This window comes from Labrus bergylta, chromosome 7 (genome assembly GCF_963930695.1).
Source record: "Labrus bergylta chromosome 7, fLabBer1.1, whole genome shotgun sequence".
NCBI classification, from domain to species: Eukaryota; Metazoa; Chordata; class Actinopteri; order Labriformes; family Labridae; genus Labrus; species Labrus bergylta.
In genome coordinates, this window is record NC_089201.1 from 15,280,344 (window position 1) to 15,351,576 (window position 71,233).

General features: G+C 41.7%; 4 protein-coding genes across 5 annotated transcripts; all 4 read left to right on the forward strand.

Moving 5' to 3' along the window:
- Positions 1-27,687: 27,687 nt before the first annotated feature.
- On the forward strand, positions 27,688-30,258 carry kbtbd13b (kelch repeat and BTB domain containing 13b). Its single transcript, XM_020636464.2, has one exon. The coding sequence runs from the start codon at positions 27,850-27,852 to the stop codon at positions 29,287-29,289; it is 1,440 nt and encodes a 479-aa protein (XP_020492120.1). The 5' UTR covers positions 27,688-27,849; the 3' UTR covers positions 29,290-30,258.
- Positions 30,259-31,813: 1,555 nt separating this feature from the next.
- Positions 31,814-38,147, forward strand: LOC109986007 (serine/threonine-protein kinase pim-3-like). The gene is made up of 6 exons (XM_020636492.3): positions 31,814-32,108; positions 32,840-32,949; positions 34,161-34,211; positions 35,145-35,508; positions 35,806-35,982; positions 36,108-38,147. Exons 1-6 carry the CDS (start codon positions 32,030-32,032, stop codon positions 36,308-36,310), a joined length of 984 nt encoding a protein of 327 aa, XP_020492148.1. The 5' UTR covers positions 31,814-32,029; the 3' UTR covers positions 36,311-38,147.
- A 932-nt stretch (positions 38,148-39,079) lies between these two features.
- On the forward strand, positions 39,080-45,780 carry ftsj1 (FtsJ RNA 2'-O-methyltransferase 1). Its single transcript, XM_020636496.3, has 11 exons — positions 39,080-39,219; positions 39,909-40,037; positions 40,236-40,305; positions 40,408-40,528; positions 41,056-41,134; positions 41,245-41,297; positions 41,375-41,428; positions 42,178-42,280; positions 42,938-43,021; positions 43,167-43,270; positions 45,032-45,780. The coding sequence occupies exons 2-11, from the start codon at positions 39,917-39,919 to the stop codon at positions 45,203-45,205; spliced, it is 963 nt and encodes a 320-aa protein (XP_020492152.2). The 5' UTR covers positions 39,080-39,219; positions 39,909-39,916; the 3' UTR covers positions 45,206-45,780.
- Positions 45,781-46,370: 590 nt separating this feature from the next.
- On the forward strand, positions 46,371-58,447 carry LOC109979440 (bromodomain-containing protein 1). Of its 2 annotated transcripts, XM_065956857.1 has the most exons (12): positions 46,371-46,760; positions 49,551-50,934; positions 51,030-51,186; positions 51,276-51,404; positions 51,631-51,759; positions 52,338-52,650; positions 53,243-53,995; positions 54,093-54,222; positions 54,404-54,534; positions 55,179-55,273; positions 55,889-56,046; positions 56,775-58,447. In XM_065956857.1, exons 2-12 carry the CDS (start codon positions 49,562-49,564, stop codon positions 56,962-56,964), a joined length of 3,558 nt encoding a protein of 1,185 aa, XP_065812929.1. In that variant the 5' UTR covers positions 46,371-46,760; positions 49,551-49,561; the 3' UTR covers positions 56,965-58,447. The 2 variants fall into 2 exon arrangements, with proteins under 2 accessions (XP_065812929.1, XP_065812930.1); XM_065956858.1 differs by lacking the exon at positions 55,179-55,273 and having other exon boundaries at positions 56,775-56,931.
- Positions 58,448-71,233: the final 12,786 nt, after the last annotated feature.

Genomic DNA, 71,233 nt, shown 5'->3' on the forward strand with positions numbered 1-71,233 from the left:
CAAATATTTATGGAAGTCTTAAAATTACACTTTTTTTAAATATAGGCTACAATTATGGTTATGAGTTATTTGTCACAGTTACTAGACTTTGTCTGGGTTAGCAGAGCAATACATTAGCAAAGTTTTAACATACAATTTACGAAACAATTTGAGGCTAATCTTTACATTTAAATTCTCACATTTTGTCACAAATCCTTACTTGGGTGTAATTGCATGTTTAAGGATAAGAAGTCTGTTTTAAAACCATAAAAGACAGAGCTTTGGCGTCTTTTTTCTTTTCTTTTCTTAATAAAACTACTGTTAGACCATAGACTGTAACTAAATATGTGAGACATCCAGAAGAAATAAATATTACAATGCATGCAGTTCATGGTTGTTACTGTTCTGACAAAAAGAGGAATGTCTTGGACTTATATTTACTGATGTCAACAGCGATGAAACAGTTTGTATTGTCAAACTAACAACAGGCTGATAACTCTTTTCCTTCATCAATCCTCCCCAGTACAGTGTTCGAGACAGGAGCTAATTAGACCAATTTTTTTTGTATCAAGCTGTAAACATGTTAATTTCTGCTGTAAAAACAGCCTTTTTTTGGCTGTGGGCTTATGTGACTTCCGGTGTTCCTGGAGTCAGCCTCAAGCGGACACTTGATGAACTGCAGTTTTTTGTACTTCCGCATCGGCTTCATTTTTCGAGACCTGAGGTTGCCGCTTGGGAATGACGTGAAATTGCATCGCACGGACGAATTGGGATTTCGTGCAGGTCGCTGCAGGTCCTCCAATAAATAACCTGAAGCACTATTATTGCATTTCTGTGCTTTTCCTGTAGGTGATTATTATGCAACCGGACTGAAGCAGCAGGTTGTGAAGGTGGACGCCATCATCATGGACGCCTTCATCTTGTTTTTGCAGTGTTGATTCTGAAGAGCACACCTTCACCAAGGACTCAAAGGTAAAATCATCTCTCATATGATTGGACAGTTTTTTATGTAACTGCTATGAGCATCATGTTTAAAGACATGTAAAAGTAATTTTAGTAACAATTTATATTTTTTTATTAAAATGTAAGGAATACTAGCAGCTTTTAACAGATTTTAGTCCAGACTCTACTCATCAGGTGAGGTCCCCTCTGACTAAAGGCCCTGACACACCAAGGAGACCGTCGGCCCGTAGGTGAGTTTTTGCAGTGTGTCCAGCTCCGTCGCTACCCGTCGGCCTTTTTTTGGCCGATTCCACTTGTTGAATCGCCATGAGCCGTCACCGGTGTGGGTGGGGGTAGGAATCTCTCTGATTGGCTGTTCAGTTAAGCAAAATGGCACTGACAATACCAGTGACACACTGGACTACCGCCGCCTGCTGGCATGGAGAGTTTTTTCCTCAAAATTATAGAGAGAAAAGCCCAAAAGCGATCCACAAATGCAGAATCCACACACAAAGTCAAGCATATTTATTTTTCCAAATCTCCAAAATATATTTACAAATACACGTTTATTTTTACAAATTAGTTCATTTATTTGTATGTCACATTTTTATATTTGTATATTTGTATTTGTATACTTATAAATGTATGCATATTTATACATTTCATTTCGATATGTATAAATCTTTTTGAGACAATTCTATCTCCATATGAGAACGCCTCAGAATCCCCCAGGAGGAGTTGGAAAACGATGATGGGAAAAGAGAAGTCTGGGTTGATTTTCTTAGCCTTTTGCCAACGCAAACCAACACTGAATAAGCATTACAAAATAGATGGAGAATTAAAGACAATAATTCCACAAACATTGACAGAAAGAAAGTTATTACATTTAAACTTTTGTAAACTTTTAGTATCAATGAAACATCACATCAAATTAGATTTGAATATCTTTTATTTTATTTTTTCATTTTATATCATTATTATTATTATTATTATTATTATTATTATTATTATTATTATTATTATTGTTGTTGTTATCATTATTATTTTAGTGTTGTATCATTTCTAAATGGCCAGAACTTAACTTTAAACTTAAAACCCATAAAATAAGGTTCCTTCCCCCTCAAGCGAGCAAGGAAAAACTTCCCCCAAACCCTTTAACAGGTCAAGAAGGAAGAAACCTTGAGAAGGATCACACAAGAGGGGACCCCCTTCCAAGGTTGAAGGGCACCTAGTGGGCAGGATGACAAAAAAATTACAAAGTCAAAATGGGGTTACTGGTTTGGCTATTACACGGCTGTATACGATAAGAGTAAAACCATGTTCACAAGGGCCGGTGTGGTCATGAATTAAATTATTTTTGTCGACAGCTGACCCTTGAGTGCCTCTAATTTCTTCCCTCGGTGCTGGTGGTATTGCGATGTCTACCCATGGAGCCTTGGGTACTTTGGGCTTAGCTGGCGTCATTTTGGGCTGACTCTTTTTCTGAATTTTTCGCTTCTTGATCTTTGGTAATTTCTGCATTGCGCTAATGCTGTCTGGTTCTGAATTATTTGGTCCTATAGAAGTTTCTAGTACTAGAGGGCTAGCTTTGATTTTTTCTTGCAAAACCTCCCTTTTCATTATTGACCCTTTCCTGGGTTTATTTGTGAAATCCTTACCCTTATCTAAATACAGCTGATCTCCTCCCGTCCCATTCTTTGGACTAGGTGGACTAACATACTTTTGTGAAACTGTTGGTACCGGGGTAATTAAAGGTTGAAAGTGCTTACTGTCTTTAGTTTTGTCCTGAATTTGTGTCACCATGCGCTGGGTGTTTTCTGGTGTTTTCTTTACATTGTCAGAGGTCGTCTCTAAACGATTGCTGGGAAAACTGGCGGCTTTGGATTTTGAAACTGACGTTGAAACCTTCCTCTGAGTTGGTGTAACTATACGCTGGAGTTTTTCTGGGGTTTTGTGGATGTCTGTGTTTTTTTCCACGAGTTTGGAGGGCAGACCGTTTCCCTTGGATTTTGTCACTGATACAATTTTAGGTGTTGTAACCTTTTCCTTAGCCGATGCCACTGTGCGCTGGGATTTGTCTGGTGTTTTACGGAAGTTGTCAGTGTTTTGATCAAGGGGTTTTGAGGGCACACCGACAAACTTGGGTTTTGAAACTGATCCAATTGCAGGTGTCAAAAGCTTTTTGAGACCGAGCATCTCTACTTTTGGCATTTTTTCAGGTGTTTTACAGACATAACGAGAGGATTCTTCCACGGGTTTGGAGGGCAGACTGTTTGCCTGGGACTTTGACACTGATTCACTTGCAGGTTTTGAAACCTTTTTCTGAGACTGTGTCACTCTGTCCTGGGGTCTTTCTGGTGTTTTTTCAAGGAGTTTGGAGTTCAGGCTGACTGCCTTGGACTTTGACCCTGACCCAATTTCAGGTGTGGGAACCTTGTTCTGAGTCGACGTTACTATGCGCTGCGGTTTTTCAGGTGTTTTAGGGGCATTGTCAGTGGATTTTTGAAGGGGCTTGGAGTTCAGACTGACTGCCTTGGACTTTGACCCTGACCCAATTTCAGGTGTGGGAACCTTGTTCTGAGTCGACGTTACTATGCGCTGCGGTTTTTCAGGTGTTTTAGGGACAGTGTCAGTGGATTTTTGAAGGGACTTGGAGGGCAGACTGACTGCCTTTGATTTTGACCCTGCAGGTGTTGAATCTGTGTTCTTAGTTGGTGGCACCTTATGCTGTGATTTGTCTGTTGCTTCTTTGACATTGTCAGTTGTTTCCTTACTCTGCTGTTGAATAGGTGCCTCTACCCATGATACTCTGAGTGTCTTTTTTTGGTTTTTTTGTGGTACTTGTCTCCCAACTCTATTTTCCAAAATGTGTCCTGTAGAAGACGGCAAATCTGGGAAGAGAGTCTTCTGTGCATCCTTTACCTCATCCGGAGATGGCATACAATGAGATACTGCAGATATCTTTTTTGTAGTGGTGGTAGAAGACTTATGACTTTTCTTCATTTCCTTCTTGAAATTTGTCTCTGGAAAAGAAAATTTTAAAAAGGACATGTATTAGTACACAATACATCTTTTCTAAAACATGTTTTCTAAGTACATTTTTTAACTTATCTGTGTAATGATTTCATTATTATTGTTATTTTTATCATTCCACTGGCTGGGAGGCAGAAAAGATATTCAAAATAATTAAATGTACCGGTAATTTTCTTAATACAATTTACAACTCAGATTCTATACTGGCCCATACCTTTTACAAAACAATGAGTAATACTTAATACCTTGAATCATCTTGCCTGAATAATACACTTATTCAAAAGTTTGCATATTATGTTAGCCTTTTAAAATCAATCTAAGAAACCTGAAATTGATTTTTATATTACTACTTAAATTACTCAAGTGACTAGCTCAGGACACCAAAAATAAGAAAACTTAAATAAAACATATGATATAATGGAACAGTAGCTTACCCCATAGCTTGTGGTGTTTGAAGATGATGATTTTGGGAATCGTTTCTGGCTGAGATTCTCGATAGCTGATCAATTCTGTCAAATACTGAAGTAAAAAGTCAGCGATGTTGTTTTGTTGTGAGAGGCTGACTGCTCTTGTAACACATTCCAACTCGCTCTGAAGTCCATTTTGATACAAACTCTCAAAATTCATTTTTAAATGTCTTTCAAAGTTGTCTTTTCTAAATCAAATTAAGTATACTGCCCAGCTGACTATAAACTCGCCTATTAACTGTGTTCTGTCTGTTGACTGTGTTCAGTCTGAGCTTTGCCTCTCTTGGAGAACTATGTCATAGAATGCTCAGATCAAAGGCATTATGTCATAGAATGCTCAGATCAAAGGCATTATGTCATAGAATGCTCAGATCAAAGGCATTATGTCATAGAATGCTCAGATCAAAGGCATTATGTCATAGAATGCTCAGATCAAAGGCATTATGTCATAGAATGCTCAGATCAAAGGAATGTGCAACAGTCCATTGGATTTTTTTTTGTTGTGATAATTGAAAAAACTTTATTCATAAACATTATCCCACACATTACAATTATGTCACCTTGTAAAGCTGTGTACACACCAAACGCACAAAAGTCAACGGAATGACTATAGACTAAATATTACTGGACGAACCCTGAGTGGCGTCACCCGTCTGTTACGGAGGCAGCAAATGAGTCTAATCGACGGCCGCATCCATATTGGAATTGCTGTCTCAACCTAACTTTGGATCAACCTAGTTACAGCGTTAAGGCAGGACTAAACTCCACCTATTTAACTCGACGTTAGCAGTCCACTTCATAGCATAGCTAACGGCTACGGCTGCTGTCATCCCCTACGGCTTTCCTGCTCACGCTCCTCCTGCTAGCCTGGAGATAAAACAAACTCTAAAATAAACAGTCATTTGACATTAAACTTTTCTACAACACAGTTAAAATGAATTATCTTCAACCCAAATATTTATTGAAGTCTTAAAATTAGACTTTTTTTAAATATAGGCTACAATTATGGTTATTAGTTATTTGTCACGGCAGTTACTAGACTTTGTCTGGGTTAGCAGAGCAATACATTAGCAAAGTTTTAACATACAATTTACGAAACAATTTGAGGCTAATCTTTACATTTAAATTCTCACATTTTGTCACAAATCCTTACTTGGGTGTAATTGCATGTTTAAGGATAAGAAGTCTGTTTTAAAACCATAAAAGACAGAGCTTTGGCGTCTTTTTTCTTTTCTTTTCTTAATAAAAGTACTGTTAGACCATAGACTGTAACTAAATATGTGAGACATCCAGAAGAAATAAATATTACAATGCATGCAGTTCATGGTTGTTACTGTTCTGACAAAAAGAGGAATGTCTTGGACTTATATTTACTGATGTCAACAGCGATGAAACAGTTTGTATTGTCAAACTAACAACAGGCTGATAACTCTTTTCCTTCATCAATCCTCCCCAGTACAGTGTTCGAGACAGGAGCTAATTAGACCAATTTTTTTTGTATCAAGCTGTAAACATGTTAATTTCTGCTGTAAAAACAGGCTTTTTTTGGCTGTGGGCTTATGTGACTTCCGGTGTTCCTGGAGTCAGCCTCAAGCGGACACTTGATGAACTGCAGTTTTTTGTACTTCCGCATCGGCTTCATTTTTCGAGACCTGAGGTTGCCGCTTGGGAATGACGTGAAATTGCATCGCACGGACGAATTGGGATTTCGTGCAGGTCGCTGCAGGTCCTCCAATAAATAACCTGAAGCACTATTATTGCATTTCTGTGCTTTTCCTGTAGGTGATTATTATGCAACCGGACTGAAGCAGCAGGTTGTGAAGGTGGACGCCATCATCATGGACGCCTTCATCTTGTTTTTGCAGTGTTGATTCTGAAGAGCACACCTTCACCAAGGACTCAAAGGTAAAATCATCTCTCATATGATTGGACAGTTTTTTATGTAACTGCTATGAGCATCATGTTTAAAGACATGTAAAAGTAATTTTAGTAACAATTTATATTTTTTTATTAAAATGTAAGGAATACTAGCAGCTTTTAACAGATTTTAGTCCAGACTCTACTCATCAGGTGAGGTCCCCTCTGACTAAAGGCCCTGACACACCAAGGAGACCGTCGGCCCGTAGGTGAGTTTTTGCAGTGTGTCCAGCTCCGTCGCTACCCGTCGGCCTTTTTTTGGCCGATTCCACTTGTTGAATCGCCATGAGCCGTCACCGGTGTGGGTGGGGGTAGGAATCTCTCTGATTGGCTGTTCAGTTAAGCAAAATGGCACTGACAATACCAGTGACACACTGGACTACCGCCGCCTGCTGGCATGGAGAGTTTTTTCCTCAAAATTATAGAGAGAAAAGCTCAAAAGCGATCCACAAATGCAGAATCCACACACAAAGTCAAGCATATTTATTTTTCCAAATCTCCAAAATATATTTACAAATACACGTTTATTTTTACAAATTAGTTCATTTATTTGTATGTCACGTTTTTTATGTTTGTATATTTGTATTTGTATACTTATAAATGTATGCATATTTATACATTTCATTTCGATATGTATAAATCTTTTTGAGACAATTCTATCTCCATATGAGAACGCCTCAGAATCCCCCAGGAGGAGTTGGAAAACGATGATGGGAAAAGAGAAGTCTGGGTTGATTTTCTTAGCCTTTTGCCAACGCAAACCAACACTGAATAAGCATTACAAAATAGATGGAGAATTAAAGACAATAATTCCACAAACATTGACAGAAAGAAAGTTATTACATTTAAACTTTTGTAAACTTTTAGTATCAATGAAACATCACATCAAATTAGATTTGAATATCTTTTATTTTATTTTTTCATTTTATATCATTATTATTATTATTATTATTATTATTATTATTATTATTATTATTATTATTATTGTTGTATCATTATTATTTTAGTGTTGTATCACTTCTAAATGGCCAGAACTTAACTTTAAACTTAAAAACCCACAAAATAAGGTTCCTTCCCCCTCAAGCGAGCAAGGAAAAACTTCCCCCAAACCCTTTAACAGGTCAAGAAGGAAGAAACCTTGAGAAGGATCACACAAGAGGGGACCCCCTTCCAAGGTTGAAGGGCACCTAGTGGGCAGGATGACAAAAAAATTACAAAGTCAAAATGGGGTTACTGGTTTGGCTATTACACGGCTGTATACGATAAGAGTAAAACCATGTTCACAAGGGCCGGTGTGGTCATGAATTAAATTATTTTTGTCGACAGCTGACCCTTGAGTGCCTCTAATTTCTTCCCTCGGTGCTGGTGGTATTGCGATGTCTACCCATGGAGCCTTGGGTACTTTGGGCTTAGCTGGCGTCATTTTGGGCTGACTCTTTTTCTGAATTTTTCGCTTCTTGATCTTTGGTAATTTCTGCATTGCGCTAATGCTGTCTGGTTCTGAATTATTTGGTCCTATAGAAGTTTCTAGTACTAGAGGGCTAGCTTTGATTTTTTCTTGCAAAACCTCCCTTTTCATTATTGACCCTTTCCTGGGTTTATTTGTGAAACCCCTACCCTTATCTAAATACAGCTGATCTCCTCCCGTCCCATTCTTTGGACTAGGTGGACTAACATACTTTTGTGAAACTGTTGGTACCGGGGTAATTAAAGGTTGAAAGTGCTTACTGTCTTTAGTTTTGTCCTGAATTTGTGTCACCATGCGCTGGGTGTTTTCTGGTGTTTTCTTTACATTGTCAGAGGTCGTCTCTAAACGATTGCTGGGAAAACTGGCGGCTTTGGATTTTGAAACTGACGTTGAAACCTTCCTCTGAGTCGGTGTAACTATACGCTGGAGTTTTTCTGGGGTTTTGTGGATGTCTGTGTTTTTTTCCACGAGTTTGGAGGGCAGACCGTTTCCCTTGGATTTTGTCACTGATACAATTTTAGGTGTTGTAACCTTTTCCTTAGCCGATGCCACTGTACGCTGGGATTTGTCTGGTGTTTTACGGAAGTTGTCAGTGTTTTGATCAAGGGGTTTTGAGGGCACACCGACAAACTTGGGTTTTGAAACTGATCCAATTGCAGGTGTCAAAAGCTTTTTGAGACCGAGCATCTCTACTTTTGGCATTTTTTCAGGTGTTTTACAGACATAACGAGAGGATTCTTCCACGGGTTTGGAGGGCAGACTGTTTGCCTGGGAATTTGACACTGATTCACTTGCAGGTTTTGAAACCTTTTTCTGAGACTGTGTCACTCTGTCCTGGGGTCTTTCTGGTGTTTTTTCAAGGAGTTTGGAGTTCAGGCTGACTGCCTTGGACTTTGACCCTGACCCAATTTCAGGTGTGGGAACCTTGTTCTGAGTCGACGTTACTATGCGCTGCGGTTTTTCAGGTGTTTTAGGGGCATTGTCAGTGGATTTTTGAAGGGGCTTGGAGTTCAGACTGACTGCCTTGGACTTTGACCCTGACCCAATTTCAGGTGTGGGAACCTTGTTCTGAGTCGACGTTACTATGCGCTGCGGTTTTTCAGGTGTTTTAGGGGCATTGTCAGTGGATTTTTGAAGGGGCTTGGAGTTCAGACTGACTGCCTTGGACTTTGACCCTGACCCAATTTCAGGTGTGGGAACCTTGTTCTTAGTCGACGTTACTATGCGCTGCGGTTTTTCAGGTGTTTTAGGGACAGTGTCAGTGGATTTTTGAAGGGACTTGGAGGGCAGACTGACTGCCTTTGATTTTGACCCTGCAGGTGTTGAATCTGTGTTCTTAGTTGGTGGCACCTTATGCTGTGATTTGTCTGTTGCTTCTTTGACATTGTCAGTTGTTTCCTTACTCTGCTGTTGAATAGGTGCCTCTACCCATGATACTCTGAGTGTCTTTTTTTGTTTTTTTTGTGGTACTTGTCTCTCAACTCTATTTTCCAAAATGTGTCCTGTAGAAGACGGCAAATCTGGGAAGAGAGTCTTCTGTGCATCCTTTACCTCATCCGGAGATGGCATACAATGAGATACTGCAGATATCTTTTTTGTAGTGGTGGTAGAAGACTTATGACTTTTCTTCATTTCCTTCTTGAAATTTGTCTCTGGAAAAGAACATTTTAAAAAGGACATGTATTAGTACACAATACATCTTTTCTAAAACATGTTTTCTAAGTACATTTTTTAACTTATCTGTGTAATGATTTCATTATTATTGTTATTTTTATCATTCCACTGGCTGGGAGGCAGAAAAGATATTCAAAATAATTAAATGTACCGGTAATTTTCTTAATACAATTTACAACTCAGATTCTATACTGGCCCATACCTTTTACAAAACAATGAGTAATACTTAATACCTTGAATCATCTTGCCTGAATAATACACTTATTCAAAAGTTTGCATATTATGTTAGCCTTTTAAAATCAATCTAAGAAACCTGAAATTGATTTTTATATTACTACTTAAATTACTCAAGTGACTAGCTCAGGACACCAAAAATAAGAAAACTTAAATAAAACATATGATATAATGGAACAGTAGCTTACCCCATAGCTTGTGGTGTTTGAAGATGATGATTTTGGGAATCGTTTCTGGCTGAGATTCTCGATAGCTGATCAATTCTGTCAAATACTGAAGTAAAAAGTCAGCGATGTTGTTTTGTTGTGAGAGGCTGACTGCTCTTGTAACACATTCCAACTCGCTCTGAAGTCCATTTTGATACAAACTCTCAAAATTCATTTTTAAATGTCTTTCAAAGTTGTCTTTTCTAACTCAAATTAAGTATACTGCCCAGCTGACTATAAACTCGCCTATTAACTGTGTTCTGTCTGTTGACTGTGTTCAGTCTGAGCTTTGCCTCTCTTGGAGAACTATGTCATAGAATGCTCAGATCAAAGGCATTATGTCATAGAATGCTCAGATCAAAGGCATTATGTCATAGAATGCTCAGATCAAAGGCATTATGTCATAGAATGCTCAGATCAAAGGAATGTGCAACAGTCCATTGGATTTTTTTGTTGTTGTGATAATTGAAAAAACTTTATTCATAAACATTATCCCACACATTACAATTATGTCACCTTGTAAAGCTGTGTACACACCAAACGCACAAAAGTCAACGGAATGACTATAGACTAAATATTACTGGACGAACCCTGAGTGACGTCACCCGTCTGTTACGGAGGCAGCAAATGAGTCTAATCGACGGCCGCATCCATATTGGAATTGCTGTCTCAACCTAACTTTGGATCAACCTAGTTACCGCGTTAAGGCAGGACTAAACTCCACCTATTTAACTCGACGTTAGCAGTCCACTTCATAGCATAGCTAACGGCTACGGCTGCTGTCATCCCCTACGGCTTTCCTGCTCACGCTCCTCCTGCTAGCCTGGAGATAAAACAAACTCTAAAATAAACAGTCATTTGACATTAAACTTTTCTACAACACAGTTAAAATGAATTATCTTCAACCCAAATATTTATTGAAGTCTTAAAATTACACTTTTTTTAAATATAGGCTACAATTATGGTTATTAGTTATTTGTCACGGCAGTTACTAGACTTTGTCTGGGTTAGCAGAGCAATACATTAGCAAAGTTTTAACATACAATTTACGAAACAATTTGAGGCTAATCTTTACATTTAAATTCTCACATTTTGTCACAAATCCTTGCTTGGGTGTAATTGCATGTTTAAGGATAAGAAGTCTGTTTTAAAACCATAAAAGACAGAGCTTTGGCGTCTTTTTTCTTTTCTTTTCTTAATAAAACTACTGTTAGACCATAGACTGTAACTAAATATGTGAGACATCCAGAAGAAATAAATATTACAATGCATGCAGTTCATGGTTGTTACTGTTCTGACAAAAAGAGGAATGTCTTGGACTTATATTTACTGATGTCAACAGCGATGAAACAGTTTGTATTGTCAAACTAACAACAGGCTGATAACTCTTTTCCTTCATCAATCCTCCCCAGTACAGTGTTCGAGACAGGAGCTAATTAGACCAATTTTTTTTGTATCAAGCTGTAAACATGTTAATTTCTGCTGTAAAACAGACTTTTTTTGGCTGTGGGCTTATGTGACTTCCGGTGTTCCTGGAGTCAGCCTCAAGCGGACACTTGATGAACTGCAGTTTTTTGTACTTCCGCATCGGCTTCATTTTTCGAGACCTGAGGTTGCCACTTGGGAATGACGTGAAATTGCATCGCACGGACGAATTGGGATTTCGTGCAGGTCGCTGCAGGTCCTCCAATAAATAACCTGAAGCACTATTATTGCATTTCTGTGCTTTTCCTGTAGGTGATTATTATGCAACCGGACTGAAGCAGCAGGTTGTGAAGGTGGATGCCATCATCATGGACGCCTTCATCTTGTTTTTGCAGTGTTGATTCTGAAGAGCACACCTTCACCAAGGACTCAAAGGTAAAATCATCTCTCATATGATTGGACAGTTTTTTATGTAACTGCTATGAGCATCATGTTTAAAGACATGTAAAAGTAATTTTAGTAACAATTTATATTTTTTTATTAAAATGTAAGGAATACTAGCAGCTTTTAACAGATTTTAGTCCAGACTCTACTCATCAGGTGAGGTCCCCTCTGACTAAAGGCCCTGACACACCAAGGAGACCGTCGGCCCGTAGGTGAGTTTTTGCAGTGTGTCCAGCTCCGTCGCTACCCGTCGGCCTTTTTTTGGCCGATTCCACTTGTTGAATCGCCATGAGCTGTCACCGGTGTGGGTGGGGGTAGGAATCTCTCTGATTGGCTGTTCAGTTAAGCAAAATGGCACTGACAATACCAGTGACACACTGGACTACCGCCGCCTGCTGGCATGGAGAGTTTTTTCCTCAAAATTATAGAGAGAAAAGCCCAAAAGCGATCCACAAATGCAGAATCCACACACAAAGTCAAGCATATTTATTTTTCCAAATCTCCAAAATATATTTACAAATACACGTTTATTTTTACAAATTAGTTCATTTATTTGTATGTCACGTTTTTATATTTGTATATTTGTATTTGTATACTTATAAATGTATGCATATTTATACATTTCATTTCGATATGTATAAATCTTTTTGAGACAATTCTATCTCCATATGAGAACGCCTCAGAATCCCCCAGGAGGAGTTGGAAAACGATGATGGGAAAAGAGAAGTCTGGGTTGATTTTCTTAGCCTTTTGCCAACGCAAACCAACACTGAATAAGCATTACAAAATAGATGGAGAATTAAAGACAATAATTCCACAAACATTGACAGAAAGAAAGTTATTACATTTAAACTTTTGTAAACTTTTAGTATCAATGAAACATCACATCAAATTAGATTTGAATATCTTTTATTTTATTTTTTCATTTTATATCATTATTATTATTATTATTATTATTATTATTATTATTATTATTATTATTATTGTTGTTGTTATCATTATTATTTTAGTGTTGTATCATTTCTAAATGGCCAGAACTTAACTTTAAACTTAAAACCCATAAAATAAGGTTCCTTCCCCCTCAAGCGAGCAAGGAAAAACTTCCCCCAAACCCTTTAACAGGTCAAGAAGGAAGAAACCTTGAGAAGGATCACACAAGAGGGGACCCCCTTCCAAGGTTGAAGGGCACCTAGTGGGCAGGATGACAAAAAAATTACAAAGTCAAAATGGGGTTACTGGTTTGGCTATTACACGGCTGTATACGATAAGAGTAAAACCATGTTCACAAGGGCCGGTGTGGTCATGAATTAAATTATTTTTGTCGACAGCTGACCCTTGAGTGCCTCTAATTTCTTCCCTCGGTGCTGGTGGTATTGCGATGTCTACCCATGGAGCCTTGGGTACTTTGGGCTTAGCTGGCGTCATTTTGGGCTGACTCTTTTTCTGAATTTTTCGCTTCTTGATCTTTGGTAATTTCTGCATTGCGCTAATGCTGTCTGGTTCTGAATTATTTGGTCCTATAGAAGTTTCTAGTACTAGAGGGCTAGCTTTGATTTTTTCTTGCAAAACCTCCCTTTTCATTATTGACCCTTTCCTGGGTTTATTTGTGAAATCCTTACCCTTATCTAAATACAGCTGATCTCCTCCCGTCCCATTCTTTGGACTAGGTGGACTAACATACTTTTGTGAAACTGTTGGTACCGGGGTAATTAAAGGTTGAAAGTGCTTACTGTCTTTAGTTTTGTCCTGAATTTGTGTCACCATGCGCTGGGTGTTTTCTGGTGTTTTCTTTACATTGTCAGAGGTCGTCTCTAAACGATTGCTGGGAAAACTGGCGGCTTTGGATTTTGAAACTGACGTTGAAACCTTCCTCTGAGTCGGTGTAACTATACGCTGGAGTTTTTCTGGGGTTTTGTGGATGTCTGTGTTTTTTTCCACGAGTTTGGAGGGCAGACCGTTTCCCTTGGATTTTGTCACTGATACAATTTTAGGTGTTGTAACCTTTTCCTTAGCCGATGCCACTGTGCGCTGGGATTTGTCTGGTGTTTTACGGAAGTTGTCAGTGTTTTGATCAAGGGGTTTTGAGGGCACACCGACAAACTTGGGTTTTGAAACTGATCCAATTGCAGGTGTCAAAAGCTTTTTGAGACCGAGCATCTCTACTTTTGGCATTTTTTCAGGTGTTTTACAGACATAACGAGAGGATTCTTCCACGGGTTTGGAGGGCAGACTGTTTGCCTGGGACTTTGACACTGATTCACTTGCAGGTTTTGAAACCTTTTTCTGAGACTGTGTCACTCTGTCCTGGGGTCTTTCTGGTGTTTTTTCAAGGAGTTTGGAGTTCAGGCTGACTGCCTTGGACTTTGACCCTGACCCAATTTCAGGTGTGGGAACCTTTTTCTGAGTCGACGTTACTATGCGCTGCGGTTCTTCAGGTGTTTTAGGGACAGTGTCAGTGGATTTTTGAAGGGGCTTGGAGTTCAGACTGACTGCCTTGGACTTTGACCCTGAACCAATTTCAGGTGTGGGAACCTTGTTCTGAGTCGACGTTACTATGCGCTGCGGTTTTTCAGGTGTTTTAGGGGCATTGTCAGTGGATTTTTGAAGGGGCTTGGAGTTCAGACTGACTGCCTTGGACTTTGACCCTGACCCAATTTCAGGTGTGGGAACCTTGTTCTGAGTCGACGTTACTATGCGCTGCGGTTTTTCAGGTGTTTTAGGGGCATTGTCAGTGGATTTTTGAAGGGGCTTGGAGTTCAGACTGACTGCCTTGGACTTTGACCCTGACCCAATTTCAGGTGTGGGAACCTTGTTCTGAGTCGACGTTACTATGCGCTGCGGTTTTTCAGGTGTTTTAGGGACAGTGTCAGTGGATTTTTGAAGGGACTTGGAGGGCAGACTGACTGCCTTTGATTTTGACCCTGCAGGTGTTGAATCTGTGTTCTTAGTTGGTGGCACCTTATGCTGTGATTTGTCTGTTGCTTCTTTGACATTGTCAGTTGTTTCCTTACTCTGCTGTTGAATAGGTGCCTCTACCCATGATACTCTGAGTGTCTTTTTTTGTTTTTTTTGTGGTACTTGTCTCCCAACTCTATTTTCCAAAATGTGTCCTGTAGAAGACGGCAAATCTGGGAAGAGAGTCTTCTGTGCATCCTTTACCTCATCCGGAGATGGCATACAATGAGATACTGCAGATATCTTTTTTGTAGTGGTGGTAGAAGACTTATGACTTTTCTTCATTTCCTTCTTGAAATTTGTCTCTGGAAAAGAACATTTTAAAAAGGACATGTATTAGTACACAATACATCTTTTCTAAAACATGTTTTCTAAGTACATTTTTTAACTTATCTGTGTAATGATTTCATTATTATTGTTATTTTTATCATTCCACTGGCTGGGAGGCAGAAAAGATATTCAAAATAATTAAATGTACCGGTAATTTTCTTAATACAATTTACAACTCAGATTCTATACTGGCCCATACCTTTTACAAAACAATGAGTAATACTTAATACCTTGAATCATCTTGCCTGAATAATACACTTATTCAAAAGTTTGCATATTATGTTAGCCTTTTAAAATCAATCTAAGAAACCTGAAGTTGATTTTTATATTACTACTTAAATTACTCAAGTGACTAGCTCAGGACACCAAAAATAAGAAAACTTAAATAAAACATATGATATAATGGAACAGTAGCTTACCCCATAGCTTGTGGTGTTTGAAGATGATGATTTTGGGAATCGTTTCTGGCTGAGATTCTCGATAGCTGATCAATTCTGTCAAATACTGAAGTAAAAAGTCAGCGATGTTGTTTTGTTGTGAGAGGCTGACTGCTCTTGTAACACATTCCAACTCGCTCTGAAGTCCATTTTGATACAAACTCTCAAAATTCATTTTTAAATGTCTTTCAAAGTTGTCTTTTCTAAATCAAATTAAGTATACTGCCCAGCTGACTATAAACTCGCCTATTAACTGTGTTCTGTCTGTTGACTGTGTTCAGTCTGAGCTTTGCCTCTCTTGGAGAACTATGTCATAGAATGCTCAGATCAAAGGCATTATGTCATAGAATGCTCAGATCAAAGGCATTATGTCATAGAATGCTCAGATCAAAGGCATTATGTCATAGAATGCTCAGATCAAAGGAATGTGCAACAGTCCATTGGATTTTTTTGTTGTTGTGATAATTGAAAAAACTTTATTCATAAACATTATCCCACACATTACAATTATGTCACCTTGTAAAGCTGTGTACACACCAAACGCACAAAAGTCAACGGAATGACTATAGACTAAATATTACTGGACGAACCCTGAGTGACGTCACCCGTCTGTTACGGAGGCAGCAAATGAGTCTAATCGACGGCCGCATCCATATTGGAATTGCTGTCTCAACCTAACTTTGGATCAACCTAGTTACAGCGTTAAGGCAGGACTAAACTCCACCTATTTAACTCGACGTTAGCAGTCCACTTCATAGCATAGCTAACGGCTACGGCTGCTGTCATCCCCTACGGCTTTCCTGCTCACGCTCCTCCTGCTAGCCTGGAGATAAAACAAACTCTAAAATAAACAGTCATTTGACATTAAACTTTTCTACAACACAGTTAAAATGAATTATCTTCAACCCAAATATTTATTGAAGTCTTAAAATTACACTTTTTTTAAATATAGGCTACAATTATGGTTATTAGTTATTTGTCACGGCAGTTACTAGACTTTGTCTGGGTTAGCAGAGCAATACATTAGCAAAGTTTTAACATACAATTTACGAAACAATTTGAGGCTAATCTTTACATTTAAATTCTCACATTTTGTCACAAATCCTTGCTTGGGTGTAATTGCATGTTTAAGGATAAGAAGTCTGTTTTAAAACCATAAAAGACAGAGCTTTGGCGTCTTTTTTCTTTTCTTTTCTTAATAAAACTACTGTTAGACCATAGACTGTAACTAAATATGTGAGACATCCAGAAGAAATAAATATTACAATGCATGCAGTTCATGGTTGTTACTGTTCTGACAAAAAGAGGAATGTCTTGGACTTATATTTACTGATGTCAACAGCGATGAAACAGTTTGTATTGTCAAACTAACAACAGGCTGATAACTCTTTTCCTTCATCAATCCTCCCCAGTACAGTGTTCGAGACAGGAGCTAATTAGACCAATTTTTTTTGTATCAAGCTGTAAACATGTTAATTTCTGCTGTAAAAACAGACTTTTTTTGGCTGTGGGCTTATGTGACTTCCGGTGTTCCTGGAGTCAGCCTCAAGCGGACACTTGATGAACTGCAGTTTTTTGTACTTCCGCATCGGCTTCATTTTTCGAGACCTGAGGTTGCCGCTTGGGAATGACGTGAAATTGCATCGCACGGACGAATTGGGATTTCGTGCAGGTCGCTGCAGGTCCTCCAATAAATAACCTGAAGCACTATTATTGCATTTCTGTGCTTTTCCTGTAGGTGATTATTATGCAACCGGACTGAAGCAGCAGGTTGTGAAGGTGGACGCCATCATCATGGACGCCTTCATCTTGTTTTTGCAGTGTTGATTCTGAAGAGCACACCTTCACCAAGGACTCAAAGGTAAAATCATCTCTCATATGATTGGACAGTTTTTTATGTAACTGCTATGAGCATCATGTTTAAAGACATGTAAAAGTAATTTTAGTAACAATTTATATTTTTTTATTAAAATGTAAGGAATACTAGCAGCTTTTAACAGATTTTAGTCCAGACTCTACTCATCAGGTGAGGTCCCCTCTGACTAAAGGCCCTGACACACCAAGGAGACCGTCGGCCCGTAGGTGAGTTTTTGCAGTGTGTCCAGCTCCGTCGCTACCCGTCGGCCTTTTTTTGGCCGATTCCACTTGTTGAATCGCCATGAGCCGTCACCGGTGTGGGTGGGGGTAGGAATCTCTCTGATTGGCTGTTCAGTTAAGCAAAATGGCACTGACAATACCAGTGACACACTGGACTACCGCCGCCTGCTGGCATGGAGAGTTTTTTCCTCAAAATTATAGAGAGAAAAGCCCAAAAGCGATCCACAAATGCAGAATCCACACACAAAGTCAAGCATATTTATTTTTCCAAATCTCCAAAATATATTTACAAATACACGTTTATTTTTACAAATTAGTTCATTTATTTGTATGTCACGTTTTTATATTTGTATATTTGTATTTGTATACTTATAAATGTATGCATATTTATACATTTCATTTCGATATGTATAAATCTTTTTGAGACAATTCTATCTCCATATGAGAACGCCTCAGAATCCCCCAGGAGGAGTTGGAAAACGATGATGGGAAAAGAGAAGTCTGGATTGATTTTCTTAGCCTTTTGCCAACGCAAACCAACACTGAATAAGCATTACAAAATAGATGGAGAATTAAAGACAATAATTCCACAAACATTGACAGAAAGAAAGTTATTACATTTAAACTTTTGTAAACTTTTAGTATCAATGAAACATCACATCAAATTAGATTTGAATATCTTTTATTTTATTTTTTCATTTTATATCATTATTATTATTATTATTATTATTATTATTATTATTATTATTGTTGTTGTTGTTATCATTATTATTTTAGTGTTGTATCATTTCTAAATGGCCAGAACTTAACTTTAAACTTAAAACCCATAAAATAAGGTTCCTTCCCCCTCAAGCGAGCAAGGAAAAACTTCCCCCAAACCCTTTAACAGGTCAAGAAGGAAGAAACCTTGAGAAGGATCACACAAGAGGGGACCCCCTTCCAAGGTTGAAGGGCACCTAGTGGGCAGGATGACAAAAAAATTACAAAGTCAAAATGGGGTTACTGGTTTGGCTATTACACGGCTGTATACGATAAGAGTAAAACCATGTTCACAAGGGCCGGTGTGGTCATGAATTAAATTATTTTTGTCGACAGCTGACCCTTGAGTGCCTCTAATTTCTTCCCTCGGTGCTGGTGGTATTGCGATGTCTACCCATGGAGCCTTGGGTACTTTGGGCTTAGCTGGCGTCATTTTGGGCTGACTCTTTTTCTGAATTTTTCGCTTCTTGATCTTTGGTAATTTCTGCATTGCGCTAATGCTGTCTGGTTCTGAATTATTTGGTCCTATAGAAGTTTCTAGTACTAGAGGGCTAGCTTTGATTTTTTCTTGCAAAACCTCCCTTTTCATTATTGACCCTTTCCTGGGTTTATTTGTGAAATCCTTACCCTTATCTAAATACAGCTGATCTCCTCTCGTCCCATTCTTTGGACTAGGTGGACTAACATACTTTTGTGAAACTGTTGGTACCGGGGTAATTAAAGGTTGAAAGTGCTTACTGTCTTTAGTTTTGTCCTGAATTTGTGTCACCATGCGCTGGGTGTTTTCTGGTGTTTTCTTTACATTGTCAGAGGTCGTCTCTAAACGATTGCTGGGAAAACTGGCGGCTTTGGATTTTGAAACTGACGTTGAAACCTTCCTCTGAGTCGGTGTAACTATACGCTGGAGTTTTTCTGGGGTTTTGTGGATGTCTGTGTTTTTTTCCACGAGTTTGGAGGGCAGACCGTTTCCCTTGGATTTTGTCACTGATACAATTTTAGGTGTTGTAACCTTTTCCTTAGCCGATGCCACTGTACGCTGGGATTTGTCTGGTGTTTTACGGAAGTTGTCAGTGTTTTGATCAAGGGGTTTTGAGGGCACACCGACAAACTTGGGTTTTGAAACTGATCCAATTGCAGGTGTCAAAAGCTTTTTGAGACCGAGCATCTCTACTTTTGGCATTTTTTCAGGTGTTTTACAGACATAACGAGAGGATTCTTCCACGGGTTTGGAGGGCAGACTGTTTGCCTGGGACTTTGACACTGATTCACTTGCAGGTTTTGAAACCTTTTTCTGAGACTGTGTCACTCTGTCCTGGGGTCTTTCTGGTGTTTTTTCAAGGAGTTTGGAGTTCAGACTGACTGCCTTGGACTTTGACCCTGACCCAATTTCAGGTGTGGGAACCTTGTTCTGAGTCGACGTTACTATGCGCTGCGGTTTTTCAGGTGTTTTAGGGACAGTGTCAGTGGATTTTTGAAGGGACTTGGAGGGCAGACTGACTGCCTTGGACTTTGACCCTGACCCAATTTCAGGTGTGGGAACCTTTTTCTGAGTCGACGTTACTATGCGCTGCGGTTTTTCAGGTGTTTTAGGGGCATTGTCAGTGGATTTTTGAAGGGGCTTGGAGTTCAGACTGACTGCCTTGGACTTTGACCCTGACCCAATTTCAGGTGTGGGAACCTTGTTCTTAGTCGACGTTACTATGCGCTGCGGTTTTTCAGGTGTTTTAGGGACAGTGTCAGTGGATTTTTGAAGGGACTTGGAGGGCAGACTGACTGCCTTTGATTTTGACCCTGCAGGTGTTGAATCTGTGTTCTTAGTTGGTGGCACCTTATGCTGTGATTTGTCTGTTGCTTCTTTGACATTGTCAGTTGTTTCCTTGCTCTGCTGTTGAATAGGTGCCTCTACCCATGATACTCTGAGTGTCTTTTTTTGTTTTTTTTGTGGTACTTGTCTCTCAACTCTATTTTCCAAAATGTGTCCTGTAGAAGACGGCAAATCTGGGAAGAGAGTCTTCTGTGCATCCTTTACCTCATCCGGAGATGGCATACAATGAGATACTGCAGATATCTTTTTTGTAGTGGTGGTAGAAGACTTATGACTTTTCTTCATTTCCTTCTTGAAATTTGTCTCTGGAAAAGAAAATTTTAAAAAGGACATGTATTAGTACACAATACATCTTTTCTAAAACATGTTTTCTAAGTACATTTTTTAACTTATCTGTGTAATGATTTCATTATTATTGTTATTTTTATCATTCCACTGGCTGGGAGGCAGAAAAGATATTCAAAATAATTAAATGTACCGGTAATTTTCTTAATACAATTTACAACTCAGATTCTATACTGGCCCATACCTTTTACAAAACAATGAGTAATACTTAATACCTTGAATCATCTTGCCTGAATAATACACTTATTCAAAAGTTTGCATATTATGTTAGCCTTTTAAAATCAATCTAAGAAACCTGAAATTGATTTTTATATTACTACTTAAATTACTCAAGTGACTAGCTCAGGACACCAAAAATAAGAAAACTTAAATAAAACATATGATATAATGGAACAGTAGCTTACCCCATAGCTTGTGGTGTTTGAAGATGATGATTTTGGGAATCGTTTCTGGCTGAGATTCTTGATAGCTGATCAATTCTGTCAAATACTGAAGTAAAAAGTCAGCGATGTTGTTTTGTTGTGAGAGGCTGACTGCTCTTGTAACACATTCCAACTCGCTCTGAAGTCCATTTTGATACAAACTCTCAAAATTCATTTTTAAATGTCTTTCAAAGTTGTCTTTTCTAAATCAAATTAAGTATACTGCCCAGCTGACTATAAACTCGCCTATTAACTGTGTTCTGTCTGTTGACTGTGTTCAGTCTGAGCTTTGCCTCTCTTGGAGAACTATGTCATAGAATGCTCAGATCAAAGGCATTATGTCATAGAATGCTCAGATCAAAGGCATTATGTCATAGAATGCTCAGATCAAAGGCATTATGTCATAGAATGCTCAGATCAAAGGAATGTGCAACAGTCCATTGGATTTTTTTGTTGTTGTGATAATTGAAAAAACTTTATTCATAAACATTATCCCACACATTACAATTATGTCACCTTGTAAAGCTGTGTACACACCAAACGCACAAAAGTCAACGGAATGACTATAGACTAAATATTACTGGACGAACCCTGAGTGACGTCACCCGTCTGTTACGGAGGCAGCAAATGAGTCTAATCGACGGCCGCATCCATATTGGAATTGCTGTCTCAACCTAACTTTGGATCAACCTAGTTACCGCGTTAAGGCAGGACTAAACTCCACCTATTTAACTCGACGTTAGCAGTCCACTTCATAGCATAGCTAACGGCTACGGCTGCTGTCATCCCCTACGGCTTTCCTGCTCACGCTCCTCCTGCTAGCCTGGAGATAAAACAAACTCTAAAATAAACAGTCATTTGACATTAAACTTTTCTACAACACAGTTAAAACGAATTATCTTCAACCCAAATACTTATTGAAGTCTTTTACACTTTTTTTAAATATAGGCTACAATTATGGTTATTAATTATTTGTCACGGCAGTTACTAGACTTTGTCTGGGTTAGCAGAGCAATACATTAGCAAAGTTTTAACATACAATTTACGAACCAATTTGAGGCTAATCTTTACATTTAAATTCTCACATTTTGTCACAAATCCTTACTTGGGTGTAATTGCATGTTTAAGGATAAGAAGTCTGTTTTAAAACGATAAAAGACAGAGCTTTGGCGTCTTTTTTCTTTTCTTTGCTTAATAAAACTACTGTTAGACCATAGACTGTAACTAAATATGTGAGACATCCAGAAGAAATAAATATTACAATGCATGCAGTTCATGGTTGTTACTGTTCTGACAAAAAGAGGAATGTCTTGGACTTATATTTACTGATGTCAACAGCGATGAAACAGTTTGTATTGTCAAACTAACAACAGGCTGATAACTCTTTTCCTTCATCAATCCTCCCCAGTACAGTGTTCGAGACAGGAGCTAATTCGACCAAATTTTTTTGTATCAAGCTGTAAACATGTTAATTTCTGCTGTAAAAACAGGCTTTTTTTGGCTGTGGGCTTATGTGACTTCCGGTGTTCCTGGAGTCAGCCTCAAGCGGACACTTGATGAACTGCAGTTTTTTGTACTTCCGCATCGGCTCCATTTTTCGAGACCTGAGGTTGCCGCTTGGGAATGACGTGAAATTGCATCGCACGGACGAATTGGGATTTCGCGCAGGTCGCGTCTTCGCGCAAGTTCAAAATATTCAATCGTCCAGCCAATCCTCATTGACAGAAGACAACAGCAAGGATGACGTCAGGAATGGAGGAGAAAGTAATCATTGCAGTATACTTTGCGTAGAGTACATCCTCCAATAAATAACCTGAAGCACTATTATTGCATTTCTGTGCTTTTCAGGTCAGACCCGAACCCAGGCCGCCCGCCCACCCAGAGGACAGTATAGCCTCCACACATGGGGCGCACACACCAACCACCAGGCCACCAGCACCCCCTTACTTGCCTTGTTTTAAACATTTTTTTATGATGTAATAGCCAATTTAAGTCTTTTTACTTTTTCAGAAGAGTAGGCTACCTTGGTTTTTTCATCTTTTTGAAAATCTGTAAAATTGGTGTAAAATACATAAAATACGTAATAAATCTATTTAGCCAGTTTATAAAATGGGTTTAATGATGTTGCTGAAAAGAGCAGAATTCTTCTATGTACGTAAATTGAGGAAAAAGTCATGCACCCCTTTAAAGTTAATTACTGCTTTTGTCTTCTTCAGAGCTTCTTGAGTTTCTCTAACAAATAAAATAGTAAAAATTTAGAGAACTTTTTGAGCTTATGATAAAAACAATCTATCAAAGATTCTGAGGTACATTAAGGGGTGTATAAAGGAGTGATTAATGATGTTTTGATGAGTTTTAATTAAAAGTTTTAATTGTTTAACATTCACAGCAGAGCAGTGAGGGTCAAGCTCCTCTGAATAACTCAGATGTCATGGTGATGATCAGAGGTCGCCCCGAGGTCAACGACGCCACAGCAATGATGACATCACCCTTTCATCCTTCATGCCAACAGTGTGCGTGTGTGTGTAAAGTCTTTATTTAGACTGACCTAGTCTCCACTGCAGAGCTGGTTGGATTTAAACGCTCTGCGTGTCCACACAGAGATCACTGACCTCAGCCTGCAGTCAAAAAAAAGACAAGTTAGCCTGTTAGCTGCTCACTGGGATTTCTTTTAAAACTAAAAATAAGTCCTTTGTTTTTTTTCTAAACTGCCTCGTGTCCTCTTGTAAAGCCTGAGGCAAAGAACTAAGACACAAACAGAGATCCAGCTTGCAGAGGCTGGACGTCTCCGAGAGCTTCGGGAGGAATTAAAGCTTTAAATTGATCTGTCCTAAGACAAATACGGAGAACGCTTGACCTTTGTGGAGCTTATTTATGCGGGTACAGAATCCTCTTAACATCACTCTCTGTCCATGTCCTTTTTGTACTTTCTGTTCTCAGTGGTAACCATTCACATTGTGGAAAATCTCCTCCTCCTGCTCTCTGCTCTTGGGATGGGCCGTTACAGGCCGCCAGCTCACCTGTGAGAAACTCGGCTGGAGCTGCAGAGGACCATCAAACAGCGCCAAGCTAACCAAGCTTAGTTAGCCTGGTGCAATTCTCTGTTATGATATGAAACTGGGATACTACTTTGTCTGGTGAACACAGTGAAAATGAACGGTCAGCTCAGCAGAATGTGTTTTTGTACAACCACATGATGAAACTACATGTCATTGAAGGCCTGGCATGCCTCATTTCCCATCATGCTTTGTGCTCAACTGAATCCTTGGGTCGGTACTATGAACTTCAGGGTTAACTTGAGGTTTTCAGGACTATGAAGGTGGTTCACGTCTTATCTGGGTAGATCACCATGGTAACTTCAGCTACACACCTAACCGGCTCCAGAGCAGGTTATGTTTGGGGTAAGAGTTCAACCTGTTTGAAACTCTGCCTGATGACCAATCAGATCTCTTGATCACGTGAGGTAGCTTATTAGCTATTTCATTTCCATTATTTGTTACCTTATTAGGGCATGTGTCCACTAATATTTAGTCTATGGTCCAGAGGGGCGGCCAGGGGTGGCATAGGCCTCAACAACGTTCATCTGGAGTCGTGTTTGTGTCCATATGATGAATGCAAAGAATATATTCCCTCTCTTTTGGCTCTGCTTTTGGTCTCCACCACCTACTCAGGGTGGTGTCTGTTTCTTAAGATGTTTAATGTCCCTCTTTGTTCACCAGCTAATCACTTCCTGTGCTATTCTGCTGGTTTTCAGTAAATCTTTACACGACTGTACAGCAGCCATACAGAAAGATCAAATCCCTTCTCAAACTGCTTAATTTGGCCGGTGGGATTGTTTTGACTAAGGAGGCAGCGGTCTATGTTATGACCCCACAGAGTGGATATGTAGGTCAGCCCCTCCTCCTCGCACTGTAAGTGAATGTAAAGATAGATCAACAGAAAGCAGATTTAAGGACACGATCAGAAGAGCTGCTGTTGTTCTCTGGAGACAAACATCTCTAAAGTGATCTGAACTGACATCCACTCAAATGACGATCAGGAGATTAGAGATTAAAGCTTGTTTTTTAACTCTTTACATCACCGAGCTATAGTCCTTACACAACATCATGTTTTGGCTAAACTTCCCTTTAAAGTTTAATTATGAAAACAGGACATATTTCCTAGTATTTTTTCTGCAGCAAGTCTGAGTGAGCTGATGAGAGAACGCAACAGGATATTATCAGGACAATTCAGCTCGAGCCAATAGGAGGAGGAGTGACGTTTATATCCTGCGACCACTATGATCTCTGTGCTCTAATTAAAGGCTGCATTATGTTTTCTGTTCTCCACTCTTTTGTTGATATCGCAACTATGCATTGCATTTGTATAAAGGCAAATATTGTCATTATAGAAATGTATCGCTGAGTCTGTTGCCCCATCCTCTATCCCCCTTGTTTTTTTTTTCATGTCTTACCTCAGGAGACCCCCGCCCCCCCTCCAGTCTGTCAGGGATAGTCTCCAGCTGTGAGGAGCATATGTGAACAGCCAGGTCAGGAGAATCTCTGGAGCAGTCCTCCTGAAATTATCTAGATATTTTCAGGAGAGCAAATGGGAAAACAGCTTTACATCACTTCAGCCAGCAGTTGAAGACTGGTTGTTATGGTAGCAATGTAATCCTTTGAGGCAAATCAACCTGTTCAAAGGCTTTATATGCGATTTTTCACACTTAAATGTAATAGAAATCAAGTATATCCTCTGAAAATAACTCTGAGTAATGACTGTCTACATGGGTGTCACACCCGAGTCCCACTGTCTGTGATGTTTTCAGAGTCCTATCTTCAGTTTGTTTACATCGCCTGGATGGCCGGCTGACTCCTCCCCTCGCGAATAAAAGTTGTTTAATGGAGGGACTAGAGAAAAGAAGAAGAACATACTGTACTCACAGCTTAACTGCGTTTCTAGATCACGCTCATTTCGGGTAAATTTACATGCAGTGTGACGATACAGGCATAATAAAGATCGCTAGCATTAGCATGCTAATACAACTATGCACCGCGAGTTGTTTTGGTTTCATGCTGGTGTTCAAGGTCGACATCTGCTGGATCAAAAAATCGCATATAAAGCCTTTAAAGTAATCACTTTAAGTGCTTGTTTTTGTCACTGATAGTCTCAGATTATTAGTCAAAGTGTTGGACACTATTACAAACATGTCTCGACAGAGATGGACTTTCGACTGTTAGATAAAGATGTATTTTGATACCAGTAACAGAGAGCTCTTCAGCTCGACTTTTTATTTGCAGTAAACCAAAAGAAATCGCTGTTTGGCTGCACCTCTGTCGTATTAAAAGGCTCTGATCTCCTTCAGTGACACACCTCCAACCCTCCTCCTCTTCTGTTTGCACAAAGTAGTTTAGCGAAAGCGGCAGACAAATTTCTCCTTGACTTGAGCTGCGATCACCTGTGGCCTGCATTGTTGTGTTAGCATGCTAATGTTAGCGCTCTTTAGTTAGCTCGTAGCTTCACATTTGAATAATCTTGATCTAAAAATGCTCTTGTGGCATCCAAATAAGGAGTGAGTAGGCTATATGTTATTCTTTTTTTCTTAACTAAAACAGCTATAATATGCAAGGGGAGGAGCCAGCCATCTCGTCCATGTAAACACGGCTCTGACAACAACACAGCCGGTGGGACTCGAGCTTCTCACACATTATATTTTTATTTTTTGTTCTTGGTGATAAGGTGAACAAAATGAAACAAGAATATATAGACATGACAACTAAAGCGAGAACAAACAAACAAAGACAAAAAATAAAAATAAAAATAGATACAAAATAGCGAAACATAAGCAAAGATACAGAGCGACAATACAGACAAAATTAATTTAAATGACATGAGAGTCAAGCAATGATTTTTATGTTCAGGTAATGTGTTAGAAAGGTGCGAAATGTGTTCCTGGCAGCGTAATGCATTAAAGTGCGGAATTTTGGGAAGTAGCGAGAAAACAAACAAAAATATATAGTATATATGCATGTAAACATTAATGGAGAGAAGATAAAATTATATAAATGTAATAATGTGACCATCATAAAAAGAGAGGTGATGGTAATAAATATATATATACACATATACATACACATACACACGTACGTACACATGTACATCCATAGGTGTGCACATACATGCGTATCAAGACCATAGAGATGTCGTAAAGAAGAAGAGCAATTCTCACTCATTGTAGACAGTCATGATTCAGATGGATATTTACACAGGATAAACTTGATTTCTTCTAAATTACAAATGTTGCACATGTCTAAACTTAATCAACGCCTTTCATGTTGTTCTCAAGCTGATATATAGGGCACACAATTTTTTTTGGATTTACAGGAGCATGAAAAAACTTTTGTACCTGGTTATTGAGGACCCAAAACAAAACAAATGGGTCTCTACCTTACCTCTTATGCGTGCGCAGTGGTTAGTGCGCGCGCCCTATGTATGGAGGCCATAGCCCTCCAAGCAGGCAGCCAAGGCTCAAATCAGACCTGTGACTTCTTACCCGCATGACATTCCCCAATCTCTCTCTCGCTGATTTCCGACTCTATCCACTGTCCTATCTCTCCAATAAAGGCACAAAAAGCCAAAAAATAAATCTTTGAATTGACCATATCTCCATTTCAAGTTTGCAGCAGCAGATATCACCACCCTTCCTGTCACCAACATGAATGTGACACAGGTCATTTGTTCTGTTCCATATTTAGCTGCGTCTATTTTGAAAGCTGTGAAACAACTGAACCCCCCCTGAAGAGTGAAGCGGCTTCGTCTAGAGTCACTCCTCTCCAGCTCCGCTTTGCAACTTTCGGGAAACGTGTCGTGTGATTTTCATGGAGGATATTTGACACGGCCAGAGAAGATTAATGTCAGCAAACAGCAGAGACGCAGAGGAGGGCAGCAGCTGTGACAGTGCTGGAAGATATTTGCCATGTTGTGCCTCTGGTCTTATCTCGGCCAAACTAACCATTGTGGTGGGAGACACTCACTTCTCCGAGGAAAAGATGTTACTTGTTCAGAGTTGTGACTATTTCAGAGCTCTGTATCGCTCAGGGATGAAGGAGTGTCAGCAGGAAGAAATCCACCTCAAGTCTCTGCGTGCTCGGGGCTTCTTTCTTGCAATGGCGGTGTTACGAGGGGAGAAGCCCGCCCTGGATGGCGACGATATCGTAGAAGCCATTGAATGTGCTGCTTTCCTGCAAGTGTCGTTGCTCGCCAAGCATCTCATCAACCTCATTGACTCAGAAAACTGCTTGCTGATGTTTCACACTTCTGCAACCTTCGGACTGATGGAGCTTTACCACGCTGCTGCGCTGTTTATCAGAAACATGTACGCCGACCTGGAGGTGGAGGTGAGGAAATCCTTACCTTCTGAGCTGATCTCCTACGTGGAGTCTTTGACCCCGAGTGTTTTCGTGGCTGTTGGGGCCCATGTGACCTGCGCTGGGGATGAAACCGTCCACGCTGCCTCCAGGACGGTGTGCTACCTGGACGAATCTGGCAATAACTGGAAGGTGTTAACAGATCTTCCGCTTCAGGCCAGCACCTCCATGGCGGGAGTGACTGTTCTAGACAACAAACTCTTCATCGTCGGAGGAGTTCACAGACTTCACAACCAAGTGGTGGATGCATGTTTCTGCTACAATGTTAAAGAAAACATCTGGAGCAGGTTCTCAAGTCCAGCACAACTTCGATATAACCTGAGCCTTGTCGGTGCGGACGGTCGTCTTTATGCCATTGGAGGAGAATGCGAGCGAACAGTGATGTCATCCGTGGAGACCTACGATGTAAAGACTGGACAGTGGGAATTTGCGGCACACTTACCTCGACCTGCAGCGGGAGCGGCGTGCACCAAAGCCCTGAGCAGGATATTTGTGTGTCTATGGAAGCCGATGGAGACAACAGAGATCTACGAGTACATCTCCAGAAGAGACGAGTGGCGGCTTGTGACCACGCTGATCAGAAAACAGAGCTACGGCCACTGCATGGTCGGCCACAGAGACAACCTGTACATCATGCGAAATGGGCCGTCGGACGACTTCCTGAGATGCCTGATGGACTGTTACAGTCTGAGTTCAGGTCAGTGGTCGACTCTGCCCGGACACTTCGCCAACAGCAAAGGCTCTCTGTTCACAGCGGTGGTGAGAGGCGACTCCGTGTTCACGCTCAACAGGAGCATGACTCTGGAGTACGTCGTCGATGGGAAAACCTGGAAACCCCGACGGCAGATGAAGGGTTTCCCCAGAAGTGGATCTGTGTGGACGTTCATGCTGCAGCTGCCAGACAATCTCATGCTAAAGGAATAATTTAATTTTCTTTGTGATTGTTTTTTTACACTCCAGCTTTTCTTTTCTACCCACCTTTCTTTTAATAAATACAAATGAAAACGATGGTTTAGCACTGCTTTGGGTCTTTGTAGTTTTGACCATTATGTCTGTCAACACTGATGTTTGCAATGCTTTGCTTAAAGGTTTGTTTCTCCTGTGAAAAACAAACCATTATCAATCATTATTTGTTTAGCGCCAATTCACATCAGTGTTATCTCGAGACGCTTTACAAAAGAGCGGGTAAAAGATCTTACTCATTGTTAAGAAAAATGGGATATGGGAGATGGGATAATATGCAGAAAGGATTTCTCCTTTGCATTCCTCGCGTTCCTGTTGTCCACACTTCCTTGCCATTAAGGTGGAGGTCGGAGCAGGCCGTACATGAAAGAGGACGTTAGTGGTTGTGGGGACAACACAGTCCGAGAGTGACGTTGGGTGGTAGTTGTGTCAGATCACCTCGCTGAAGGATGGGGCAGCTCCGTCTACTCGAGAGTCAAGGGACTCTGGGCTTCTAACACACTGACACAGAAGGGTGACGGGGGGGTCCAGAGCAGCAGGCTGTCCTCACCAACGATCCAGAGGAACCTACAAGACATGAGAGCTCAGGAGCTCCCAGGAAAATATGTGGCTAGAAACTAAAATTTTATTACAAATTATGACAAAGTTGCATGTTTCTTTTAAACCTCTGTCTTAAAAAAAATGGCCTTTATATCAACGCTGACATTAACAATTTTGACAAAAGAGCGGAGAAGAACACAGTGATGACCTGAAAACATGACGAAGCAGTTTCCTTTAAGATATCAAGGTTACATGTCCGGGCAATTCAAGTGACATTGTGGTACAGAAGGACAGAATACGACAGAGGGGGAATTCAGGAGAAAAACTAAAATCTGTATGGCTTATGATTTATGTGCCCTCTCTTATAGCTTATTATAAGGATGTATTTGATAATTAAATCAGATGAACCGTATCCAGTCTCCCTGTGTGTCTGTGCTGCTGTCTCTATGTGAGTTCCAGTGTTCATCCTCAAGAGGCGCTTCTGTTTCCTGCAGCAGCCTCTGTTTCCTCTGATGATGATGATGATGATAGAGGGGAACGGCAGGCAGAGCCAGGCACCGAAGGGTTGAGCGGGAAGCCATCAGCAGGCAGCGATGTTAAATCCGACCCAGAATAAAAGGGAGGCCTGGGTCAGGCAGGGACACGGCTCAGAGGCCGACGCCCTCCACAACCTCTAGGCGTCAGACTGGGACTGAAGCCAGGAACCAGAGCTTTAACTCAGTGATTGACGAGCGTGTGTGTCTGTGGACGACGTTAATCAGGTTATCAGAGTCGGATCACGTGATGTGAGGGTCAACTTCCTTCTTTACTGTTACAACTCAAAGTCCATTAAAAAAAAATTGTGTGTCACACAAGTCCTATTTCACTGAACAAACGCATGAAAAAAGGAATTCAAATCTGGTTTGTAATGGATTTATATACACTTTATAGTAAGCTTAAAAGAGAAAAATACACATTTTACATGCTTTACACCAATATCCCAGCTTTGCAGGTTCTAATAATAAAAACAAAAACAGGAAACATTATGCATTATGCATTATTTTGGTTTATAATGAATAACTAGGAGTATAAGTATTAAAATGAACATCAACTTTACAATAACAGCAGTATGGTGATTTAAAGGCAGGACTGTATTTATATTAATAATTCCTGATTCCTGATTTCTGCTTGAAATGTAAGACTCTGATTATTCTAACACCCTGTTTCATTTAATAAGTGTAATAAATACCTTTTTGCTTCATATAATTACCAACAAATCAAGTGATGATGCTTCCAAGGCACAAAATCGACTGCATTGCCAAAAGGTTATAAAACGCAACATTTAGCCTACAACAAAGCATGCTTCATTTTGTTTATCTGGATAGAGGTTATAATTAAAATGATGAAGATGATGTTGTTGAAAAAGTTGGACCACAACAAACCAATATAATGATTTTAGGAAAATCCATTCACTGATTAAAAACAAATGAATTAACAGCATATATTCTCTATGTAACATCAAATAGGGAACTATTTCCAACTTGTGATCCACATACATCTATTTATTCATGTTCTTTCCCCAAATGATTTCCTGAAAAATGTTCTTGGTCGGACAAGGGGGTACTTGGCTGGAAGAAATTCTAAAAGGCCAAAAAAGGTTGAGAACCCCTGATCTAGACCATAGACTGTAAATGTTACTGGCTGACGAGCCGCAGCGCTGTTGCGCTCTCCCTGGATCCTTGCGCCTGTCCTACTACGTTAAAGTAGTCCGTGTTGTTTTCTCTTGCGTTTAGGGCTCGTTTCCACATCATCACGTTAAAAAAAAACACAGACGAGTCATTGGCACACCAAAATTAATCTGGGCGAGTCAGCGCGGGTGTGAGAGGGAACTGTTGAGGCTTTACTTTATGTAAAACGTGGGCGGAAGGATCTATCTAATATTTGTAAATATTGGCAGCGGCGGAGGGGGAGGCAGAGTGGCGCGCTTCTGTAGATGCTGCAGGGACGATTTGATCGATCTCCTGTGTGAATTACCGGCGGCATACCGATGGATTTTTACCGTGCTTGTGTCTTATTTCACCCGTAAGAACAGCTAACGGACTAGTTTTGCCATTTTGGATTTTATTACGTGTGTAGGCCTATTTTTTTTTCTTAAGATCTTTGGGGAGGAATCACGAGCAGCATGCTGCTCTCCAAGCTGGACTCGTTGTCTCACATTTCATCAAGCATGGAGCTACCGGCGAAGCTCCATCTCCAGCAAGGTAAGAAAAACTGTGATAACGACAACACGCGGGTGTTTTACCATCTCCTGTGACCTGATTGTGTATCCTTAGTTAATCCCAAGAGGGATGCATTGCCAAATAAAAAACCCCAAGCTGGGTCAAGTCAGGACAAACAATCAGGAGGGTCACAAAATACAGCGTAACACCTCTTTTCAAACTAGTGATTAAAACGGGGTAATAATAACATGTACTACTGTAGAGGCGGAGACAGCTTACGTTTGATATATTTGACTAAATAATTTAAATAATCGTTTAAATTCACACATTTCAAGTCTTTTTACTGCATGACCGTTTAAATAACACGACGTGGGACCACTTTAAAGGCCAGTTTTGGTGTCAAAATGTTTAAAACTTTCTGTAAATAAAAGCTGCATGTTGGTAGTCTGTGTGTTTATTTGGTGTGGTTTGTGTCGGTGGAGATGATTTTGCTATTGTGCACCCTCCATTTTTAAACGGCTCACGGAAGAACAACGGGGGTCATGTGAGGACAGTGGGCTGTGTGTGACCGTGTTTATTCGGTGTGTGACCGTGTTTATTCGGTGTTTTTGTTAGTTTTTCGCTGGTAATTAATCATGTTAATCGTGTGTATTCATTCTAGAAATAAAGGACAACGTAGCACATCGGCTGAGACGCTGGTTTTTTATTTAATGAGGGGTTGAACATTTTGGCGCACACTGATTTAACTCTTTATTTTTATTTATTTTTTTCAGCTAAAACGGAGAAGCAGTCCTTTGAGAAGCTGTACCGGCTGGGTCCGGTGCTCGGCAGCGGAGGATTCGGCACCGTGTACTCGGCTATCCGCCTCGCCGACGGGCTGCCGGTAAGAGCGGGGTGGTGATGCTTTGTTTTGGTCCCGGTGTCCCCGCCCGGCGCCACATGGCGGCTCAAAGCCTCAAGTTACACACAGGAAGCTCACACACTTCCTGTCAATACTTCAAAAATAAAAGCCGCATTAGATCAATCTTCTTTTTAGTGTTCCTACAAGAAGTAGTTTTATTACGTTTAAATAACATGATTACATATACGATAATAAGTCAATATTCAACACCCGTCAGTCTTAGAAGAGATGAGAATTGTAATTTGCATAATAAATTTATAAATGCATAATAAACTTTTAGGGCAGTGTATTTGGACATTGTCCTCTTAATATAAATAAACTTCTAATTGTTAATTTGATCTATTTTACTTTGTAATTGCTTCGTGTGTGGTGCATATGTGCATCCGTATTTGTAATTTAGTACAATTAGTGAGAAAATTAAGTAATGCTCTCATTCAGTGTACATTAAATTCCCTTTTGGATGTGGGCCATGCTTTCAAACAAGTTTGATGCAGACTGAAAAGTTTAAGCAAGTCCTCACCTACCGTCAGTTTAATTAAGGTCATTGAAGTGGCAGGGAAAAAAGCTTCTGGATTCATGTGGCAAACACTCAAATTGTGTCAAACTTCAAGAGCAGCAGAAAGACACAGAAACTGAGCTGTTATGTACGGCTTAAACTTCATTGATTTGTTGCACATTGCCCTTTTCATCATGAGCCGAACACCTGCTTGTTTTAAATGTGTGCTTTTATTTTGGAAGGCAGTGTCTATGCTCTGTACTTCCTGTCTCATTTGTGTCAGCTGGCCAGCTTGACACACCTCAGTGCTGTCTGGCATGTGGTCTTTGTTTTCACAAAGAACAAAAGTCAATGCCGCTTTGATCTCCTTTTTTATTGTGAAGGGAGAAAAAAATCCTGTTTTTGTTTTTGACACGTGGGGAGCAAGAAGCGGTTTTAAAATAAATTACATTTTCAGTGCGGGCACCAAAACTGTTGCGAAAATCCTCTCAAGTCGTCAACTAAGAAAAACCTTCATAGGCCAGGGCAACAAACAAAAAGGCTTCTTGTACTGTACTGGACTATCACAGATAATTGAATCCAATACTTCAATGTTCTGTTTGTTTTCTGAAGGAGCATTAAGGTCCCTACCTTTTTAACAAAGTATTCATCATGTATTAAATCTGTATGTTCACAGTGTTGTTTTGTTGTCTCACAGGTGGCGGTGAAGCATGTGTGCAGGGAGAGGGTGACTGAGTGGGGCTCTCTGGTGAGATTATTAATGCACTATTTACATCAATCTTAAAGTGGATTTTTAACTTGTGTCATGCCATCTCTCTATAATTAGATATTTTATACAGTGGTGTAGTGAAGGGTGTATGGAGTATACCCACTTATTTTTCAGTCTCCATAGTGTATACCCATGTCTAAGACCCCTGTGATTGCTCAGCCTGAGCTACATGTGAAATGACCTAACCACAGGATTCAAACATTGCAAATGCATCAGGGATTTCTCTTTTTTGTGGCAATATAAAGAGGGAATAAGGGATTTTAAAGTAAAATTGCTTATTTGAAAATGTAACTTTGAATAGCTGATTACTTAACCAATGTGTTATATAACTTTTTATCTCAGATATTTTTTGTAACTCAGATTACAAAAAAAGTAATCTGAGTACACTGGTGCATTGCTTTGTAACGCATAACCCCCCAACACTGTTTAGGAATAAGAAATAGTTCACTCAAAATGCAGTAACTATGTTGGCCAGTTGAAATGATAAAATCTGCTTCTCTTCTGAGGCTAATGTTGATTTCATAACAATCCCAACTCCCTTAAGTCAAGCTTGTTTTTAACAGAGGCTGTTTATACTCTGCTGGACGGGACACATTTAGGGGAAAGACTTTAAGAGAAGATGCTCTTCTTAGCTGTGTAATCAGGTCTTTCCCTCCTGGTTAGTTAATTTGTCAGGCTTGCAAAATCTGTGTAATGACACACACAAATGTGTTGTTTTGTGTCTGATCAACAGCCCAAAGTTCAGATGTTTTCAGTGAAGAGCAGCAGCACTATCCTCACTTTAGAGACTGGAATCAAATAATTTGGGAGATTTTCCCCAAAAAATAGAAAGTTTGATTTAAAAAAAAAAAAAAAAAAAATGTTTGAACGCGGAAGTGGACACATTTGTAATCCCTCTTCTGATATCTTCAGTGTGGCGTGGTGGTCCCTCTTGAGATCGTGCTGTTGAAGAAGGTGGGCGGGGCGTTCGGCGGCGTTGTGCGTCTGTTGGACTGGTGGGAGCGGTCGGACGGCTGGCTGCTGGTGATGGAGCGTCTCGAGCAGGGGCAGGACCTGTTCGATTACATCACAGAGCGCGGCGCCCTGGACGAGGCGGAGGCGCGCGGCTTCTTCCTGCAGGTGCTGGAGGCCGTGCGTCACTGCTACACCTGCGGCGTCATCCACCGAGACATCAAAGACGAGAACCTGCTGGTGGACCTGAGGACGGGACACATCAAACTCATCGACTTCGGCTCGGGAGCCCACCTCAAAGAGACCGCCTACACAGAGTTTGATGGTGAGTCTGAGAATCTGACGGGTATGGGGTTTTTTTTTGGCGGGGGGGGAGGAGGAATCAGATACCGATCAAATTGGCCGATATCTTTCTTGGATCTATGAAATATGCAGAAATAGAATTGCATCATTAACAAATAGCATGATGGTGATCTGTCACAACTGACCGTTTACAGACTCACTGTACATTTGTGCGTCTTTCATGACAGCTGTTGCATCCTGGGAAATGTTTTTGAGCAGTGTACACAGCACAAAATGTTTACCTTTTTCTAAACGTACGCCCCCACTCTACTCCCTGCAGGAACGCGGGTTTATAGTCCTCCAGAGTGGATCCGGTTTCGCAGGTACCACGGTCGCTCAGCCACCGTGTGGTCGCTCGGCGTGTTGCTGTATGACATGGTGTGTGGGGACATCCCCTTCGAACAGGACGAGGAGATCCTGAGAGGACGGGTCTGCTTCAGAGAACAAGTCTCCTCAGGTAAGAACAAAGAGGAGGAGTTAGAGGAGAAGAGGAGGGGGCTCTTAAAACAGAGATATAACAGGATCAAATGGAAGATTTCTTTAGTCTCATGGTTTTTCATCGTCTCTCTGTTTGTGTCACAGAGTGCCAGCAGCTGATTGGATGGTGTCTCAGCCAGCGGCCGTCTGACAGGCCGACCGTGGAGCAGATCCTCCTCCACCCGTGGGTGACGGGCAGCGCTGGACAGAAGACGGACAACAACAGCATCACGCTCCACTCCATCACAGCTGACTCCTCCTCTGCATCATCTTCCTCCTCCTCCTCCTCTGGCCAGCAGAGCGTCTGATTGGTCAAACGGAGGCTTCCAGAGGGCGAGGCATGGACTTGATTGACAGCCCTCCTCTGGTGGTGTTTGATGAGTTTGCTTGGGAACGCTGGTCGTCTCGAGATGTGATCGAAGCGAGTAGCTCTTATAGAGCCTCATCACACCTCAGAGTGCCTTAAGATTAAAAACATTGTGCGGTGAAGCTTTGCCATGGCAACGAACCTCATGTCAGGGCTTGTTCTAGGGTTGTCGAAGTACCAATTTTTTGAAACTCCCGAGTCCATTCTGGTAAAATTTAAACGATATAGCTAGCTGTTTTGATACCATGACAACAATAAAACGTGTTAGGCACCCATTACTGGGTCATTTTACTGTTTTTATTTTTTTTATATTACTAAAGAAATGCAGGTAAACTTCTGCAAACGGTCTAAATTACAAAAAAAAACCATTTTCAACAGATCGGTGCTGAGGCTCTGTGCAATTCAGTCAACTGTAACTGAAGATTTTTTTGTTTTTTCAAAGTTTCTGTACTTTTTGAAACTGTTGATCATTACAATGAAGCTCGTTTCCCTATTTTAAAAAAAACAAACAAACAAACATTGATGAGCACCAACGTAAACCTCACAGGGCGTTTATGTTCCACCATTTCTTTCAAGTCAACATCTGGCCTCGTCAAGTGGGGACGCCCGCAACTCAGTTCAGACATTACTTTGAGAAAGGTGTGGTTCGCCCCGAGGAGGGAGAGAAACATGGTGCTCTGGGTTTTCAGAATAAAAGAGAGCTATCTTTTCTTTGGCGAATTCAGACCGAACTGTAAGAACTTCTGATAAGAACAGAGAAGCTGCAACTTCTTTTTCAGCTTACTTGAACAACTGCCAAAAAGATCAACCGACGTGTATGTTTAAAAACTGTCCTGTGAGGAACCGACTTCGGCCTCCCAACGCACCCCGACCCTCACCTGCTGACAAAGTGGGATACTTGAAAACACACAATCTACACTCTTAAAGACACACACACACACACACACACACCTTTGTGGAGTCCGCCTCAGGAGGCCACATACGACTCTGCTCGGATACCAAAAGATGTTTACTCTGTGGAGTCTCAAGTTTCTGTCCTGACTCCTTTTTTTTTTTTTTTTTTTTTTTTCTTTTGATGTTTTTGAGAACGAACACGTGCTCTCCTGATTTAAAATTCAGAAAAGGTCTTATTTAAGCAGTAAGTCTGACTGTTATCTCTTCTCACTGGTGCTGCTGTTGACCTGACCCTTCATGGCTGAACTTCCAGCTACGTTCTTGTTCACCGTTTTCTCTTCTCTCCCTTGAAATGTTAAATGTTTAGACAAGGTACCTGAGTTTCAGTTTTGAGACCGCTTCAATGCTTCAGATCATTCTTGAGTCCAGTCAGTTTAAACCCCCCTCAAAAAACGGCGGTCCCATGTGTCTCAATTGTTTCAATGTGTCTCACTACTTTTGTTCTGAAAATCCGAGTCCCTCCAGCTGTCCGTCTCTGGGTGTGAAACGCACATTCAATGCAAAAATGTCTTTCTTGTATGTATTTTATATATACCGGTATATTTATTTTATATATCTCTGTATTTATTTGGAGAAGAGACATCCCCCTCTGTGGTTATTTATTCAACATGTCTCCTGTTCCAAGTGTTTTTTTTAATTTTTTTTTATAGTTTCTCATGAGGACGAGGTTTGTTCTGGTTTTTCTGACATCAGATTTACAGTTTGTTCTCAGATCATCCGTTTGTATGTTTCATGTTCTGGTGTTGTAAATAATTCTCAGAGAAAAAAAAGTATTTTGTTTTTCATGGAGAAATTTCAAATTAAAACTTTTGTATATAATTTGATTTCCTGTGTGGCCTCTGCTTTTCTTCATTTCTATTTTTTTAAATATACAAAGTTTATTTAATGCATCGACCAAACAGAGCAATGAAATACAATCATGAAAACCTGCACCTTGGATGAAAAGGAGCAGAAAGAAGAACAACCTCGTATGATCTGCTCCGCCTTCACAAGACATTTATTAAATGGACTTGAGCCTTCTGACTATTCAGCTCTTTTTAGACTGCAGGTCACACCTACACATTCACACAATTATGGTAGAGGCTTCTGTGTAAAGAGTTGATCAGAAGAAAAAAAGCGCTATATAAATCTAATTTATTATTATTATTATTATTATTATTTCATACACTGCTGATGAAGCAGCAGGAGAAACACCTGGGGGGCGCCAGACATTCAGAGGGGAGTCAAAAATGAAATATAAAATGCTTTAAAATTAAACATTTAGATTTATGCTGAAATCAAAGTAATACATTAAAAATCCTTAAAATGTATTTTTGCACATGACAGCAATAATTTAGGTGTCTGTTGCTCTCACATGTTGCTTCTGTGTCTGCTTAGTGTGTTGGTCCATTTAGTCACAAAGTCTATAAATGAAGATGACTTTTTTAGCTAAATAATGAAGATAATTTGATGGTTTTTCGTGCTTAATCCCTTTGTGTTGCTCTAATGCCAGTGTTTGGATATGCATATTTGTGCAAGCACTGTTATTTTAGTGGTGTAGGGACCGAAAAGTTTGGGACCCCTGCTCTAGTTCATGATTAAATGCCTCTCGTCAAGTTTAATGAGGGATGTTAAACTTTCTGCAGCGACACCGTGTGGCCGTCGTTGTATCGCATCCCATTTGGTATTTCCTCCGTATGAAAAGAAATGTAGCAGCATCCTTTTTTTGAGTCATACATTTGTTTGAAATACATTTTTATATATGAGACAATCTCCGTAAATAATTCTTTTCACATCTTTATTTTCTTTTCAACATTTAAGCTGGTTTGGCAACTTCATTTTGATCAGGCACCGCGCGGACAGCTGTAGACACTCAGGGGGTCCTTCCATCGTCAACACCGGAGCAGCACGCTTACGGTACGTGTTGTAGTGTTTAAATGGTTCATAAAGCCTTCTTAAATTTGATATGTTGTTATTTTTTTTTTAACATGTGTTTATATTCAACCCAGAGTTATTAACTGACCTAAATAAAAAAGGCTCAGGCAGCCACGAAATGACGCGTTTGTTGTCCTCTCTATGCCGAACTCAATTTAAAAAATATTCAAGGCTAGATTAGTCCATCTGCAGCATGTCAGTAGTGTTCAACAAGAACATTTTAAGATTCAGGACAATGCCCTCTTCAATTCGGCCAACATAATACAGCCAAACATTCATTTTGAACATCGTTTAGTGTTGACCTTAGTTTGGTTGTAATATGGTTTAATGGGCGTGATTTGGTGGTGATCAGAATCAGAATCAGCTTTTTTGGCCAGGTATGCTTAAACCTTACAGTCTATGGCTTAAACACAAGGAAATTTACTTTGGTAAACTGTGCTCTCTTTGTCCAAAGGTATAACATTAAATATCAACAATAGACACAATAATAAACAAATAAGCAAAGACTAATATGTACAGGTGATCCTCTTTACATTAAAACTATTATTATCATAAAACAGCAAGTTATCCGAAAAACTTATTTTTTTATCACTTAAAATCTGAAATACTTGAATAATTCAGGTTAAATGTATTTTTGACGTGTGTGTTTGTATGTGTGTGTTTTCCTCCAGAAGTCAGGATGGGTCGCTCCTCCAAAGACAAGCGGGATATTTACTATCGTCTGGCCAAAGAGGAGGGCTGGAGGGCACGGAGCGCCTTCAAGCTACTGCAGCTTGACGAAGAGTTCAACCTGTTCTCAGGTGAGTGTAATGACACACCTGAGATAAGGCACTGTTTATACCCACTGTTCATTCATAGGTTACTGGACAATGGGCTCCCTGACATCTTCATCTTGTTTGGGTTTCCTTTTTTGTTGTTGTATCTATCTCTGCCTCTCTCTGGCTCTTTAATGTCTGATTTGTCAAAGGTTAATTAGTAAGAGCTACTTTGTCTTTAAGGTGTGAACAGAGCGGTGGATCTGTGTGCAGCACCTGGCAGTTGGAGTCAGGTCCTCAGTCGGAAACTCAGGTACACTTCCTACAAACCGGTTTTCTTTGGATTGAAGCTCCTAGTTACAGTTCCACATTTTGTTTCGTGAATTGTTTTTTTTTGTTTTTTTCTTCTTCTCAGAGGGGAGGAGGAGAAGGGTGTGAAGGGTGAGGGAGACGAGGAGGTGAAGATCGTGGCAGTGGACCTGCAGGCCATGGCTCCTCTGCCAGGAGTCACTCAGATTCAGGGAGACATCACCAAGGTGAGGACAACATGAATACACATGTAACTCAGATCTTTATCTACTACATCTGAAAGCAGCAGGGAGACATGCTTTCTTTTTTTAAAGGAAAAAGTCTTCATTTTAGTGTCAGCAAACTCCTAGTAAAAGTGGAGAACTTCATTCTCCTCCACAAAAGATGATAAACAGAAGCCTCCTTTTTCCCCGAAAGTGCCGTAACTAGACTCAGTCATCATCCCGCCTTTGTAGATTCATACAGATTCCTGGTGTCCCTGTGATTTAATTCCAAGCACGGCACAGTGGGAGCTCCACATACACACACTGTTAGACATACACACACCCCAGCTGGCTCTGCTGTTATCGTCTTGCTTCTGTAACGCCTCTGTTACTACCTTTGAAGACGGTACAGAGGGGGGGGAATCACTACACCTCTGCAACATTCAGATTGCGTGAATATCACAACATGAAACACAGTCTGAATAGGGCTACAATGTTGTTGCCTTTTAAATAACTTAAATCCGACATGAATCTGTTTTTCCTCCTGTCAGGTGTCGACAGCTCAGGAGATCATCCGTCACTTTGAGGGTCAGCCGGCCGACCTGGTGGTGTGTGACGGAGCTCCGGATGGTGAGGCGCTCATTTTCTGTCTGTCCTATCCTGGGTTTTAATCTTTCCTCTGTCCCTGTCAAGACTCATGCATTCAGTTGTAAGGACAACATCCTGTTCTGTCTCCATAGTTACCGGTCTACACGATGTGGATGAGTACATCCAGGCTCAGCTCCTATTGGCTGTGAGTAAAGAGGTGTTTGCTTATTCACCTGTTTGTCTGTGATGTCACGATGACAGCTGTTTGTTTGTCTCTCTCAGGCTCTGAACATCACAACACACGTCCTGAAACCTGGAGGCACGTTTGTGGCTAAAGTGAGTCCAACTGTTATTCATCTGAGTCGATGTGGATGATAAAAATCTGTGTAGTTTTGAAACATGTCCGTTAGCAAAAATCATAACAAAAAAAACGATTCTAATTAGAGTCATTATATTTCCATTAGATTTAACACTAATATGTGTCTCTAGTTTGTCTACAAGCCCCCCAATGATGAGTAAAGTCCATCCTCTCGTCTTCTGCCTGCTCCACTTTTCAGAAAATGTGTGCTCAAACAGGCCGTTTGGAGATTTTCCCTTCATGACATCACAAAGGGCAGTAACCCCTCCCCCAGGTGGGTGACACTCCCACAGCTAGGTGTTTGTTCTGCCCTCTGAGTCTGCCTTCTCACCATAAAGCCTGAGCCACCCAAGCCCTTCCAGAGAGGGGGCGTGGTCAAGCACAGCTCATTTACATATTTAAAGCTACAGACACAGAAACAGCCTGTTCTGAGCAGGGCTGAAATAGAGGAGTTTATAGGCATGATCAAACACAGGATCGGGGTGGACTTTGGAACAAGAAACTTCGCACACATGTTTTGTGGAGCTCTGAGGACTTATTTTCAACTTTATGAAAAGGAGGATAATATGTGAACTTTAAGAAAATAAAACCCCCTAAACAAAATGTATATATGTTTTGATTGGTATCAAAGCATAAAAAATCTCATTCTGTGGTGCATTGTGGGCCGTGGACTACTTCAGGTCATACCTTCTTTTTATTTAACCCCGCCCTGCCCTGTGTGTCTCAGATCTTCAGAGGAAAAGACGTGACTCTGCTGTACTCCCAGCTGAAGATCTTCTTCAGTGGTGTGACCTGCGCCAAGCCTCGCAGCAGCAGGAACTCCAGCATTGGTGAGCATGGTCAACGCTCAATCATCAATCCCCTGAGTCAAAATAAATGCACAACTTAACTTGGAGCAAGCAGTTTGCAGATATGTATCTTCATCTGTGTAGAAAATTCAAATGCATCATGTATGTCCTCGTGGGTTTCCGTAAGTGCAAATGTACAATATAAACAGCCTAATGCCAACCCCTCGTTTATCTGGTGAGTGACTCCCCCCACCCTGCCACCCCTCCCCATTTATCCTTTCCTTCTGCTGACAAGAGATTCTACAGCTGAGAGAGCTTTGCACCATGAGACCTTGCAACAGAGTTCTAAGGACAATATATCTAACAGCAGTGATTTAATGACCGTGTTTGTGGTGGTTTCCACCGTCCTTCCAGGATTTTATTTGCACAGTTCGGCCAGAGAACCAAATTATTTTCCCATATACAGACTTAGGGACCTGGGAATTGTCATTTAGTAGTCACAGTAAAGGGCAACATGGAATCTCCTCACTGAGAATATCTGACTGTGATTTTATAACTTGTAACACATGTAGGATTTTTTAACAAAATATCTCAAATTTAGTTCATTTCCCCCCTCTTTTTTTTATTTTTTATAGTTTATATCTGTACTTTTGATGTTTTCATGAACTCCTTTCATCCAGTTTCTCTGTCTGTTTGCAGAGGCCTTCGTGGTGTGTCAGAATTACTCTCCTCCTGAAGGTTACGTCCCCAACATGTCCAACCCTCTGCTCGACCATTGCTACGGTAACCGCATCGCTCATGAAAAAATTAGCCTGTTTCACTTTTACTACTAAGTTACAGATAAATTTGAGTTAAAGGTAAAGAGTAGCTTCAGATACACAGCCATTTATCTAAAGTGTATCATCTCAGTCTGGTCTCTGTCCTTCAGATGTGGATTTTAACCAGTTAGAGGGGCCAAACCGTGTCATCGTTCCCTTCCTGGCGTGTGGCGACCTCAGCGCCTTCGACTCGGACAGAACCTACCCTCTACAGGTGAGCAGAGCCGGGCTGATCCTGCTGCTCATTACTGAGACAAACAGAATCATTCTTAATGTGTCATCAGTTGTCTTTCCTGTTTCAGTTTGAGGGCTTCTTGTTTTCTTGATTTTCACTATAAAACAGAGTCGATTCTGCTTTAATGAAGGTATTTCAGGATTTTTCCTGCATAGAGAATTCTTTGGCGCCCCCCAAAGAGGTTTTACCCAGCGGCAAAGGAAAATCATGAGCGCCAAAAGAAAAAAAAAAGACGATTTAAATTGCAAATCAAATCTTCAATACATCAAACGACTGTTTAACAAGCAAAACATAAACCTAAATGCGACGTCTCTGACTTCTAGCAGTCATCTCCCCTCTCATCCGTTTACACATGCAGCTCGCGCTGGATAGCCAGCTGATTGACTGTTTGTTTCTTTTGACTGGTGCAGGACGCTCTGCTGACAGCCACAAGCGCTGAATGCGGGTTGATTTTCTGTTTAGCGAGTTAATTTCAAAGAGCAATCCACTTCATGGCGGTAAATATTTATCCCAACATTCATGTTACTACTACTACTACTTGTCCCTGCTCCTCTGCTGTCTGCAGACGGGTCATCGCGGGGGCACGCCGAGACGAGACTCACCAACATACATGGCTGCAAACGCACACACACACACCGGAGCGCCAACCACAGCGCGCACCTGTTTACTTGTAGTGTAAATGTGCAACAGAACACGGTTGATCCACTATCCTTATGGACCGAGTCGGGAACGCACGTTCAACTTTTCTTAGTTCACTTCCACCGTGTCTGCTTTTATCAACAATCAATAACTTAACGATCGTAACGTCAGCCAGCTGTATGTGAACTTCACACAGACTGTCAAAAAGCGCTGCGTTATAGCCAGCAAATATATTTTTATAATTTCTCAATTTCCTGATCCGATCATCGATCCTAATTATCTGTGACTGTGATTATTTGACATAATACTTTAGCAACTCAAATAAATGTACTTAAACAAATGTGTAGGCTATGTAAAACTAAAACACAATTTAAAGGAAAAGAGCAGCCATCATAGGAAGAGGGTGAAATGCACTGGCAGGATGTGACCTCCCCTCTCTCAATCTCATTGCACCCCTCTCCCTCAAAATCCCTCTCCTCCCATGATTCACTGTTGCAATAAAAAAAATCTTTACCAGATTTAATTGGGGTTTCAGTAAATTAAGCATAATGATAATATTATTTATAAAATGGTCAGAAATAACAGGAAATGCACAGATTTCTGTCAAATAAGGTAATACAGACTCATAAACTATACTGTAATAAGTGGGTCGAACGTTTACCACAGCGCGTAGTCGCCCCCCAAAGGCCCATTCTGAGCCAGGAAAAACCCTGTATTTAAACTGGAGTGTCAGGGGTTAATAAGGTGATACATTTTGTTATGACATCACAGCGGAAGCTAGCAATGCCTGAGGTTGTTCCCAAGTTTTACAAATTCATTTGAAAATCCCTTAAAAGGGAGCAGAAAATAATTTAGACCACGATGAGAACCAAAGCAAAAACTTGAAAAAAAAGTGTCTAGTGTTCACGTGCGCAGCTGTGGGAGTGTCACCAACCTGGGGGAGGGGTTACTGCCCTTTGTGATGTCATGAAGGGAAAATCTCCAAACGGCCTGTTTGAGCAAACATTTTTGTTTAATTGGAAAAACTCATTTTTTTTATTTTTAGCTTTGTACAAACTCAATCTCACAGTTGTGGTAAGCTTTTCTGTTTTCTTTCTATAGCTGGAAGCGGGTAAACAGTATCAGTACACCCCACCCACCCAGCCGCCCATACGGCCCCCCTACCAACAGGCCTGCCACCTCCGCAAAAACAACCTGCTTTCCAGAGAGGATGCTCCGTCTGGCTTTCCCAATCAGAGTCAAGATGAGACAGAGCAACAAACTGAGTCCACCTGATCCCTCTGACTGTCCTGATCTGTGGAACAAACACAGGGAATCTTCTTGGACCAAGGGAAAGACTTCTTTCTGGCCTATGAGATGGTGGATGTGGATCCAGCACAATCCAGCTTAGTACAAAGACTAGAAGCATGTGTAACCTGTTTCTTCCTTCATCCTGTCTGTCTCCTCAGCAACGCTTTACATGCAGTGGACCTCAGTTTTTATCAATCAGTCGTATGTTTTTATCATTTCCTCTGGTTTAATGGGGAGTGTTTGGTGACGGAGCCGTCAGGAATCAGAGGTTCACATTTTATATTTGAAAATGAAAGTAATTTCTTGGGAGGAAAAAACGACATTGTGGTTTACTTACATTAATAAAACTAAGAACATAAAATCTCCCGGAGTGCTGCCCCCTAGTGTTGCTGCTGAATTTTGCAGTTATGTTATAACATGTCAGAGCTGTTGACCATATTCTAGACCAAAGCAATTTATTTTTTAATGATTGTTTTTATTTCTGTTCCTAACTCATTTTACAATTGATCTGCATTTTGTGTATATATGTTTATTTGCACAATAAAAATATAAAAAGTCAATATGCAGTGCAGGGAAAGGCAGAAAACTAAACTAGCTCATTTGTTAAAATAATCAAAATATCAACAAGATGTATATAAAAAAAAAACACAATTGACATACATGTAAAATAATTTGTACACAAATATGTGAATATAATAATTTATAATCAACACAGTAACAACAACAATCAAACCAAAAGCATTCAATGTGAATATATGAGGTTACCTGGTTATGTGTGAGTGTGTAGCTGTGTTCTCACACTGGTGCAAAAATACTACTAATAATAATGAGGATAGGATCATGCTGATTTCCTCCATCATCCATAATGATATCCACAAAAAGTGCATCACAAATGTATATGACAAGACAAAGAAGGCTACATATACTGAATACAGACCAACAAGTGATATTGACAGTTTTGTGGAGAGCTTCAAGCTTCACTTCTTTCTCTAAGTGACTTGAAGTTAATGAATCTACACAGACAGAAGTTAATGATTTTCCAATGTTATTGTTTTATATTATGAACACTCTGTTCATGTCCTGCTGCATCACCCGTGTTCACCCTCCTACGTTAGCATGGTCAGCAATATTCAGACATCAACCCGTTTGTGTTTTCCACTAAAGAAGCCCCAAGAACCCAAAAAAAAAGCACCTCCACTTCCTGGTTTCCTTCTATACGCGATGACGTCACGACGTAAAGACTCACACAACCGCATTGTTGTTGGGGGAAGAGAAGCTCGGGCAGCGCTGCCACTTCTAACTGCTTTCAAACAGTAACATCGATCCGTGTTTTTCATTCATTCTGAACACCGTATAACAACCGAAACCGGTCCCGTCGCCCTGGATACCTGTCAGTCACCTGTACGTTTCACTCGGTTCAGCGCGAGCCGCGGCCGCCGTTGGATGAGCGGACTGAATGTGGATTTAACTGCCGCTTCGCTCCACAGGCCGCGCCGCCATTGCTGCTGGATTTATACGCTGAAATCGTGAAAATACCGAGGTAAGTTCAGCCTCAACTCGGCCCTAACCTTTTTAATATCACGCCCTGTAAGCGTGGCTATGCTTCAATCCCGAAACAACTCAAACTACGACGAGGAAAAGCCAGATATTCAGTGGAAACAGGTTCTTGTTGTGCTGGTCGCCATGTTTCCTCCCCCCTCAGTCAGCCCGGTTTGTGGACGGAGTGTCCTAATGTGTGCAGCTGAAGCCCCGGGAAGTCGCCGCCCGACCGGAGGGCATCGACGGGCAGTTCAGACATTACGTTGGCATATCGCTTTGACAGAGACACATTTCACAACAGAGATGAACGATGGGGGTCCGGTTGATTTAAGCTAACATTAGCCTCAGCTAGCAGGAACCATTGAACAGAGTTATGGAGACGCCGAGGAGACTCGACAACAAGCGGCTCTCAGCGGCTCCAGGCGGACTCACGGAGCGGACCGAGGGCTCGCTCTTGTCGGCGTGTCGGTGCGCTGCCCTCGGCACATTTGTTTCATTCATCAAAGTCGACGTAACGCAAGCGCAGTCCGTTTCCGCCCCCCCTTGACGGTGTTACATTTAATGTTGTCAACATTTTGTCAATAGTTTCATTTTCATACCGTTTTTTTTAAAACGATACATTCTCGGTTATTTTAACGAACAGCACAACTGAAAATGATCAAAGCTTTAAAAAAAAAAAAACTACATGTTTTTTTTTTTAAAGCTGCACTATAGTGGCAAATATTTACACTGTGATATATTTAATATCTGCAAGAAAATAGAGAAAGTCAAACCTGATAATAGCAGTTTTATGTAAATCTAAGGCTTGCATGCCATTAGAAAGTTGTACCATGTGTTATAACTTTGTTCAAGATGTTATAAGGAAATGAAGTGTGGGGTAAGTGAAGTATGAAAGAATGCATAATATTTACAGTTTTCGTCCTGTCAGCTGTTCTTCAGGTTTTCACAAAACCTGTTTGCAACACATCTCTCCTGAAGGCAAAAATCTTTTTATTTTTTTATTTTTTATCACTAAGTTGGTATTATTTCATCTGAGGGTAGCTGATAGTTTGCTTCAGCTTCTTATAACTGCATCAACATGTTTTTGAAGCATGACCATGACACCCGGGCCTCCATCTAAAAGGTTTATAATGCAAACATGAGTGAATAATAATAATGTCTTTAACTATAATATGATTTTTATTTATTGCTGTTAATTCAGAATTTTGCAATGTGTTTATTGGAGAAAGCTCATATTTCAATAATGATGCCATTGCGATCGATTGTGCACGAGACAGACGTGTAGGAGAGGCATGAATCCACAAAAATGACAAGGAAATTCCTGCACACGTTTTTATTTGCACATATACATTGGCAACATTGCAGTGCTGAAACATTTCCAATGTAATTGTGCAACTTAGACCGTGTGTAGGAATTTGGTTGCAGTTTTTGTTGATTAAAAACAAGAAATTTCCCAATATTAGCGCCTAGGACTTGTCTATTTTTGTTGATGTGGTGGTATGGAAAAAAGGTGTTGATTTTGTTCGATCTTTACTTGTATCATAGATGCATAAAATTATGGTGTAATGACAACTCTTGTTACACTGAACAGCCAACTGAAAACACTTTAAAAACTAAACTGCACACAGAGAGACGCAGGGTCTTCCTCATTTAAAGCTTTTAGCTGATCTTCGTGTCCCATCTGTTCCTGTGAGGATACAGCTGTAATTGCATTAACTTTCCTGTTTTGTTTACAACAGAAGAGTGATAGAATCCATTCATTTTAAATGATACATTAACAAGGATGATGTCTAACAGTTCAATAACATGATTGTTGACTCAATTGTTTAAAATATTTCCTCAGCAAAATTCCAACGATTCTTTAGATTAACTATCTGGTGTCCCATGCTTCTTTATTTTATAATTATTGATTAATTTAATTTAAATATTTGCTTTGCGTGTGTTAGCAATATGGAACATGGTTTTTGTACACCTACATTTACAGAAGGATACAGATATAGACAACGTACCAAAGAAAAGTAAGTAAGCATCAATGCGTCATTATTTAGGGTAGAGTTACACAGAAAGCACATTATAAACACAAAAACTAACTGGTTGCTGCATACTGTTTGTAGGTTAGGGCAATATGTGGATCGTCTTCAACATGCGAAAACAATTGGGATGTAAATATGACTACAAACTATTAAAGCAATGTAATTATGGTCTTTGACTCAGCAGATAGTTAAATAGACTGATGACAAATTATGGTGTTAAAAACAAATTGATTCAATTTTTAAGTAAAATGCAAAGCATTTATGCGATAAAGCAGTTGTCCTTTTTTCTTTAAACCTACAAGCAAATACCTCTTTCACACACAAGACACGGGCCAGAGTCTTGGTTTTGGTATGAATAACAAAACTCCGCACACAGCCCTAATGTAGTCAGACATAATCAGCATACCAAATATGTTGGCAGATATTTGTGGGGCCAACAAAAGCCTTAGCTGTAACATGTGACACGATCTGCATTAGTGTTACACACTGATTCTTAGTCTATGTTGCTCTTACAGTAAGTGCATGAAGTAAATGCATTCTTGATTGATCAGCATTCACAGTGTTTGTTTTTGGTGGAAGTTAGATTCTTATTTTCAGTAAAAGAATCTCTTGGAAAAAAGCAGTCAGTGGTCTACTAGTAGAAATATTGCCATATATCATTCCTGTGAGGCAGCGTTGAGGGGGAAAGGCTGTAAATCATTAAAGCAAGTTGCTGCTACATTACATCAGTGACATTGTTTTTTTCCTTTGGTTTTTAGAGTCTTTCAAAATGAAGAAAAAGGGTCGGCATCACCGCCCGGCGGTGCTGAAGAGAGATTCTTCTCCAATCAAGCCTTCCCCCAACCGGGAGACGCTGACATATGCAGAGGCTCAGCGAATAGTGGAGCTGGAGGTGGACGGCCGTGTGCACCGGCTCAGCATCTACGACAAGCTGGACGTCATCAGTGATGACGACCCCACGGCTCAGGAGATCATGGAGTGCAACAGCAACAAGGAGAACAACGAGAAGCCCCAGCAGGTCCTGGTGCGCTCTGTGCGCCTCAAAAACAACCAGCAGAAGAAGAATGCAGCGCTCACTGCCGCACATGGTGGCATAGGCACACACGGCAATGCCAGTGGCCTGTTGGAGCCAAAGGTCAGAACGGTTGAATACAATCTGCCGGTGGTGCCAAAGAGGCCTGCGGCTTATTACAAATATATGGAGAGGACAGAAGAGGAGCTGGACGAGGAGGTGGAGTACGACATGGACGAGGAGGACTATGCCTGGCTGGAGCTAATCAACGAGAAGAGGAAGAGCGAGGGCGTCAGCCAGGTGTCACACAATCTGTTTGAGTTTCTCATGGACCGCTTTGAGAAGGAGTCGTATATGGCCACGCAGGGTCAGAGTGACCTGCAGTCACTGGTGGATGAGGACGCTGTCTGCTGCATCTGCATGGACGGAGATGGAGCTGACAGTAATGTTATCCTCTTCTGTGACTCGTGCAACATCGCCGTGCACCAGGAGTGCTACGGCGTGCCGTACATCCCAGAGGGCCAGTGGCTGTGCAGGCACTGCCTGCAGTGCCCGTCGCGACCAGCTGAGTGTGTCTTCTGTCCAAACCGAGGCGGAGCCCTGAAGAGGACCGATGATGACCGCTGGGGTCATGTAGCATGTGCTCTGTGGGTTCCAGAGGTCGGCTTCTCTGACACAGTTTTCATAGAGCCCATTGACGGTGTCCGTAATATCCCGCCGGCACGCTGGAAGCTCACCTGCTACCTTTGTAAGGAGAAAGGGGCAGGTGCTTGCATCCAGTGTGACAAGATCAACTGTTACACAGCCTTCCATGTCAGCTGCGCCCAGAAGGCTGGCCTTTACATGAAGATGGAGCCTGTCAAAGAGGTAACGTCGTCAGGTGCCTCAACCTTCTCTGTGAAGAAGACCTCATACTGCTGCAGCCACACGCCTGAAGGCTGCGACCGCCGACCGCTCAACATCTACGGCGAGCCACATCCGAAAAACGGAGCCTGCCACAAGAGGGCTGACAAGAGGGGGAGATCCCGGGCCAAGAGCTGGCAGAAGAAGAAGAGTAGGAGAGTGGAGCCTGAACCAGAACCAGAACCTGAGACACCTGCAAATGCTGGCCCCAGTATTACTGTTTCAAGGTACTGATTCAGATGACTGTTTCACTTCTAAGTACCGAATGAAACATATGAGTATGTATTGATTATTATGTGTTTTCTTTTTCTTTGTGGATCAGCTTTGACACCATTCTAAACCAGGTGGCGGTTCAGAGGAAGCGTCTCTTCGTCGAGAGGGTGTTTAGTTACTGGGTGCAGAAGAGGCAGTCAAGGAACAACGTGCCACTGATCCGCCGGCTACAGGCCACCCCTCAGCCGCCCAAAACCAAGCAGATGGTCAGTGCTGCTGCCACTCGCTGGATTCTGAAAGTAGCATTTGGTGTTTTAATATATTTCTTGCTGAATTGATATATGTTTGTCTGCAGGAGCGCATGGAGACGAACCAGGCACTGAAAGAGCAGCTGAAGGAGTGGCACCGCCTCCGCCACGACCTGGAGCGAGCTCGCCTGCTGCTGGAGCTCATCAGGAAGAGAGAGAAGCTGAAGAGGGAGGAGGTAGAGTCACTTCATCATCTACTGCCCCGTTTTCTGTTCTCCATTTTAATTGATTTTAGAATGCTGATAGATTTAGCTTTCACTGTTATCGTCAAACAAACTCAAAATACAAAGACAGGAATTTTCAGTGAGTTGGATTTATAAATCAAAACAAATCTGATCCCGTTTCCGCGTGCTTAAAGCTTGTGTCAGTGTGTCCATACTGAGTATTGTGTTTTTCTGTCAGATGAAGCAGCAGCAGTCGGTGCTGGAGGTCCAGCTGACTCCGTTCAACATCCTGCTGAGAGCCGTGCTCAGTCAGCTGCAGGAGAAAGACCAGTACAGCATCTTCGCTCAGCCTGTCAGCGCCAAAGAGGTCTGTCCCTGTTAACATGAACAACCTTTGACGAAATCAGCTTCACTATCAATTGATGACAGTCTGTTTTCCTGGAGAATTATTTAATGCAGCTGAGACTTCCTGGTAAATGGGTAAACAGACTGACATATTCAGGAAGTGTTTTTAGATTTGCAGCGTTCTGAATACAGATAATTTGTTTTTGGAAAAAAGGTTTACTTCCAGTTATTGAATCAAACGCCTGGATACTTTTAATAACAACAACTTCAAAACAGTTTCAAAGAATTTAAAAGTTTGCACTTTACTGAAATCTGAATAAAATAACCTCTACTGATAAACAGTGGTAAAGATTTGTATTTTATTTTTTGAACACATTCTTAGCGTACTTACTGATGTCTTAGTCTGGTGCAGTTAGTTTTGGGATGCGATTGCGTCCTTAACCACAAATATGTGTGTATATATATATATATATATATGTATATATGCATGCATGTCCATGGGATCCTGTTTGTGCATGTGTGGCAAGTCTCAACAACAGAGGGTAAAAGTGAAGTGAAACATTCCGCCCCCTTTAACCGGGCTCCTCGTGTCTCCTGCAGGTTCCCGACTACCTGGACCACATCAAGAACCCCATGGACTACTCCACGATGAGGAAACGCATCGACTGCCACGAGTACGGGAGCTTCGACGAGTTCGAGGACGACTTCAACCTCATGATTGCTAACTGCTTGTCCTATAATTCCAAGGACACCTTTTTCTACAAGGCAGCTCAGCGGATGCAGGACCACGGAGGAGTGGTCCTCCGCAGAGCCCGCAGAGAGGTCGACAGAATCGGCTTTGACTTCCCCAGCGGGTTGCATCTGCCTGAAGCCCCAAAGCTGGAGCCTCTACCCCCGTTCTCCTGGGAGGATGGTAAGTCCACTGCTTACTAAGAAAGAGAAAATCTGATAACAATGCTGCAAGATGGACTGTTCAGTTCTGGTTCTACGCTCCGGTGTCCCACATGATGAACTACACACACAAAAAACCTTTTTGTGTGTGTACTAATGGTCGAAACATCTGCTTGAAAGTTGTACAGACTTCTTGAAAGTGGTTGGTAAATCATTTGTGCTAGTTTTTGAACGATCGCGTTCAAAAAAGATCAAAAAGCGCTTCTCAGATAAGAGCGTTTTGGTTTTGCATCATCATGAAACTGATTTTAAATAGACGATCAAATGTTAAGTGAAAGATCGGGAATTACTGTTTGAGATGTCTTCAACCGGGCCTAGTCTGCAGTTGAATTGTCATTTAACATAGATGCTTTGCAAGTAACTTTTGTCAAGTAAAAGCTGAGAGTTTAATATTTCAAAAAAATAAAGTAGCTTAAATGTTACTTAACTTGGAGGCACAGAGTAAAGTGTGAGGGACAAATTTAAGCAAATATATCAACAATTGTGTAAGATGTTGAAGTGAAGAAGTTATACACAGTTGTGCTGGACATGACGTGTGACTTTCTCTCTCACAGTGGACCGTATTCTGAGCCCCGCGTACCGTCAGCGGACCCCTCTGGAGGATCAGCTGAAGGAGCTGCTGGAGAAGCTGGACCTGAGCACGGCCATGAAGCACAGCCCGTCCCGCAGCAAGAGGCTCAAGCTGCTTAAGAAGACCATCATGGAGGTCCGCAGCGAGATGAGTCTGAAGAAGTCCCGCCCGAAACCAGCGCCTCAGGAGACCAACTCAACCCCCCCGGAGTCAGAGGAGAAACCACTACCAGAGCTCCCCGCGGAAACTCCCACGCCACAGGAGGAGCCTTTACCTTCACCGACCTTTGAACTGTTAACCTCCCTGTCAGCGCTCGACACTTCGCCCAGCAACTCAGAGCCACCTCTGACATCCCTCAAACCCAGCGTTGACCACGTTCCCATGGAGCTGGACGACGACAGAGACACTTCTACCTCAGTGCTACCTTCGGAAACCCTGAATGGGCACATCCTAGAACCAGCGCTCCTCAACGGCGACCTTCACACCGAAGCCTCTGGTGACTGCAACCGACGGACCAACAGCCTGTTTCGCAGATCCAAGAGCACCAGCCCCCAGAAACCACCCAAGACCCAGGAGGCTACCGCTGCACCGGCGTCCCCCCTGGGTGCCAAAACCTTCCTGTCTGTGGTGATCCCTCGGCTGGAGACGCTCCTCCTGCCCAAGAAGAGGAAACATAGTTCCAGTGTCGACGGCGAGGAGGAAGAAGAGGAGTCGCCGATTAAACGCCTCGGCACAGGTACATACTCAGAACAGTAGTGTCTGTTTCTGAAACCTCAATCTCAGCAAGAAATGTCCACGTCAACAAAACAAACTTCATTGTTGTTTTTCTTCAGGTATAGCTAACGGTTTTGTGGTAGAGGAGGAGGAGGAAATCTCACCGTCCCCTCGTCTGCTGGAGCCTCGCCGGCGATGTGCCTCTGAGTCGAGCATTTCCTCCGGTGCAAGCGTCCCCTCCAGCACCAGGTGAGACCAGAAGGGAAGATTTAGAGCTGTGCACACTGCAGAGGATTTTGACTCTCTCTTTAAAAAAATCAAAATTATTTGCTGCAGCACTAAGCGGACATTGGTTATTTTTTTACACCTGACATAAGATTTTTCCAACCCTGCAACTAAATGCTTTCCTCGCTTCCCTCATCTCTTTCAGCACCGTCACTGTGTCTAAAAGTGGGAAAGGGCGGCCGGCCGCAGCTAGACGGAGTACTGTGGACGACAAAAGCACTCTGATGACCTGCATCGAGAACGGCGAGTTTACCGCTTCTGCCGAGATCTCTACAGGTGATTGAAACATGTGACTCTTGTGTCGTCTACTGACCGTGCATGAAGCATTACAGACTGTTTAACGGCCGCAGGCTAAAGCGAACCACTGCAGCAATGAAAGGCTTACTTCCTGTCTATGAAGTGCAAACAAGCAAGAAAAGCAGGAACAGGAAACCTTTGATTGACAAGGTGGAAGTGAAGTCCGTTGTTTTCTCAGTGGGCTCGGTGATTTAAAGTCTCTTCCTTTTTAAAAAACCACTCCCATAAATTCTCAAGCTCAACCTGTCCTCCTATAAATATGTTCTTCTAAAGATCAGGCTGTATTTTATTTAGCAGCTAGTGTCTTTAAATGAAACGGCTCTGTCTGGTGGGCCGTTACAATCACTTTATTTCCTAGAGCCACAGACTGACGCTCAGGCTGAAGCTCTCTCACAGACTCGTCCTGCACAGTAAGGGGATTTGAGGGAAATTGCTAAAGTATTGTTATTTCAAAATGTCATGTTTGTGCTCCTTCCTGGTTTCTCCAAAGTTACCAACCCAGCTTTAAAAAGTAGTCTGTGTGTGTCTTCAGCTCACCCTCTTGTTTGCCTGGCTGTGTTCTCACTGTGCTCTGTGTCTGTTGCAGTGAACACTTCATAACTTGCTCGTTGTTGTTTCTGTAGAGGTGTGGAAACCCTCCGCTGCTTCTCCATTTGTTCTGGAGCCTCTTAAACTAGTTTGGGCTAAATGTAGTGGATATCCCTCCTACCCCGCCCTGGTGAGTGAGTGTCAGTGCCCTCTGTTTCTCATCTACCATCTGCCCCTCTGCCATAGTGCGTGCCGTAGCTCGTGATTCGTGCTCACAGCCATGCAGCAGCTGCCAGCCAGCCAATGATGGACCGCTCAGTGTGTGTGTGTGTGTGTGTGTGTGTGTGTGTGTGTGTGTGTGTGTGTGTGTGTGTGTGTGTGTGTGTGTGTGTGTGTGTGTGTGTGTGTGTGTGTGTGTGTGTGTGTGTGTGTGTGTGTGTGTGTGTGTGTGTGTGTGTGTGTGTGTGTGTGTGTGTGTGTGTGTGTGTGTGTGTGTGTGTGTGTGTGTGTGTGTGTGTGTGTGTGTGTGTGTGTGTGTGTGTGTGTGTGTGTGTGTGTGTGTGTGTGTGTGTGTGTGTGTGTGTGTGTGTGTGTGTGTGTGTGTGTGTGTGTGTGTGTGTGTGTGTGTGTGAGAGTGTGAGAGTGTGTGTGTGTGTAGTTGGCCGCTTCGCTCAGAGCGTCACGGCACGACTCAGCCTTGCATGTTTGTGTCTCTGAGTGCGGGCTTCTTCTCTCCGGCTTCTCTCACTGCGAGGCGGCCCCTTCACTTAGTCTCTGCCTCTCTTTGTCTTTCTGCCCTTCACAGATCATGGATCCCAGAGCACGGAGGAGGACGCGTCTGCACCCCAACGGGGTGGAGCTTCCCCGGCCGCCGCAGGACGTCCTCAGAGCCGGAGAGCGGATGCAGTTCAGGTCCGCAGAGAAACTCTTCCTCGTCCACTTCTTCGACAGCAGGCGCAGCTGGTGAGGAGATCACCAACTCATGTTAGAAAAAGGAAGCTGCAGCGACATGCTTTTTGTAGCTCCTGCTTTTTTTAATCGATTGATCTAATCCAGAAAATTAATTCTAGATCAGAGGCCAAGAAATCACATCATCAAAAATCCATCGATCACCAAGTGTGTGATGTCTTTTTGTGTTTTCTATCATGGTGAGATCATCCCGTCATTGTTAAAAGCTCTCTCATGGTATAGGACTGTCATCCTCTGTGGAAAGTCCAACCAATCATCAGCATGTTGATAAGAGTCGGTGCAGATTGCATAGAAGGGGGTTGAAGATTGATTTTGTTGGAAGCAAAACAGTTTGGAAGTTGAAATTGACTCATGTACCTTTTTTATTTTGTCCGATTTTATTTTTTATTTTTTTGTTTTTTTGTCCCAAATTGACGCAAGTAAAAAAAAAAAGATATACGATCTCATGTTATGCTGATCATGTTTACACACTGACTTGGAAACTTTCACCCGTGATTATTTTCTGTGGAAAAGGTTCAATTTTCTGCGTTTTTTGCATCGATCCCTTTGTGCATGTTTCTATAGTTTCTGTAGTTTTTTCCCCCTTTTAATAAAAGATCTGAAAAACGCATCCGAAAAAAACTGACTCATGCAAACTCCTTTACCCAGAGCTCATCAGTCTGTGCACGGATTATCAACATCTTATAACTGTTGCACACTGACACTGCCTCCTCTCTCCTCAGGCAATGGCTTCCTAGATCCAAGATGGCTCCCTTCGGGATCAACCAGACGCTGGACAGAATGAAGCTGAAGGAGGCTCGCTGCTCCTCCATCCGAAAAGCTGTGCGGCTCGCCTTCGAACGAGCCATGGACCACCTGAACCGTGTTAGCAGTGAGCACGAGCTGAGCGGCGCCCTCGCAGTCACGGACTGAACTCTCCCTCCTACTCCTCCTCCTCCTCCCATCATCCATCTCTCCTTCTTGTCCTTTCAGCCTTTTGTTTTGTTCACAGCCGAGACGCTCAGTTTCTGCCTCTTACGCACAAAAACACACACACACACAAACACACACTTGTCATGTTTACCATTTCCTGCTAACTGGATTCATGTCCCCCCTCACATCGACCCCTCCGTCTGAAATACTGTAGCTTGTGATGGCCATCTTGTTTTGTCAAAGAGCTATGCAACGTAAACGACTCGGTTAGCGGGTGCAAGGAGTCGTGAGAAAAATCACACCTGGGCTGTGAGGACCGAGAAGTCTCGGGTCTAAACCAGTTTGAATGTGTCAGAGTTTGACCTCTGACCTCCTTTAATGTGCTGCAAGACTGCTGCGACAGTCCCACTGCCACGGAGAAACACCCATCAGCGTGCAGCAGTGCGACTGCAGCAGCTCCTGTAAATATCCTGTACAAGGCCTGACACTAATTTATTCACTCCCTCAGTTTGTTTTGGTACATGGTGTTCACATATTTATACAGTCGGAGGTGATGATCCACGTCGTCGCCGGCACTGACGCTGTCGGCCTTTCTGCTGGTGCTATCTCTACACAGAGAAAACAAACATGCATACTGTAATGAACATTTTGATTTCAGCTCCTTTTTTATTTTTTTTTTTTACGGTTTTTGTAAGTTATTGAGTTCTCAAGCTTCAAAGTTCTCTCGTCTTTGGCATTACGTTTTTGTGTGTTTGCATCTCTTTTTTTTCTTTTTTTTTTACCTGAATGTTTTTACTGGACTACTTTTTTTTGTTTGTACATATTTATATAAAATCTATATAGATGCTCTCAAAAAGTTTAAAAATGCCGAAAGTGCATCATTCACACCGAAACCAAAAAAAAAAAAAATCTGCTGCCCACAAGGTTCCCACTAAATGTGTTTTTAACGGTTGTTTTTCAGCCTCTCATGTTTGCGTGCTGTGATGAGTTTGAGTCTTTCTGTAAAGCGTCACAGAATCATCTTTTCCACCTGACCAGAGCTACAGTCAGCTGTAGGAGAAAAGAGAATGTGCCTGTACTAATTTATTGTAAAGCAGAAAATGTATATGCATTACTTTATAGAGAGAGTATTGTAAGAAGATACTACGGGCACACAAGGAGCCGTGTGTAGAGGCGCCTCTTCTGTTGTTTTGTGACTCTTTTTTTTTTTTTTAAACATTTTGATCAATAGCATTAAATCTGAGAGGTGAGGTGATAGTGTTTGATGTTTTCTTTTTTTTGACGGGGTAGCGATGGGTAGATGTCAGGTTTTGTTTGGCCCCTCTGGATGTGGATGTTGTGTGTAAATAGATTTGGTACTTTAGCTGATTCTCTGGGAAAAAAACCACAGTTATAGCCAACGGGAGCGGAAACCAGCCGACGGCAGGCCGCTGGGATTTTTATACTAAAACACTGAAAATTAAAATATGTTATTGAATCACGATCCAAAGTGTCCTGCTTTTATTCTTTTTAATGACTCTTTTGTCTCTTTTTATTTTTCTGTGGCTTATTTTCTTTCCTTATCTTTTCTGTGTTTTATCAGCTGTTCATTTTGGGTTTTTTTGCATAATTTCTTTTTGAATTTGGCTTTCCATATAACCTTGATATCATACTGTTTTTTATCTTCTTTATCTTGTCTCGGCTGTTTTGCTTATTTTAAGTTCCAGGGGCCGTATTCACAAAAAAATCCTAGCAAGGATTTTTAGCCTAGGAGTGAGTTAGGAATATTCTCAGAGTGACTCTGAGCCAGTAACGGACTGATACTTTTATTTTAGTGAGGAGGCGTTTCGACCCTGTTGCTAGGTATGAGACATTTTTTCAGAAGCCGTGATTGGTTAATCTAAAAAAATATAGAAAAAAAAGTAAATCGTATAATCTAGTCTCAGGGTGTTTGTGAACACGGCTCCTGGTGTGTTTTAAAAAAAAAAATCTAAAGCACAAACTTTTCTCAGGTGAAGATGAACCTGGGTCATCTTTTTCTCCATCTTCAGTAGATCTGACCTCCAATCAAAATATCCTGAGAGTATCTGAAGTTTAAAATCAAGACTTAACTGTTTTTAAAAAAAAGTCACAAATTAATAGAAAGTCTTCAAACAAACTCATTAAAAACACAGATTCAACAACAAACTGATGGATTCTGTGGAATTCATGCACTTCATCCGCTGACCACAGGGTGGCGCTGTTGTTCTTCCAGATTAGAAACAGCTGTCTGGCTTCAGGTGTTGCTCCGCAGGAAGATTTGGAAGACATGGTCATATTTAAAATGTCTTTATTGTTATTTCACACCTGACAGTGAGGAGAGAGCAGGAAGGAAAAGCAGCAAAGTTCTCCCTCTACCTTGATGTGGTGACGTTTTACATGATTGTGATGGTCAATATCTACCTCCATTTTTTTTTTTCTGGTGTAGACCGCATCAGGGTTTTCCCTCCTGTGTTTCTCATCATTCACATGCCTTTCTTTCAAAGAGTCTGCTGAGGGGATTTATCTCTGCCAGCACGATGCTTCAGCTGCCATGCCTCCAACACGGGATGTTATCTTTATGATTAGTAATATAACAATCTGTTTGAATGCAGAGACTGCAGAGTCTTCCTCAAGCTGTCTTTAAAGTGCCTTGTGTGGTGTCCTTGGATCTTGTCACAGCACACCATCCCGGGCCTTTTTCTTGTCCTGTTTGTGGTCTGTAGTTCTGACCGAGGTGAAGACAGTGAGTGTATCTTAAAGACTGTGTTTTTATTATTTTCAGTCTACGCTCTGTGAATCTATGTTCCCACGGTCCTGTGTTCTGGAGCGTTCCTGAAACTTTTCAAAGGGTGTCATGTTCTTTCACTTGTCTCTCCCCTCGGTCAAATGTTTGATTTTTATTTCCCCTGCGTTAATATGTTTGAATGGACGACGTACAGACCAAGCACGCCGCTGCACCGGGTCTAGGGGAAGCTTAAAGACGCTTTTCAAAACCGCATAGCCCCCGTTACGCCCCCTGCATCACTGGAGCGCAGTTTTGATTATCAATTTGAAATACATGGGAGATAAAGCAGGGCTTTTTGTGAGAATAAAATTGAAATGTTGAATTGAAATTCAATTTCATTCTCGACATTTCTCCTTTTTTTTTTTTTTTTTGTCTCCATCTCGGACTGGCAAGACTCAAATCAAGATCGATCAAGACCGCCACTGAAAGGCTATATATACACGTCATTACTGTGATTAGAATGAAAGCTCCTCTTTCTAAAAGAACAAATAACTTTAATTCATTCATAATTTCATTTTTATCCCGCGGTTACGGCTGCGACCTTCCGGGTGTTACGGTCTGTGAGTGACACACACCCTGCACACAAGATAATGATCGGTATTGATCCTTAAATGTCTTGATCTTGTCCTGGTCTTGGAGCACTCTGGTCTCGGGTATGTCTTGGTCTCTGTTAGTGTGGTCTTGACTCTAAAACTACCCCCAGGTATTGGTCAAGCCCCAGTTTAGCATCAATGCCGTTTCAGAACCCGACCGATAAATCCCGCAGCCGATTTTAGCATATCGCTCGACCATCAGTATCTGGTAATTTTATCTCCGATATGTGCCTTAATAAAGAGGTTTATTCTATTTTTTATTATTTATTTTTATATTGTTTTTATTTTAAATTGTTCATTTCTAATTAAAAATGAGTTTTTCAGTGTGCTGTTGGTATTCTGGCCGATAAAGGCGTAAAATCGCTCAATTTAAAATCAAGAAGAAGTCTTGTCTTCATAGTGTTTGAGAACAGCATTCAAGGGATCAATGAAAGAAATGTCTATATCAATCCATCTCTATCAAACATAGATCTCGGGAAGATATCGGCCATTTTATCGGTATCTGAATCTTTTCTCTCCCTAAATTTGGTATCAGTAACGGCCCCATAAATCCCATATCAGTCGATCCCTGGTGCCTGCCTACAGAAAAGCCTGGATGAGCAGCAGAGAACGGACCTATATGGCGATGTGTGTGTTCTCATTCTGTTAACGATTGTACTTTCATTCAGCTACGTGTGTTTGCTGTTGGTGGTCCAGGATCGCTGCAGGTCGTGTGTTCAGTCTGAATTTTGTGTATTTCTCTGAATATCTCTCTGATGACTCATCACTTCCTGCTAATTAGCAGCAAGCAGATATTTTGGGCGTCCTGAGCTCGCCGTGTCGGCTCAGCCACACACACACACACACTCTCTCTCTCTCTCTCTTTGTGGGTCTCTAGGGGTTAAAATGTCTTTGAAGTTGGAGATAATTACCCATGCAAGCGGGTAATTAACAGTGTCCAGCTCATAAATAAACACATTTCCTCTGCACAGTCTCCATTAATGCAGCAGCTGGATCAGCCCGTCGGAGGCTGCAGATGGAGAAGTCGCTTTGGGTCAGATCAGTTCTGAACACTCGGCCTTTGTTTTACCGCACCAGGTTTTTATTAGTTGATCGAGGATGTGTTTAGTAATCCATCCTCTACGTACTGTGGAGAAGTCGTGGCCACCTCTAGCTTGATTGTTTCACTGAGGTTTTCTAAGGGCGCGGCCTCACTGGCCATCCGTACCGTGCCCAAGCACACTTATAACGCTAAAGTCCAGTTCGTTTGGCCAGTGTGACCGCTCCGTATCGTGCTCAGACACGGTACGTCTTGGCTTTGGCACACTTCGGAGAGGTGTGCTTCGGCACGGGACACTTCATGCACGAGCACAAGCACGCAGGTACACAACGCTGACAGCCTTCATTATGGAGAAATCCAGAGTCTCATGGCTGTATCTGACTAAAATAACTCAATATAAGCCACAAAATAGCTGTCATGTTCTCTGTGTTGTTCTCCGATGTGCGGGCGTCTATTTTTTAAATTTATTTATTTATTTATGGCTGTGTCTGATTACAATGGTTTAAAATAAGCTGCAGAGTCAGTAAAGTAGCTGTCATGCTCTGTGTTTTTCTCTGATGTGCAGACGCGGACTCGACTGTGCGTCTCTCTCTCTTTCTCTCTCTCTCTCTCTCCCTCTCTCGTCCGCCTGTTTGTAAACTGAGCACACTTCATAATAACATAAAGCGTGCATGTGTTGTATTACGACGTTATGTACAAGAGGTAATCGTGCTTTTAGGCACGGTTAGTCCTGGCCAGTGTGACCGCGGGCCGTGCCGGCCAGCGTGGGGGGGGGGGGGGGGGTATTCGTGCTTGAGTTCAGCACAATACAGATGACCAGTGTGACCGCGCCCTAAGACTGTCCATGTTTTTTATGAAGATACAACCAGAAAATATGTTTATCAGATCAAAACAAGAGAACAAAACGGCTTCTTCAGTATGTAGTGTGACCTCTCTTTGCACATCCTGAACTCTTTTGGACTGTCTTGAAGTTTTCTTTTTTTATCGTACCAGGCTTCTTCTCAGAGTTCCTCTTCAGATGTTGGCTGCTTTTAATTTCTCTCTCTGTGCATATGGTCCCATAGTGCCTCTGTAATATTCAGGTCTAGGCTCTGTGAAGGTTAGGTCCTGTCTCTCTGTTTTCTCTCCAAATATGTTTCCACTGCATTAAGTCTGGCTCAGACTTCAGGATGATCGTGTCCTGAAGTCTGAGCTTGAGATACAAAAATAAATACATCAACATGACAATTAATACATACATAGAAAATGGCTTCAACAGTCAGATTTGGCCCCCTTAGGTTTCCGACTGTCAGTGTAAAATTTGCACGTTCTGATCAATTGCTATTGTTTAAATATGGTCAGTCCTCAGGGGCCCAAAGTAGTTGCCTGCATTGCCTGTTGACAAGCAGCACCTCTGTCTGTATGAACTGTATGATGAATTACAGTATTTTTAAAATCTAACGCTGGATTGAGACTCTTGCACCGTGTTGTATTTGTTTCTTTGAGCAAATAGTGACATTATAGACAAAAAAGTTGACAGTGTATTTGTGAAATTGAGACAGTGTGCCGGAGTTTCATTGTAATTTTTGATAATTTAAAAAACAAATTGCCCAATATTGGGTTGCCTAGGACTTCTATTGTTGTTGCCATGGTATCAAAGCAAATATCCATATTGTTTGATTTTTACTGGTATCATAATGAAGTTTAACGTTCTGGTACCGTTACTATCTTAACCGGAGCAGTCTTGAGTCTGACCCCTCTAAACAGGTGTTCTCTGACATCATGAGGGCGTGAAGCAGTCGGGGGACAAACGGGTCCACACAGAGCAGACTGTTTTATTTTACAGTAATTACCTGTAATGAGACGCTTTAATAAACATGTTCGTCTGCAGTCACTCACTAAAACAAAACATCATCTCTCCGAGAACAAACACGAGGTCTGTGTGTTTGTTTCGACGCCGCCCCATCTCCGTCCTCGTGAATATTCATGCACGACGGCGTCATTGTGTCACCTTTTGAAGGTTTGATGTTATTAGCACAAGAGGTCTCTCAGCTGCTTAAACAACAATGGAGGAGTAATTACACAGCAATTATGGCTTCATAATGGAGAGAGAAAACGCCGTTCTCAGCCCGCCTTCAGCTGCTGTTAATCGTTCAGAACAAACAAAAAAAAAGGGCGCGAACGCCGGCTGCCTCAAGGAGCTGCAGGGGCGGTGGAAAAAAACACTTAGTGTTTGTATAATGTATGGTGGTCTTAGTGTTATTATATTCTTTAATCGTGGAGCCCCGGAGATTAAGAGGAAGTGAACACAGCACTGGAGTAAAACAGTCTTTGAACTGAAGACAATCTTCAAGTTTAACAAATATCCTCCTCATATCGTTATATATACATTAAAGGATGGAGATGGATGGATGTGGACGACGATGTGGATGGAGCACTGAGGGAATGCTTATCCACTTATCATAGCTACAGAAAGTAGACCCCATGAGGAATGTCATCTCAAACAAGAACATTTTTAAGTCGTAAGCCTATGAATGAAGGAGCAGATACTACATGTGTTACAAAATGAAAGAGAATTAATCTGCATTTATTGATGACAAAAATCCTGATGCTTAATAACTCTGTCACACTTTGAAACGTGTGACCAGTGTTTGTGTGTCCTCTCTATTTGTTCGAGATGTTTCTTTTAATTGGATCCATAACGAGCTGGAAGAGAAGAACTTTCAGGCTTCATTACAAACTCACACCTTTTAACTACCGCGACAGCGAGCTGCTGGAGGGGGCTGATTGACATCATGCTAATTAACCAATCAAGGAGCGCGGGGCGCGCAGGCACCTGTGTGGTCACTCCGAGTGCAATTACCTTCTGCCTGCTCCCCTGCTTCCTGTTCAGCCAATCTGTCAACCACGGAGAGCCTAATGACCCGCTAATAAGACAAGCGCTCCGGAGTCCATCTTAATGAAAATCAGCCGACCCCTTCCTCCTCGCCTTGCTCTCTGTGAGGCCGCCGATCGTGAACCTGGTACTCGACCTCGGCTCACTGAGAAGCCACGCGGCGTTGGAGAATATTAAAAAAAGGAGAGATGATTTCCTGAAGAGGCCGTTGGACTTAATTCCCTCCTCTGAGACAGAAGTGAATCAAAGGAGAAAGGCAGCGGCGGCATCTCAGCATAAAATGAAAAACCTGCTCTTTGATTTTTTTTCCCTCTCATCTCTCGATCCACAGGTCATTATCGACCGTGATTGGATGAAGCTCCGGGTTCCACCTGTCTGCCCCACAGCCTGGAGACTGATCACATCAGGGAAAAGTGTGTCGATCAAAATTTCCAAATCTTCATTTCTCAGCTGAAAAATAAGGAAGAAACTAACATCTGGTTTCAGATTTTTAAGGACAAAATAGAAAAAAAATATTGGATTTAAGCTCCTAAAAGTATGAGCCACCTGTCAATCATGTCAGCTATGCACCTAACTATGGATAACAGGGATCATTCATAAAATCAAAACCGAGCCGTTTACAAAAATCACCCCCCGCACAGTGTGTGCCAGTGATGACAATAACTAACCAGACCTATTTTGGTTTTTGTACCAGGCTGTAAACATGTTTATTTATGTTGTAAAAAAGGCTTTTTCACCAGTGGTGTGTATGTGGCTTCCGGTGTTCCTGGAGTCAGCCTCTAGTGTAAACTTGATGAACTGAACTGATTTTGTACCTCCGCATTGGCTTCATTTTTCAAGACCGGAGGTTGCTGCTTGGTTATGCCTTGTCGAGAGGAGACAAGACAAACATGAATAAATGCCCAAGTCCCTCAGTTCCCAGTCGCAACTACGTGTCCAAATTCATTTTAATTTGAACGTCTACAAGTCTTTGTCAAATGGGAAACTCAGCCATCACCAGTGTAATAACAACAAAAAACAGTAGTGCCACTCTTCTGCAAATCATTATTCATAAAAACTACCTTTACATTTAGATCTGGTTATTTTTAAAAGGAGTAAAAGTTGATACTTTCTTCACCAGGATTGTTTTCAAGCACCTCTCTACATGAAACATAAAAAGACAACTGAACAGTCAACACACACACACACACACACACACACACACACACACACACACACACACACACACACACACACACACACACACACAGTGAGAGTCTGAAGTGTTTTTGGTTGGCAGTGATCAACGGGCAATCACAGTCCCACAACCTGCTATTATATTTAATGGGATATTGTACATTGTGTGTGTGTGTGTGTGTGTGTGTGTGTGTGTGTGTGTGTGTGTGTGTGTGTGTGTGTGTGTGTGTGTGTGTTGCTGGGGAAGTGACAGTATATTTTGCAGAGGTATGAATATTTTATGGAGTGAACTCATTAGACGCTCGGCCTCTCGGGAGCTCGGAGGAGAGTTTGTTTTGTTCCAGATTATTTGCGTGATGAATTATACATCTCTGAGATTCAACAATATGAAAACAACACTACAGCTACAATTAGACGGAGGGCGGAGGGCTATATTTACACTCCACACATCAAAAAGCTGCCTGGCCCACTTTACTGAGGGCCACGCACAGCTCCCTTTCAGTCGGAGAGGAGCATCTTAAATCAGCTTTCATATACTTTTTATTCTATTATTATGATTATTATTATTATAATCCTGACTCTGGGTTTAGAACTATTATTAGAAACAAAGCAGGAGATTCTTAATCATTTCACATACTGGTTCCCACAGTAAATATTGGATGTCTACTGAGGCAGCCGGTTTGTTTCAAAGGAGAAGTTGAACATTTTGGGAAGAACGTTTACATTTCATCTTTTTTAGTTTCTGGAAAACCTGGTTTTCCATTATTGTGCAGAAAAATAATTGTTGAAGCTTCAACTGTTTAAGCGGCAGTAGCTCAGTCCGTATAGGGAGGGTCGCCGGTTGAAGTCCTAATACAGACCAGGGGCAGCTGTGGCTCAGTTGGTAGAGTCGGTTGTCTCTCACACAGAAGGTCATCGGTTCAATCCCCAGCTCCTGAAGCAACATGTCCGATGTGTCCTTGGGCAAGACCCTTAACCCTGAATTGCTCCCCTTGCTCTCTTTAAATTGCCTGGTGTCTGAAAGATGCTATTTAAATAAACTTGCCTTGCCTTCGTCTGAGGCTTATGAATGAGATTAGTTACTTCTGATGGTCTCCCTACACAGCAGCCTCTGCCATCAGGGTGTGAATGTGGAGGTGTGACCTGCTGTGTAAAAGTGCTGTACAAGCTCAAGTCCATTACCAATAACCATAATATGGAAGTTGGTCTGGTAGCTGGAGAGGTGCCCTTGAGCAAGGCAAGGAGCAATGGAGGGAAAATCTCAATGTCCTTTCAAGAGAAAAAGGGTTGATTGATTGATCAGAGCGCACCCTAATGCCTCTCTGTGTCCACCAGGTGTTTCTTTCTGAGCGCCAACATACTCAACGCGCACTTCTGATTTGCAAGTGGGACGTCAGACATCAGAATTACATTAACAGTACAAAATCAGTTGATGTTTATACCAAGATAAGCTATGAGTCATGATTTCTTTGGAGAAAACAGACAAGTCAACGTTAAATAAGACACTGAGCGCCCCCCACACGTCTGGAACGGAACGATCCGTGTTTTGCTGGACGAGTTCGACTGTGTGTCTCCTTCGAGCAAATCATCGAGAGATTTAACAGGAGTCACCCCTGATCAAAACGTTCTCCTCATACTCATACTCAACTATGCATGAGTGAGGAGTGAATAATTATAAAGTTATTTTGTTCTGTTAGCATTATTTCATAGGCGATATGAACAGCCTCTGCTATCGTTTTCCTGTCATGGAAGCATCTTTTCAGTAAGGCAGCACATCTCAACAGAACACCGGCTCCTGCGTCACACATTGCCAGTGCGTTCCTCCCGTTTCGCCTCCATGTGTAACACACTGCAGCATGTGGCTTACCTGGGACGTAAATATCCAATCTGTAAGAGCCAATGGTCGAGGCAGATAAAAGCGTATATGTTGCTATCAGTGCAAGAGATACATTTTTGGAAACTTAAAGAAAGGCTTGAACACGGCAGGCAGCAGAATGAGGAAGCTCAGTGCTCACTTTTTTTTATAAGTTTTTCAATCTTTATGCTTCACTGTACCTCTAACAGTATGATGGGGGGGGGGGGCGTTGGAGGTGGTGGGGGTTCAGTAACCGTGAGTCCGTCTCCAATCTCCACCGGCTCTATTAGAGAGCTGACAGGCCTGTGAATGGGCTGGAGGCCTCATGGCCTCGGAGCAATCACCGCGGCCATTTCACACCCTGCTGATCCCCTCATCTGCTGCACAGACCAGAGAGGGGCTCCGCGGGCCCCTGGAGGCCCCTGATGAAGTCCTGACCTCACTTTTCAGAGCCCGCAGGATTAAAAAAATACTCCTCCTGCTCGGTGTGAAGACGGCTGCTCAAGTTAGTGGATGGACAAATTGGAAAGTTTTAGTGCAGAGATGAGAAATGGACTTCATGAAAAAAAAAAAAGTGAATCTGAAGAAAGTGGACCGCACAGAAACATGAGAGGAAGCACATTTAAATACCGCAGTCTCCATTTAAACAGTGCACCATGTTCAGTGTATGATGGCATGTGCAAATCCATGTGTGCCTGTTCGACTTATTAGTTTCTTAATCAATCACAGGTTTGTTTGGAGTCAATTAAATAAAATCTCCAAATTCCTTCAAAGTCAGTTCTGTCAGAATCCAACACTCAGTCTAGTCGGTGGGTTCTTTAAGTCGGAGGAGCAAACATTACATTTTCTGCTGAAGAAACAGAACCGCTTGTGTGTGAAGTGAAGCTGAGCGGGCAGAGCGTAGATAGAAGGAGCAGGACTCCATTGAAGTTCCCAGAGGAGGCGCAGACTCAGGAGGTGGAATGTGTCCTCGTCTTCTAGCATCACCACAACGGTCTCATAACGCCGGAAATTCCTGGCAGCAAACAGACTCTATGTTTGTGTCCATAGGCAAACAGTGAGAGCACTGACACCACCCCCCCCCTCCATGGACAGGTTTAAAACATGAGGAACTAGCGATGTTGTTTCATCCCCACTAACCAAAGCAGCCTCTGATGACGCAAAATCATGCGTCATCAGAGGCTGCTATTCAGACAAGAAATACAGAGCTTTCCCGTCTCAGGGGAAAATGAGGGCGGGATACATGACCATGGTACTACCAGGTTTCTAATGAAACAAAGCTAAATGCAAACGGGTGAAGTATCCCTTTAAGAAAAGGCTTTTTGTTGTTTTTATGGGGCATGAAAGTAGATTTCTATCCCGGTCCAGAGATGTTTTGTGAACTTTTTCTTCTTCATTTGTTTTAAAAGAACATATTAAGCACTTAATTTGACGGATTCTTTTCGGCAGTGAATAAGATCATCTTTTGTTGTGCGTTAACCTTTAGTCGTCTCCACATTGAAAATGTCACTCAGCTGATTTCAGAGCCCGGCTGCTTTCATTAACCTGTGTTTGTGTTTATTCTGTCTTTGTCGTCAGGTTACCGTTTTATCTGCAGCCCTGCAGCTCTGTGCTGCCGGCTGGCCGTCATGATATTTATGAGCCTCCATCAGATGTAATACTCGCCCTGTTGTCTGACAACAGAAACAAAGAGCGTGTAAATGAGAGCTTATATTCAGCTGCATTCAAACACGGTTACTGTGATCCCCTTTTCCCCCTCTCTCATGGACACAAAAAGAAAAAGACAAAAACAAATCGCGTCAGTAGCTTGTGAGTACAGACATTAAGACGCCCCCCCCCCACCCCTTTAATGATGTCAGCTGCACAAATACAGTCAAGAAAATGTGAACTTTCAGCCCCAACACACAACTCAAATAATCCCTTTAGCTGCTCGACAATCTGCTCTACGGAAGCCCTGAGAGGACATAGATCTACACATTTTATTTACCTTGACAACAAGTAAATCTGGGTCATTACTTGAGATCTGTATCTTATTATCTTGAGATACAACACTGCTTTTCCCATGATGATGAGTAAGTTTCTCATGACCTCGAGAAACTGCAATTAAATTAACTTGTTAGTGCGTAGAAAAACAGAGTAAATCAAAAGTATGGATGCATGTCCTCTGCGGTACTGTTTAACAACATCCTCTGTGTTTTATTGGACCCTCTATCATATGAAAAAGTTACCCAAACTTTTTTACAGCAAGAGCAGTGCAGGACTTACAGACATGCAGTGAAAGTGTCTGTGTGTGCAGACTGAGAAGTCAGGTTGTTTTTATTTTCCATTAATCTGCAGATCATTTTCAGGGTTGGCTATTTAGTCTTGGCCTTTGTGTTTGTATCCAGTGACAGAGTGAAAAAACTGAAACTCACCTCAGGGAATAATAAAGTCTTCTTCTTCTTCAGGTTTGGATGATCAGTGCCTCTCCTTCATGGTTCTATGGAAAAACTGCTCCATGTGTTGACCTAAGACTGTTTTTAATTGAGCTTTATTGCAAGTAAAGCTCGACCGCTAAATCAGGCAGCTGATAAAATCAGTCGATATTAGCGTATCCAGTGACTATCGGTATTGGCTAGTTTTATATCAGATATGCATCAATATTACTAGATTTATTCACCAGTCAAAAAGCATTTCATTCGAGTTTCATTGTATTAAACTTGCAGTTCTCTTTCACCAGCAGAGGGCGCTATATGGATTACAACAAACATCATCACTCTCCAGAGTGTCGAGCGATGGTGCACGTACATGCACAGTTACTTTCCAGTTGGGTGACCATCTTTTCTTTGTTATATATCTTTTCCACAAGTGAGGGATCAGCACAGTAAATGTGTATATCTATATGTATCTCTACAGATTGAACATAAATCAAAGAAAGATATCGGTCGATATATCTGATTTTTTTAAATCCCTAATATCGATATCGGTCCCAAAAATATCCACGTCGGTCGGGCTCTAATTAAAGCAACCATCAGTTTGCAAAAGAAAGAGTGCAATAATGAATACATTTGGACATTTATTGCACATAATGAAATCGTTTAAAAGCTGTATCCCGCTACACTGATATTCAGCAGGTTTTTTTTTGTTCTGCAGGTTGCAGCTGGAGCAGCAGTCTGTGTGAAGGAGCACACCTTAATAAACCTCAAACCATCAGGTTTGCATGCTGTGTTCAGAAACAGGGAAACAGCTGAGAGAAAAAAACTCAATTATAGGAGTAAATGACAATCTGCTGCAAGACAAAACCAGAAATGAGCTGGCAGAAGGAAAAAGGAGAAATGGCACATTCAGGGACCGAAGCAGTCCCACTCGTGTAATGATCTCAAATCAGAGGCCGCTAAAAGGACAATTTTCCTCCCCGGGCTTTAATGTGTGATACTCATCAGCCTCTCTGCCTCAAATAGAAACTGATGTGCCGGGTCTCTGCCTGTTTCTGGAGAATGCTGGAGTTTCAATTACCTTGCCTCAGCGGCGGCCAATCTTAATAACCTCTTTCTTAATTCTTGTTCATGTCAGCAGCGAGGTGTTGCATCCAGGCGTTTTCTCTCACGACGGGCCGGCGAATACGAGACTGGCACCACTTAGCTCCCATCAGGACCCCCCCCCCCCCCCCTGCTAACCGCCCAGCTCCTATGCAATAAAGGTCAAGTAATCAGGCATCTGGAAGGACAGCTCATTTGTCATCCCTTGATAAATGCGTCAGTGGCTAATCTGTGGAGCAAGACCCCGCCGCGCCGCCCCCGAACAGAAAGGTTAACTGATTCAAAACAGGAAGGGATGGAGGACGACGGCGCGGAGAGCAAGCAGCCGCAGTCAGGGGGAAAAAAAGAATGAAACTCCGTTTTGATTCAATTGTTTGGTGGCTATTTCTGGAGCATTGGATTATGGGAAGGCTACGACAATAACCTCC

Coding starts and splice junctions, on each gene's coding strand:
- kbtbd13b (XM_020636464.2), top strand. CDS start 27,850: ATGTCAGCAAACAGCAGAGACGCAGAGGAGGGCAGCAGCTGTGACAGT.
- LOC109979440 (XM_065956857.1), top strand. CDS start 49,562: ATGAAGAAAAAGGGTCGGCATCACCGCCCGGCGGTGCTGAAGAGAGAT. Junction 51,760..52,337: donor AGCCTGTCAGCGCCAAAGAG/GTCTGTCCCTGT, acceptor TGTCTCCTGCAG/GTTCCCGACTACCTGGACCA. Junction 54,223..54,403: donor AGCGTCCCCTCCAGCACCAG/GTGAGACCAGAA, acceptor CATCTCTTTCAG/CACCGTCACTGTGTCTAAAA.
- LOC109986007 (XM_020636492.3), top strand. CDS start 32,030: ATGCTGCTCTCCAAGCTGGACTCGTTGTCTCACATTTCATCAAGCATG. Junction 32,950..34,160: donor GCCTCGCCGACGGGCTGCCG/GTAAGAGCGGGG, acceptor GTTGTCTCACAG/GTGGCGGTGAAGCATGTGTG. Junction 35,509..35,805: donor CGCCTACACAGAGTTTGATG/GTGAGTCTGAGA, acceptor TACTCCCTGCAG/GAACGCGGGTTTATAGTCCT.
- ftsj1 (XM_020636496.3), top strand. CDS start 39,917: ATGGGTCGCTCCTCCAAAGACAAGCGGGATATTTACTATCGTCTGGCC. Junction 41,429..42,177: donor GAGGCACGTTTGTGGCTAAA/GTGAGTCCAACT, acceptor TGTGTGTCTCAG/ATCTTCAGAGGAAAAGACGT. Junction 43,271..45,031: donor ACAGAACCTACCCTCTACAG/GTGAGCAGAGCC, acceptor TTCTTTCTATAG/CTGGAAGCGGGTAAACAGTA.